The 70,718-nt window shown below is 53.1% G+C and overlaps 3 protein-coding genes across 3 annotated transcripts; 2 read left to right on the top strand and 1 right to left on the bottom strand.

The window, feature by feature from the left end:
• Window positions 1–31,933: 31,933 nt before the first annotated feature.
• On the top strand, window positions 31,934–38,280 carry LOC123164356 (ubiquitin carboxyl-terminal hydrolase 2). Its single transcript, XM_044581788.1, has 4 exons — window positions 31,934–32,114; window positions 32,735–34,099; window positions 34,898–35,828; window positions 37,578–38,280. The coding sequence occupies exons 2-4, from the start codon at window positions 32,746–32,748 to the stop codon at window positions 37,810–37,812; spliced, it is 2,520 nt and encodes an 839-aa protein (XP_044437723.1). The 5' UTR covers window positions 31,934–32,114; window positions 32,735–32,745; the 3' UTR covers window positions 37,813–38,280.
• A 793-nt stretch (window positions 38,281–39,073) lies between these two features.
• LOC123164357 (pre-mRNA-splicing factor cwc24) lies at window positions 39,074–40,410 on the top strand. The gene has a single exon (XM_044581789.1). It carries the CDS (start codon window positions 39,345–39,347, stop codon window positions 40,140–40,142), a length of 798 nt encoding a protein of 265 aa, XP_044437724.1. The 5' UTR covers window positions 39,074–39,344; the 3' UTR covers window positions 40,143–40,410.
• Window positions 40,411–41,679: 1,269 nt separating this feature from the next.
• On the bottom strand, window positions 41,680–43,408 carry LOC123166506 (probable L-type lectin-domain containing receptor kinase S.5). The gene is made up of 2 exons (XM_044584314.1): window positions 43,287–43,408; window positions 41,680–42,915 (listed from the first exon to the last, which is right to left on the bottom strand). The coding sequence occupies exon 2, from the start codon at window positions 42,626–42,628 to the stop codon at window positions 41,888–41,890; it is 741 nt and encodes a 246-aa protein (XP_044440249.1). The 5' UTR covers window positions 42,629–42,915; window positions 43,287–43,408; the 3' UTR covers window positions 41,680–41,887.
• Window positions 43,409–70,718: the final 27,310 nt, after the last annotated feature.

Genomic DNA, 70,718 nt, shown 5'->3' with positions numbered 1-70,718 from the left:
CAAGAGTGTTCAATTACGGTGGCCTCGGAAGTACCACTCAACGACATAATAAATAACCGCGATGCAACGGGCCGAATTTCCAAATGGGCTATCGAGCTCCTCCCATTCGACATAACATACAAACCACGGTGAGCCATTAAGTCACAAGTACTGGCCGATTTCGTCGCCGAATGTACGGAAGCCGAACTCCCTAAAGAGTACGACGCGTACTCCTATTGGATCATGCACTTTGACGGTTCAAAGATGTTGGCTGGTTTGGGGGCAGGCGTCGTCCTGACATCCCCCACCGGAGATACGGTCCAATACGTACTCCAAATATTATACACAGACTCCAACAATGCAGCAGAATATGAGGCCCTGTTGCATGGTCTCCGGATAGCAGTATCCATGGGCATTCAACGACTAGAGGTGCGTGGGGATTCGAACCTCGCAATATCTCAAATAAATGGAGACTTTGACGCCAAGGACCCAAAAATGGTGGCTTACCGCAACGCCGTCCTCAAAATGTCAGCTCGGTTCGAGGGGCTCGAATTCCACCATGTGGTCCGAGAAAACAATCAAGCGGCGGACATCCTCGCCCGCATCGGCGCTAAGCGCGACCCTGTGCCACCCAATATCTTCTTGGAAAGGCTGTTTAAGCCATCCGTGGTATGGGAAGGAGAGACCGGCAACAACAGTCCGGACTTGGCCACAACACCAGATACCGAACACTCTGATGTAATCGGAGGCCCTACCACCGTAACAACACCTTCCGCCCACGTGATTATGGTTGTCATCGCCCCGTGGACAGAACCCTTCTTGGCCTACCTAACTAGGCAGCAACTACCCGAGGACCCAAACGAGGCACGTTGCATTGTGCGGCGGTCTAAAGCCTACAAGGTCCACGAGGGAGAGCTTTATAAGAAAAGCGCTAGCGGAATCCTTCAAAGGTGTATCTTCGAAGAGGAAGGACGGCAACTTTTGGCAGATATTCATGCTGGACTTGGCGGCCACCACGCCGCAGCTCGGGCCCTTGTAAGCGAGGCCTTTCGTACAGGTTTCTACTGGCCGACGGCCCGAGCAGACGGACAAGACCTCGTTCAATGTTGCGTCGGTTGCCAGCTTTTCGCAAACCAAAGCCATATGCCGCCTACCGCTCTTCAAACAATCCCCATTACTTGGCCCTTTGCGGTCTGGGGGCTTGATATGGTCGGACCCCTCAAAGGGGGAAGCCATCAGAAAAAGTACTTATTGGTCATGGTGGATAAATTCACCAAATGGATAGAAGCCAAACCAGTTAAAACGGCCGAATCTGGACCGGTGATAGACTTCATATCTGGGGTTGTACACCGTTATCGCGTCCCCCACAACATCATCACTGATAACGGCTCGAACTTCACAGCCGACGAGGTAAAACTTTGGTGCAGCAACATGGGCATTAAGCTCGATTATGCTTCTGTCTATCACCCGCAAACTAACGGTCAAGTCGAGCGAGCAAATGGTCTTATCATGAGCGGCATTAAACCTAGATTAGTGCGATCCTTGAAGGAATCCGATCCGCACTGGGTAGAGGAGCTCGACTCCGTACTATGGGGGCTGCGGACCACGCCGAATCGCACTACCGGATACACACCGTTCTTTATGGTGTACGGCGCAGAGGCGGTACTGCCCTGCGACATAATTCATGACTCACCTCGAGTGCACATGTAGGAAGAGAAAGAAGCCGAGCTTGCTCGGCAGGACAGTTTGGACGCCCTGGAGGAGGAGCGTGACGTGGCAAAAGCCCGTTCCGCATTCTATCAACAACAGGCTCGAAGCTATCAAAGCAGAGGAGTACGGGCCAAAACTTATAACGTTGGCGAACTCGTTCTACGCCTACCGGAGAAGAAAGAACAAGCTCAAGCCCAAATGGGAAGGTCCCTTCGTTATCGACCAAGTTCTGACCGGTGGAGCGTATCGTCTGCGGGATGCATCGGACAATCGACTCGAGCCAAACCCATGGAACGCAGCCAGACTCCGAAGGTTCTACGCCTAGTGCCGGACTCTATGTTCGTCTCCTTACCTCCGTCAATTTTTCATATATCTGTTATCTGTCTTTTATTTCTTTCTTTCTTCCCTTTTTCTTCAAGGCCTTAAAAAGCTAAAATGTGTCTTGACTACACAATCTTGACGCGCTAGCCGCGCTCATTATACCTGGGGGCTTCTTATACAGAAGCTTAATATAACTATTTTCCGGGCTCTATGCCCCACACATGTGTTATTCTTCCACATGTACCTTTTTCGCCATTATATGCATCGATATGACTTAAGTTTTGGCCAAGCTGGGTTGCCTGGCTCTTGTGTTTATGCCCTACGTTCCCGTTAATTCGGCTAGGGCATAAGGGGAGCACCTCTGCGATTGTTACTGCCGGGTCAGCCGGATGTGTACCTCAGACTGGGTGAAGCCGAAAGCTAGCGTTCTTAAGGGAATACTCGGTCGGTGAACAAAAGATGACCCTTATTTATTGTAATACATGCCCCCAGATGTTTATATCCTGCGTCTCTTTTCGCAGCTCGGACATGCACATTAGGGCATGCGTACCCAGGGAAAGGAACCCTTAACGGAACTATTCTCCCTGGAAGATGTTTCTTACTATCCATGTAATATAACATAGCTAGTTGGGTACTTGTCTATTCAAGCACTTATGACCCCTACGCCTTGTTTCCACGCGTACCCCAGTTTTTTCATAACTGAGCGGGTATTCGGATACACTCCGGACTGTCGGGTCCAGAGGTTGAAGCGAAACGATCTGCCATGACAAATGATTTACAATCCGGCTAGGGACAATATATGTCACTTGAAGTACACAGTCACTTAGACTAACTAAATTCTTCTTCTATACCATCCAACAGGCTGTCTAGCCTACAGTCCTGTTGGGAATACTTTGCGGCTAATTCTACTTGGTCATACACCAAACTGACGGGGATCTCTTTCCCATCAGGCCCCATAGGTCCGACCTCGGCCATGTGGTTCGGGTCAGCCTTGGTATATCGCGACTTCACCACGGCCCAGGCCTCCCTCGCACCTTGTCGGTAGGCTGATATTTTCCATAATCGTAAGCGCCACCGCGCTCCCTTGAGCTTCTCTATAAGCTCCCCCAGGCCTCCTGGCGGGGAGGCGGATAGCCACAAGGCTTGGGCAATGCCCTGCATCACCTGCCGAACTTGTTCGTGCAGTTGTGAGAGCTCTGGCAGAAGATCACCTGCAGACCCAGGCATTTCCTCTGCGGGATGACCCGTCAGCATACCTATAGATATAACTCTGTTAGCCGGTTTCTTCGCCGAACTCAATAAAAAGTTCGTTCAAGCACTTACTAAAAATGTCGCGTCGAAGCCTCTTATTCTCCTTTACGGAGTCAACAAGTTGGGCCCGAGCATCTTTCAGTTCAACACTCAGTTGGATATTGGCATCTTGGAGATATTTTTTCTCCTGCCTAACCTGCTTAAGCACGCGCTCGCTAGCCTTTAACTGTCGTTGAGCATGTTGCTCATCCCCTTGCACTACATCCGGATTAACCCCGGGATCATCTGCAGAATCTATTGTTAGATTTGCATGCATGCCGCATACTAACTGGTACATGTCATTCTTTTTGATAGAGACAAGTGTTACCAGAGGGGGCCTTCTCGGACTCCTTCATTGCGGCAACTGCGGCCGGTAGCTGGGCTTTGCACTCTTCCAGCTCTTGAGACAATTGGGTATTCTTCTCCGTAAGAACCTGCACAAATAATGATCCTTAAATCAGTTGTGTCAACTGTTTCAAGTCTCAGGGGCTACTGATATACATAATTATTAGATTTCCTTACCCGTATATCCTTTACATACTGGTCCGTGGCTCTGGCAAGACCATTTTGAGCAGCTCGGATGTACGCGTCTCCTGAGTTGAAGGCATCGAACACCTCTGGGGAGAAACAAGCGTCACGGAGTACGGCCTGGCGACGCCTGTGATTCATGGCGCTCTCCACTTTGGAATTTGGAGCAGATAGCCTATCCGCATCCTCTGTAGGAGGAACCTCTGGCGTTGGCCCCATGTTAGCGTCCGCCTTTATGTCCAGCTCTGGAGCCCGACTGGTGGAGGCGTGACCGGCAACCTCTCCGGATATAGTCCGGCAAGCGTTTTTTCTACTAGGAAACATGGATGTCATTATATTTTAAAAGACGACAACCACGGAGTGGGGTTCTGTTTCATACCTCTGCGACGGCGTCTCAGTCCTGACTGCCTTCCTTTTAAGCCTACCCGGCTTCGGTGCCCCTTGTGGGTGAGTCACCGCGGGTTCGGCATGGCGTCCCGAGGGCCTACCCTGTAAGACACCATATGTGCGCGGTAGGTGAAGTGCAGAAAAAGGGATCCTTCTTGGAAGTTGGGACTCCGGTTTTACTTACATGCTATGCAGGGAGTAGTCCAGGATAATCGGCTATGATGGCCACCATGGCATCATCGCAGCTCAATTGATAGAACGTCATGTCAATAAGCTCCACAAATATGTCCAGATCCTCTTCGAGTCCGGGGTCGAGGGCCCGGTCAGGGTCCTCTGGTTGTGGAGGCGGGCTGTGGACCTCCCTCACAGCTTTTCGTAGTTCCTGCTATGAAATAGCAAGGTAAATATTTATGACAAAGAATGCGGGAAGGTCTCGGAGTAAAAAGTAGCAGCTCACCCAGCTCGGAGGGTTGTACATAGAGAATCCATCCCGTGGCTTGATGCGGATGAACTCCTCTTCCTCTCCTTTGTACAAATCGGACAGAATTTTTGCTAGAGCAGCGACCGAATCCGGTCCCTTACGACCGCAGCGGGTGGCATCGTCCTCTCCGTTGAAGTGCCACATGGGTTGCCCCCGATACTGAAGTGGCTGCACCCCCACATTATGCATATTGACATAACTTCGATTACTATCAATCCTGACTGGGCCAGCATCTGTATCCGACCCATCAGGTAAAGGACTTCCTTGTTATCTTCCTCCTGAGGGCTCCGAGGGCGCCAGCTGCGACGTTTCTTCAGGGGAGCGTTGTCGAACTCAGGAAGGCCCATTCGAATAGGGTCCGGAAGGGGGACGTCCTCCATATAAAACCACTCCGAAGGCCAGTCTTCGGATGTCTTCTTCGGAGTACCGGACAGGTATCCGGTTCCGGCGATGCGCCATATTTCGGCTCCGCGCACTTGGTATATTGACCCCTCCTGTGTACGGGGTACGAGGTAGAATAGCCTCTTCCATAGCTCAAAATGAGCTTCGCAGCCCAGAAACAGCTCGCAAAGGGCGACATAGCCAGCGATGTGTAATATGGAGGCGGGAGTAAAATTATGCAGCTGGAGGCCGTAGAACTCCAGGAGCCCGCGGAGGAACGGATGAATTGGAAATCCAAGCCCTCTTAATAAGTAAGGGACAAGGCATATCCGCTCCCCCATGGATGGGTTGGGAAAGCTCTCCGCTTGCTCCCCGCCATTGTAGGTGGTGAGCCCGGCTCGAACGAGGACCATATATGCTGGAGGGATAAATCCCTGGGTTTGTAACTCTACTAATTGGCTGTGGGGGACGGAACACTTCTTCCAATTGCCGGGCTTAGGGCTACGGGAGTGAGAGGAGGAGCTGCGATGGCCGGCCATGTTGGAATGGATTTTTTCGGGTGCGCTCCGATGGATACTCGCTGTGGGAGGATGGTGTGATCTGGATCTAAGAGTCCCCGTCTCTTTAATAGACGATTTACTCACACAGCTAGGGTGGCAAATGTAAAAATGGCCCGGCTTCTCGCATTCGCTTGACACGTGGAAGATAGCCATTATTAGGCGTGGAAGCCAAGGAGTGCGACATTTATGGGAAGCCGAACACTACTCAACAGGTACGCGGAATTTGGAGAAGAACCCGCCTTGCAATGCCGAAGACAATCTGCGCGCCTGACTCATCGTCATTGAAGCCTGGTTCGGGGGCTACTGAGGGAGTCCTGGATTAGGGGGTCCTCGGACAGCCGGACTATATACTTTAGCGGAACTGTTGGACTATGAAGATACAAGATTGAAGACTTCGTCCCGTGTCCGGGTGGGACTCTCCTTGGCGTGCAAGGCAAGCTTGGCAATACGGATATGTAGATCTTCTCCCTTGTAACCGACTCTGTGTAACCCTAGCCCCCTCCGGTGTCTATATAAACCGGAGGGTTTAGTCCATAGGACAACAACAATCATACCATAGGCTAGCTTCTAGGGTTTAGCCTCTACGATCTCATGGTAGATCAACTTGTAATACTCATATCATCAAGATCAATCAAGCAGGAAGTAGGGTATTACCTCCATCGAAGGGCCCGAACCTGGGTAAACATCGTGTCCCCCGCCTCATGTTACCATCCGCCTCAGACGCACAGTTCGGGACCCCCTACCCGAGATCCGCCGGTTTTGACACCGACAATAACCACTATGGATTCTTAGGTCTTCAGCTCCTCCTAACTGGCCCCGAATGTTGTCCCTTGCCGGCGCCCTTTCCTGGTTGAGCCTTGGCAGCTTCATCGTCAGTTTCAGTTTCCTCGTCCCCGACACTGTCATCTTCATTGTCTTCGTCCGATTGATCGTCATTCTCGTCAAACTCTTCTTCTTCATCCTCTTCTTTTGTTTTTTGGAAGTCTGTACCTTGCCCTGTTTCTGTTCAGCGCCACTGACCTCCTTGCCCACTTTGCACGTGCGGGCATTATGTCCGTCAGTTCCCCCACACTTGCGGCAAGTGTAGCTGTTACGTGTGTCGTCACCATTGGTAAAAACCTGGGTAGCTCCAATCTGCTTGTGCAGCATTTGCTTGTTGACAGTGCCATCTGTGCAGAGTGGGCATGTGCGGTAATTATGGTTGCTCACGACGTTGCAGAATCCGCATGCCCTCACCCCGAGAGGTTTGCCGTCCGAGCCAAATTACACGCGCTTGATGGGGCGTGGCGGCTTTTTGGCTGCTGTTTTCGCTGCTTTCGCTGCTTGTGTCTTACTCTTCCTCCCCTTTGTATTTGAGAATATGGGTGGTTTAATCACCCTTTCCTGCTGCTACTGGTAGGATGTCCTGTTCTCATGTCGTTCACCTACAGCACCATCAAGCTCATGATCTTGCATGTGAGCATGTTGGTGCTCTTGAGTGTGCACATGGGCAAGCTCTGGTTGCTGTTGCTCCTCTTCCTCGTTGTCGAATGGGTCAATAGCTCCCAGATGGTTCATCTCGGATAACATTGTAGCAATGTACTGCTCAATGGCTTCATTGTCCGCGACACCTCAGTTTTCAGTAGAATGCATGGCGTCGAGTTCTTGTTCAAGTTTGTCCATGACGACCTGTGACCTCGCCATTTGCTCTTGGCTTCTCAAGCTTTTTCTGTGCACCCTCATGTTCAACGTCAGCAGTGAGCTTTCAATGCAGTATTGGGATGCCTTGTTTGACGCTACTGTCCTCAAGTCATTTCTATTGAATGTTGGCTGGATGTTCGGGCGTTTGGTGTATCTCCGAGGATGTATTTCTCTGGAACGATGGCAGCCTTAATTGTCTGCATCATGCACAGGACATGCACGCGGAAAAGACCTGTATTTTTTTTTTGAAGAGGTGCATGTTTTTTGTCATTTCATTCGAAGAAAAACTTTGCAAAAAAGTAGTACAGTATGTAACATCTTTTTTGTAGTCATCACCTGTGTGGTCCCATTGCCTGCACTCGCACTCATATGTTTCTCCCACGGGGTCTGCAACCACCTGGAACGCGTGCTGAGCCCACACAAACAGTTTTTGTGGGTTGTTGTAGCGCATGAGGTACTTTGTGGGCTCTTCCGTATCTGTCGCCATGAAGAGTGTGCTCAGTTTTAGCCTATTTCTGATCTCGCTGTACACAGCTCGTGAGTAAAGCTTTGCCATCTGGGTGTCAAACCCATAGAAGGTCAGCGTGTTTTGTTCCTTCTGCACATCCAAGAATGATGACCAAATTATTAGTTTTCTCACAGCAAAAAATTGTCTAACTAATAAAGTTTTACTTTAGTAAGCATGTTATTTTTGTCTTACGACAGGTGATAGAGCTATACCCGGTTACCCATTGTCTCCTGGTTCTCTGTCTACCTCCTTGTTTTGACGCAGGAGTTTACCTGGCTGACAAACCGGTGTAGGTTTTGTCTCTCACTTACCAAGTTCTTCTTGAGCACATAGTTCATGCTCTCACTTTGTTGTGTGGATGTCATTTTGGCGCAGAAAATTTCTTTGAAGTAGGCTGATATCCATCTCTCACGCTCGTTCCACATGGCCACCATCGTGGCATCATCATGGAGGTTGTACTTATCCATGAGTCTTTTCCAGGCAGCCTCAAACTCAGTTGGCATGAGGGGCCAGTTGAGGATTGATGTGAATTCATCCTTAAAGTCTTCGTGGAGGTAGTACAGGTATGCGAGGTGTTCCATGTACTTCTTCATAATGTGCCAGCGGCACAACTTGTGTACTGTGTTCCCGAAAGCATCTGGGATCACCAAACCCATTGCCGGGCACTGGTCTGGTAATGAGAAAAGAGACATGGAGTGGTCAGCAGATGGTGGTGCATATATACCAATAGAACTGACACAACATTTTTACTGTGTTGTTTTCCTTTTGGGGGGGGGGTGGGGTGGTTTTGGCGGTTGTACCTGTGAGGATGCATGTAGGAGCCTTCCCTCTCATGCACCTTAAAAATGTCTTGAACAGCCATCTGAATGAATCTGCATCCTCATCTCTTATCAGGGCGAAACCAAAGAATGTAGTCTGTAAGTGGTTGTTAGTACTGACAAACACCCCAAGTGGCATATGATACTTGTTGGTCTTATATGTGGTGTCAAACATTACGCGGTCACCAAAGTCCTGATAGGCCCCTCGGCAGCTTGTGTTCGCCCAGAATATGTTCTTAACTCTGTCGGACTCATCCAGTTGCATGTCACAGAAGAATTCCCTGTTTATAGCTTTCATCTCCCTAAAGAAGTTGACAGTCTTTAGGACATCGTCCACATCATCAATCCTTGAATTCTTTGCTTTGCTGCATATTAAAAGTTCATTCAAAAATGCATGTTGAACTGGCGTCAGGTCATGTGTTGCGTAATATGTTTGTACTGACAGAGGAAAAAAGACGGAGGCGGTTTATGGGAGGAGAACAAGTTTGTACTTACAGGTTAATCAGGTCTTTGGCATTCATTTCGAAGAAGTAGCTACCAGGGTCATCACCGCCCAGTATGCTCATGATTTGCGCGTGTTCAATGCCTTTGAACTGCAGGTACTTGACGTACTCCAAGATTGTTTTGTCAAAACTTTTTGTGGGAGTGCAAGAATACAAGCATTTGCGGAGTGAGCTGTAGCATGTGGTTGTGTTCCCAGACTATCTCTTTTACGACAAATGTTCCATCCTTTTCCCTCTTCAGCCTCATTTTAGCCCCGCAGTTAGTCCTGGCTGTCGTCTTGTTCCGCTGTCTATTTGCTTCTGACACCTTCGATTCATAGACTCCATAGCACGTGCAATAAAGGTAGGCTCTGGTCTTAAACTTGGGGCCTTGCCTGACAGCAAAACCCGCGTGCTTTTCATAGACGTTGTAGAAGTTCTTTGCTTCTTGGAAAGTTTCAAAGCGCATCTCTAGCCTTGGCAGAATGTAAGCTTCAATGTTAGGTGGCTGCACGCAACAGTGAGCAAACAAAAACGCAGTTATGAAAATGTTAGATGGGGTGGTCAGAGTACCATGGTATGGACTGTGCTTGTATGTTTTTTTCTGAATGGATACTTACATGTGTATAGCTCTGTGCTGCCTCAGGTGTTTGTTGTTCACCCTGGTGTATGGGCGCGGGTGGTGTCACCCTTGGCACATGCAGCAATGCATCTCTTGGAGGGAGCAATGTTGACGAAGGTCTCCGTCTCTCATTGTACGGCCGTCTCCCCTCAGATTCGTTGTGAGGTTGCTCCTGTCTATATGGCTCATATCTTGTACTTTGCATCCTGCTAGAGTGGCCAAAATTTCTATTTCTTTGGCTTGGTCTTCCCGTCGCAACCACTTTTGCAGCACGGATGATTGATGAAGACGGAGCGACTGGTGGAAGCCTATGTGTCCTTGCCTTTCTGCATGCGCTAGGGAAGGAAAACATTTGTTGTTGGGGATATTGTTGACCTTGTTGCAACCCAGCAGTGGCAAAGCTTGTATTCCCAGATATCGGTGTTTGTTGCATAGGAGAACCTGCCCGTGCGTCTGATGATTCTGGTGTTGCTTGAAATCTGCCTGTATTGTTGAAGTATCCAGGTGCTATTTCTGGTGTTACCCAACCAGGCGGTGCCCCATATCTGCTTGGCTCATCAAACTCTCGCTGTGTGTGCCGCCTTGCATGCTTCTGCAATGACATTCAATAGTTTTGGGATTAATCTTTTCTGCATTTTTCTCGTATACATGCTATGGCTAACATGTCATGCACTGAAGGCAATGTACAAGTTGAACTTGCATCGCTGGCCGTTATTAAACTTTGTTCTCTGTTTTGTATCTGGTTTAGTGTCCAATCGAACTGATGAACGTACATGTTCAAGACTGAACTACTTATGTACTGATTTTTTAGCACATAACTGATGCATAAACATTTGGTGCACTGCTTGCAAATTGAACATTGAACTTCAGAGATGTATGGATATGCATATATATAAAACCGATGCATGTCTTGTCTTTTGTTCATCTATAACTTATGCAACTACACTAGAAGTACTCCTAGTTTATGTATCATTGAACTTATTGTGTAACTAGTGCATATTTTTTTTCAACAACATTCTTTCACTAGTTCAAACTGACGCAACTACATGACATGCACTATTAGAAATAACATCATTCAACTTGCAGTGGTAGCTGAACCATATATAAAGCCTAGTAGCTACTTGGACTGATGCATAAGTTTATGTTTTATTGGCTTGAACTGAAGCTAGCATATTAGAGGTACTGACAGTAACCTCGACATCCAAATTGTGTATCAAGTGGCAGGGGTGTAATGAACTGATGCAAGCATTTGCAATGTACTATCAGGTTCTGCATCATAGGAACATGTGCCACTGATGCAGCACACATGTAGTACTGATGAATCTGATAGTGTAACATGTAGGCAGAGCATAGTGTGTGCATTTTTTAAACTGAATCTTCTTCATAGCAGGACTAATGAACTGATTCAATTTTTGAGGAAAATTAGGGTGGGAAGCAGACATCGCCTCCATTAGCATGTTTTTGGATCTGACTTCTTCTTCTTCCTCTCGTGGGCGGCGTACTGGCATGTTCTTGGGAGGCGGCGCCATTGATGCAGGCAAGGAGCTTGGGGAGACGACGGCGCTGCTGCTTGTGGTGGACGTCCGACGACGAGGTCCGGGGAGGCAGTGTCTTGCGAGGACCACGGGTCGGGCGAAGGAGCCCCGGCGACGGAGGGAGGCAGGAGGCGAGGACCACGGGCCCGGCGAAGGAGCCCCGGCGACGGAAGGACGCAGGAGGCGGGGACCACGGGCTCGGCGAAGGAGCCCCGGCGACAGAGGGAGGCAGGAGGCGGGGATCACGGCCCCGTCGTTGGATCTGTCACCGAGGAAGGGGATGGTCGCGGCGGATCCGTCGCCAGCCAGTCACGGCGCCGCTGGCTCCCTCGCTCCGGCTGCCGCCGTCGCTCGCTTGCCCACGACGGCTGCCTCCGGCGGAAGAAGGCGAGTTAGGTTCGGGCTGGGTCGGGGGGATTCTACGCTGGTCTGCGCGTCGCGCCTATATAGGGCGGAGAGGTAACAGAATAATATTCTGTTACGGGTAACAGAATAGTCCAACCCTATATATATATATATATACAATTTTTGGCCTTTTCTAGTCGATCCCCTAAACATAACGTTGTAAGCTTCAATTTGATCAAGTTCAAAGCAGGTTCAACTGAAAGTAGCATGCATTCGAACATAAGCATAGATAGTTTTGCATAACCGAACATAAAACATAAATTTAAACTAAGCTAAACTACTTTCGGTCGAAGTAGAGGTCGACGAATCCTTCCTTGTCATGTATGGTGTGCCGCGAGCCGGGTCCGGGCCGGTGCCATCGTCGGGGTCGTTAGGGAAGGCACTCCTCCCCTCGTCGACGTCGATCTCCTCGTCCTCGGGGCCCACCTCGACGCCCTCCGCGCCGCCGTCGCCATCGCCTTCGACCTCGTCATCGGAGGAGAGCGCGATAACCTCGTCGCCCTCCGCGCCGGAAAAGATCGCCCGCTCCGCCTCCACGAGCTCCGAATGCTGTCGGCGGAGCTCTTGCATGTAGGCCTCATCGGCGGCCTCGACCTCGAGGCGCTCCCACGCCTCGCTGTCCTCCTGCACCATAGCCGAGCTCACCACCCCTGGCTCCGGCGGAACGAGGTCGACCGGACATGTGCCGAAGGGGAAATTGAGCCTAGCCGCCACACCGTGGTAGCGGACCTGCCAGCGGTCGAACTCCATGGCCGCGAGCTCTGCCGTGTGGAAGCTACCGAGCCACCGGCGGGTGTGGGTCCCCCGATCTGTAATCTCAACGACCCACGTCCCCCACTACCACTGTCGGACCCCGAGGTAGGACCTCGTCGGCTGCCAGGTCCGAGGGAGGACGGGGAAGTCCTCTAACCGGCGTAGGGGCGCGGCGGCGGGCGGATCGGGGGACCGGCGATGAATGATCGAGCCCGCGGAGGACGACGGGAAACCTCGGTGGCTACCTTGCTGGCGTTGGGCGAAAAGGCCGCGATAAACCTCTTTTTGGCAAGTGGCTCCTCGAGCTCCCTAGCACACAGACAGAGGTTGAGGATGGAGGCGCCGGCGATGGCGGCGACCTACCAATGGTTTCGAGGGTTGTGTGTGTCCGTGTGAGCAGAGGTTTTGGGGAGTGTGTGGTGTGTGTGGAGGGGGTGCGGGGGGGCAAGGTGGTGTTTGAGGAAATACTACGGCAACTGAAAATTTTACTAGGCGGGAGTAAAAAGGCGGTGCTACTGAAAATTTGGATCAAGGGCGAGCATATATTTTTGAGATTGCGAGGGATGCAGAGGCGGGAGTAAAATGCCGGGGCTACTGAAAATTTGAATCAAGGGACTGAAGCAGAGCGGGAGTAACAGTCATTGCACACGGTCCGCACATACTAATCGTGTGCTATCAAACATTAAAACCTTCCAGGCGGTAGATATTTTCGAGATTACGAGGTAGTAATATTTTCAAGATTGCGAGGGATGCAGAGGCGGAAGTATTTGGCGAGCGAGCTAGTGTGCTTGACACGCCGGTTGTGGACTGTAGCCGACGCACCTTCTCGCGTAAGCCATAGGCGTACTATACTGCGACGGTGCTCCAGGATATTTTGTGCTACATCTCACACGGTTGGTGATAATAAGCTGTGTGGGATCTACTTTATTTTTCATCTTGATTTGAATTACATAATGGGGTCACAGCGGCAATGGACGGTGTTTGAATTGCTAGAGCTTTTATCTGCAGTGAACATGCAACTATATGTGTGTCGTAAAAGAATTGGAATTATTCAGGGTTCGTTTGGACATTTTATACATTAAAGTGGTTTTCTAGCCATCTCAGGTGCACAATTCAAAATTAAACTGCATGCACATGCTCCGGTGCATATAAATTGGTTCAAAAATCAAACCTGTGTCCTTGGGTGCATGCTTAGGTCCCATGCAAGCAATGGGAATGAATTTCAAACACCAGGGCGCTGTTGATTGCCGTCAAAACATTGAGATGCCTGGTTCTTAAATTCTAGTAAATCCAAAACTTGTCTGAAATTCATGAAACTTGGCATGGTATCATGGAGCGGCATCAACATGCCATGGTAAATTTTGTCCCATTTGGGGACATGTTTGGGTATAAGCTTCTCACAAACCAAAGCTTCTCACAACAAGCGTGATGGTTTCGGTGCGGAATGTGCCACCTTTGGGGACGAAATGATATCTGTTGCCTCTTATTGTTTTTAAAAAATTTCAAGTGCCCACATAGAACAACAGGGGTGTTGTGTTAAGTTTTGGGATTTTTCGGGGTTCGTTTGGACATTTTTATACATTAACTGGGTTTTCTAAGCATTTTATGTGCATAATTCAAATTTGAAATACATGCACATGCTCCAGTGCACCAAATTTGGTTGAAAAATCACATGTGTGTCCTTGGGTGAATTTCTAGGTCCCATGCAAGAAATGGGAATGAAATTCAAACACCGGGGCACTGTTGATTGCCGGCAAAACGTTGAGATGCCTGGTTTTTAAATTCTAGTAAATCCAAAACTCGTCTGAAATTCATGAAACTTGGAATGTTATCTTGGAGAGGCATCAACATGTCGTGGTAAAAATTTTGTCCCATTTGGGGCAGGTTTGGGTATAAGTTCTCACAAACCAGAGCTTCTCACAACAAGCGTGATGGTTTCGGTAGGGAACGTGCCACCTTTGGGGATGGAATGATATCCGTTGCCTCTTATTGCTTTCAAAAAATTTCTAGTGTCAACATAGAACAACAGGAGTGTTGTGTTTAATTTTGGAATTTTTCGGGGTTCGTTTGGCCTTTTTTATACATTAATTGGGTTTCTAGGCATTTAATGTGCATAATTCAAATTTGAACTACAAGCACATGCTCCAGTGCACCAAAGTCGGTTGAAAAATCACATGTGTGTCCTTGAGTGAATTTCTAGGTCCCATGCAAGAAATGGGAATGAAATTCAAACACTAGGACATTGTTGATTGCCGGCAAAAAGTTGAGATGCCTGGTTTTTAAATTCTAGTAAATCCAAAACTCGTCTGAAATTCATGAAACTTGGCATGCTATCATGGAGCGGCATCAACATGCCGTGGTAAAAAAATTGTCCCATTTGGTGACAGGTTTGGGTATAAGCTTCTCACAAACAAGAGCTTCTCACAACAAGCGTGATGGTTTCTGTAGGGAACGTGCCACCTTTGGGGACGGAACGATATCCGTTGCCTCTTATTGCTTTCAAAAAATTTCTAGTGTCAACATAGAACAACAGGAGTGTTGTGTTTAATTTTGGAATTTTTCGGGGTTCATTTGGCCTTTTTTATACATTAATTGAGTTTCTGGGCATTTGATGTGCACAATTCAAATTTGAACTACAAGCACATGCTCCAGTGCACCAAAGTTGGTTGAAAGTCACATGTGTGTCCTTGGGTGAATTTCTAAGCCCCATGCAAGAAATGAGAATGAAATTCAAACACCAGGGCACTGTTCATTGCCGGCAAAACGTTGAGATGCCTGGTTTTAAAATTCTAGTAAATCCAAAACTTGTCTGAAATTCATGAAACTTGGCATGCTATCATGGAGCGGCATCAACATGCCGTAGTAATTTTTTTGTCCCATTTGGGGCAGGTTTGGGTATAAGCTTCTCACAAACCAGAGCTTCTCACAACAAGCGTGATGGTTTCGATAGGGAACGTGCCACCTTTGGGGACAGAACGATATCCGTTGCCTCTTATCGCTTTCAAAAAATTTCTAGTGTCAACATAGAACAACAGGAGTGTTGTGTTTAATTTTGGAATTTTTCAATGTTCGTTTGGCCTTTTTTATACATTAATTGAGTTTCTGGGCATTTAATGTGCATAATTCAAATTTGAGCTACAAGCACATGCTCCAGTGCACCAAAGTTGGTTAAAAAATCACATGTGTGTCCTTGGGTGAATTTCTAGGTCCCATGCAAGAGATGGGAATGAAATTCAAACATCTGGGCGTCGTGGCTCGGCCGGAAAGATTGAGAAACTTGGTTTTTAATTCCTGTAAATCCAAAACACGCCTGAAATTCATGAAACTTGGCATGGTGTCATGACATGGCACCAACATGTTGTGGTAATTTTTCTGTCTGATTTGCGAAGGCGCACACATTAAAAATCAACAAAGTCATTTTGGAACAAGTGCTGTCACGTTACAAATCAGAAACACAAGTATTATTGAAACTGTGGGCGTTCTACTTACCAATTACGTGCCGCCACGCATCCCCTTTTTTTATTAGCTAGGAGGCGTTGTGCAGGGTAGCTATTTGAGTACGGGAGGCGTGCGATCAGACCCCTGCGCGTGCTCATCAGGAGGAGAGCCCTTTGACCGCTACCCACTGCGCACCTCCCTCCCAACGTCTCCATTAATGGCGCCCAAGCCCCTGTTCTACGGCGTGGCTATATGTCTCACTGGACTGAGATTTAAGAGAGAAAAATGAAAATCTGAAAAGAAATTTTTGCACGGATCTTGATGTAAGATCCGACGGACCTATATAGCATCGACTGCGACTTATAGCAAGCATGATGAATATAAGGATGATGACAGTGGATAATAATTGTCTTACATATTTAGGAACATAATTAAAAAAAGCCACATGCGGCAACGCCCGAAATACACAAGGGCAAAAGAAGAAGGAAGACCACGATCTGGCTCGCTGATCTCTACTTTCTTGATGCGTTGCTGCAGGCCGCGGGAACTAGTCTCGGCGGCGAGTGGCGATGAGCTCTTTCTTGTCCTCAAGATGCGGCTTGAGAGCATCCATAGATTCCTCCACCAGCCTTCTGTGCTCGATGCGCAACATGGCATTCTCGTCCATAAGTTTCTCGACGATGACGCCGGTCCTCTTCAACAAGGCAGTGATCTCCTCCTGCTGCTCCGCACTTCCGACGATCTTCTCCCTCAGCAGGTCGCGCTCGGCCCGGAGCTTCGCATTGCTCTCATTTAGTTGCCAGATGACGCTGGTAGCCTGTTCAAAAGAGGCTTTCATGTCGTCCTGCAACCTCGCCCAGCCGGAGATCTGATCCATCTGGCTATGGACGATCACATGCATGTGCCTGTAAGAGTCCTCGCCTGCCCGCGAGACATTTTCCCAGGCCGCAGCGGCGCGGGAGGACATCTCTGCTGCATTCGCAGCACGGCGGGATGTAAGGCCCACGATGCGGCTATATCTCCCAGGTGTCGAGGCACGACTTAGAGGCATAACCGCATTGCGATTTTGTCGCAAGAAGGGTCATCTTCACACAATCCCATGTAATGAACAAGAATGGGATAACGAGAGTTGGCTTACAATCGCCACTTCACACAATACATAAATATAATTCATACATCATCCAAAATACACACATAGACCGACTATGGTCAAGATCCAAATGAAAATAAGATAACCCCAAATGCTAGATCCCCGATCGTCCCAACTGGGCTCCACTACTGATCATCAGGAAAAGACACATAGTAACGACCCCGTTCCTCATCAAACTCCCACTTGAGGTCGATCCCATCATCTGCACTGGCATCGTCGGCACCTGCAACTGTTTTGGTAGAATCTGTGACTCACGAGGACTCAGCAATCTCACACCCGCGAGATCAAGACTATTTAAGCTTATAGGAAAGGATGGTGTAATGAGGTGGAGCTGCACCAGACACTAAGCATATATGGTGGCTAACATACGCAAAAGAGAGCGAGAAGAGAAGCAACGGAACGGTCGTCATCTAGTAATGACCAAGAAGTGATCCTGAACTCCTACTTACGTCATTCATAACTCAAATCGTGTTCACTTCCCGGACTCCGCCGAGAAGAAACCATCACGGCTACACACACTGTTGATGTATTTTAATTGGGTCAAGTGACAAGTTCTCTACAACCGGACATTAACAAATTCCCATCTTCCTCATAACCGCGGGCACGGCTTTCGAAAGATAACACCCTGCAGGGGTGTCCCAACTTAGCCCATCATAAGCTCTCACGGTCAACGAAGGATAAACCTTCTCCCGGAAAGACCCGATCAGTCTCGGAATCCCGGTTTACAAGACATTTCGACAATGGTAAAACAAGACCAGCAAAGCCACCCGAATGTGCCGACAAATCCCGATAGGAGCTGCACATATCTCGTTCTCAGGGCACACCGGATGGGCAAGACGTCGGGTTGGCATAGACCCTGGTTGCCCAGGGGGTGCCGGACATCGCCCAGTTTGGGCCAGCACTCGAAGGAGCACTGGTCCGGGGGTTTAAAATAAAGATGACCCTCGGGCTCGCGAAAACCCGGGGGAAAAGGCTTAGGTGGCAAATGGTAAAAGCAAAGTTGGGCCTTGCTGGAGGAGTTTTATTCAAGGCGAACTGTCAAGGGGGTCCCATAAATCAACCAACCGCGTAAGGAACGCAAACTCAAGGAACATAATACCGGTATGACAGAAACTAGGGCGGCAAGAGTGGAACATCACTAGGCATAAGGCCGAGCCTTCCACCCTTTACCAAATATATAGATGCATTGATTAAAATAAGAGATATTGTGATATCCCAACATATCCATGTTCCAACATGGAACAAACTTCAACTTCACCTGCAACTAGCAACGTTATAAGAGGGGCTGAGCAAAAGCAGTAACTTAGCCAAACAACGGTTTGCTAGGAAAGGATGGTTAGAGGATGACATGGCAATATGGGAGGCATGATATAGCAAATGGTAGGTAGCGCAGCATGGCAATAGAACGAACAGCTAGCAAAGCAAAGATAGAAGTGATTTCGAGGGGTGGTCATCTTGCCTGCAAGGTTCTCAGAGTTGTCGAAAGCTTGATCCTCGTAAGCGTACTCAACAGGTTCCTCGTTCACAAACTCGTCTCCCGGCTCTACCCAAGACAAGAACACAAGCAATGGAACCACAATCAATCACGAGAAATGCACAAGCAACATGATGCAAAACATGAATGATATGCAAGATATGATATGCGATGCATATGCGTGCTCTGAAAGGAAAATGATGAACAAGGCACTAACTTGGCAAACCAAGCATGCCACTGGAAAGGTGAGATGATTTCGGTCGAAATCGATATAAAGATCACCGGAAACGGATGCGCGGTTTGCAAATGGCAAGCAAAACAAGAATGACACGAATCTGCGATTAACAGCATGATAGCACTTAGAATGCAACAAGTAACAATGCTACAGCACTCCAACATAGCAACAAAGCATATGGCAGTAATCTACAGAAGATGCTTGACAAAAGATGAACAGTGAGCTACGGCTAGATCACAACATAACAGGTTCAAACAAGCATGTCAAAAGTGCAAAAGATAACGTGTTCACAGACTGAAATTACTGGACATGCCTGAAACAGCATCAGGTAGCAATGTTCAGAGCACGAAACCAACATGCTACATGAACTTAACATGGCAAAACAAGGGATGACAGTATTCTACTAAACACATATGACAAAAATCCCTTACTGGCCATAAGAAAAAGGACCAGAAGATATGATGGCAACCATGCAAACGTAGCAAGTTTCGTTAACAGGTTTCAGACTTGGCAGAAAACAGAGCATGGCAGAAACAATAATATGCAGGCATCTTTGTGAGCTTGATGCACTCACCACAAAGCAATGCATGACAAAACAAGCATACCTACAGCAAGATGGCAAGTTTATGAAGCTATCCATGGCAAGAACAAAAGTATAGCGTGTATGGATCAACTACAACAAGCTTGGCAAAATTGAATAACACGTAAACAATCTGCCAGAAATAATTTATAGCAAAAGTACAGCAAGATTGAGTCATGCTATGGCACTCCATAATTGCAAACAAGGGCAGGAATGGATCCATTACAACAATATCTACAAAACATCATTACTGAACATCTCCAAAATATGCATGGATCTCTCTGTAGCATCAAGTTTACATGGCAACATAATAACAGCAGACAAAGACTGAGAAATTACTCTCTGAAATCAGAAACATTACGGGGCCTAGTTTGCATGCTTGTGCTAGTCACCACAGAGATCACAAAAATACATGGCATACACCACTGGAAATATGGCATGGCATACAACAAAACACATGTAGAGCTCATGCCCATAAGATGCACAGATTAAATGATACAAAAATAACAAATTCTCAAATTCTGCTAAGTACCAGCAGACAACAGCAACTAGCACTCTTGCACCAGAGATTTGGGCATCAAGATGGACTCTAATGAACATGGTGCAATTGAACAAAATGTAGAGCATCACGAGGCGAACATTTCGATATATTACACGCACGAAACGGAGCTATATGCAGAGAGTTACGATGCAAAGAACATGGCAATATACTGTAAAAAATCTTATGACTTGGAAAGATTTCGGGGTCTCGGGGTCAACCTAGGTTTGACTGGATCAAGATCCCGCTCGACTCGAGCTCGGGCTCGCCGTGAACGGCGCTGGAGATGGCAGCGGGGACGAGGAGGAGTCGGCGAGGAGGGGAAGGAGCTCGCCGGGGAGGCGGCGGCGTCCGGCGAAGGGGCGACGGCGGCGAGCTGCGGCGAGGGCGGTGGGCACAAAGGGCTGCGGCGGCGCGGCAACGGCGAGGCGGCGGCGGCGGCGACCGCGGCGGAGGGCGGCGGCGGCGCGGGGCCGGCGCGGGATCTGGCCCGGGGCGGCCCGAGCGGGCTCCCCGTGGGCCTGCGGGCCGGCGCGGTACGGGCGGCGGCGGGCGCCACGTGGCGGATGCGGGGTGGCTGCGGCTTCGTCCGGCGGCGGCCGGATGCGTCCGGCGGCGACCGGACGCATCCGGCCGCGGAGAGGGAGCGGGGCTAGGGTTGGACTGCGAACGTAAATCGGGGGGATGCAAATATATAGGTAGAGGGAGCTAGGAGGCTCCAAATTGAGCACGGTTTTCGCCCACACGATCGTGATCGAACGACCTACAGCATGGAAGTGACTTAGAGTGGAAGTTTGATCATATCGAAATGGACTTCGTGACTGGATTTCCAAAGTCCAAGCGCGGAAATGATGCTATTTTCGTTGTCATCGACAAGCTTTCTAAAGTGGCTCATTTCCTTCCAATCAAGGAATCTGTCACAGCAGCTCAGTTGGCAGAGCTATACACCTCCAGAATTGTCTCCTTGCACGGCATTCCACAATTGATTTCTTCAGATCGTGGAAGCATCTTCACCTCTAAGTTCTGGGACTCCTTCCAGAAGGCCATGGGCACCAACATTCGCTTCAGCACAGCTTTCCATCCTCACACTAGTGGCCAAGTCGAGCGAGTCAATCAAATTTTTGAAGATATGCTCAGGGCTTGTGTCATTTCTTTTGGCATGAAATGGGAAGATTGTCTTCCACATGCCGAATTCTCCTACAACAACAGCTTCCAAGCGAGTTCGGGCAAGGCCCCATTCGAGATTCTCTATGGCAGAAAGTGCCGTACTCCTCTCAATTGGTCAGAGACTGGTGAACGCCAACTTCTTGGCAATGACTTAATCACAGAAGCTGAAGAAATGTGTAAAGTCATCCGTGATAATCTCAAAGCCGCGCAATCGCGCCAGAAGAGTTACTATGATAGTAAGCACCGTGATTTGGCTTTCGAGATCGGAGACCATGTCTACCTCCGCGTCTCTCCAATGAAAGGCACTCGTCGCTTCGGTATCAAAGGGAAGCTTGCCCCTAGATACGTGGGTCCTTTCAAGATCATTGGCAAAAGAGGCGACCTCGCCTATCAACTTGAGCTTCCTTCCAACTTCGCGAACGTGCACGATGTGTTCCACGTGTCACAGCTTCGCAAGTGCTTCAAGACGCCTGAGCGCACTATCAACTTCGAAGAGATTGACCTCCAAGAAGATTTGTCTTATCATGAGCACCCCGTTGCTATTCTTGAAGAAACTGAGCGCAAGACTCGCAACAAGTCAATCAAATTCCTGAAAGTGAAGTGGTCGCACCATTCCGACCGAAAAGCCACCTGGGAACGCGAGGACCATCTCCGTTTCGAATATCCGGAGTTCTTTCAGTCCTAGATCTCGGGACGAGATCCTCTCGTAGTGGTGGAGTGTTGTAACACCCCGGATGTAACTTTCCATATTTGTAACTCCAACTCTTGCCATTTTCAGCTATGTGTTATGATATTCCCTTCGTGGTCGGGTTTTGTCTTTCGTTTTGCATTTTGTCCATGTCATGCATTTCATATCATGTCGTCATGTGCATTGCATTTGCATACGTGTTTGTCTCATGCATCCGAGCATTTTCCCCGTTGTCCGTTTTGCAATCCGGCGCTCCCACCTCCTTCGGCGCACCCCTCTTGTTTTCTTTCGTGAGCGGGTGTCAAACATTCTCGGAATGGACCGAGGCTTGTCAAGTGGCCTTGGTATACCACCGGTCAAGTTTCGTTCCATTTGGAGGTCGTTTGGTACTCCAACGGTTAACCGGGCAACCGCAAAGTCCATTTGTGTGTGCAGCAAAACCCCCCTCAAAACCAGCCCAAAACTCCTCTAAGTCGTGCCTCGACATGTGGGAGATATAGCCGCATCATGGGTGTTACACGGGACATCTCTTCTGCTTCCGCGGCGCGGCTGGACCAGTCTGCTGCATCGACGGCGCGATGGGACCTCCGTGCTGCTTCGGCGGCACGACGGGACCTCTGTGCTGCTACGGCCGCGCGGCGGGACATGCCAGTTGCGTTCGCGGTGAGGCGGGACATCTCACGTGCTTCCGCTTCCATGCTCGCATCTTCCTGGTAGCAATCTCTCGACCCAGAACTCACGCTGGCCATGGCAGACGTAAGGGAACAATGATGAATGACTTGTTTGTTTTTGTGGATGGGGAGTTGAGGAGGAATATGCAATCATCTTGGAGTAGTAGTATTTATAACCGAGTACTAATATGCTCCTAAGTGGGAAACTGTTTAGGTTTTGATCGTTGTGAACATGTTTGTAGTTTGGAATGTGACGGGATGCAGGCTCAAAATTTACTCACGGTTATAAGTGTGGCACTATTCCCGGAAGGCGTAACGTGGGCACGTACGCCTTCTCGGCCGCGTACGTGGCGTTTGCACCATAGGGTGCAACGCAATAGGCAACGTCCGCACACATCTTGTTCCAACAACCGTGCGCGCTCGTTATTACCATCGCGCACGCTTCTTTTAATTAGAATGTGTGTGCCCGTCTAGCGCACACACGTTGATCTATCTAACTATTTCAGTTTGTTGTTGCTAATCGCAAACAGTTCGTCCGTGTGAAGTGTATGCCATCAATCGCAGACACTTTTTTTCTAATAATCACAAACACTTTGATCTAGCTGACCCGTTTCTGTTCTATTGCCTAATCGCAAACCGTTAATCTTTCTAAAGTGTATGCCCTCAATCGCACACACCTTTATCTAGCTGCCCATTTCTATTGTTCCTCCTCGTCAAAAAAAGTTCATCCGAGTGAACCGTATGATGTATATCGCACACGCCTTCATCTGGCTACCCATTTCTTTTGTTCCTCCTCATCGCAAACAGTTCATTGAACTGAACCGTATGCCCTGCATCGCACACGCAACTAAAATCTGAACCGTGTTTGATGGCTCCGGCATCGCAAACGTTTTGCACCTTTTTTTGACGGTTCTTTTACACCACCATTTGCTATTATTGCATCGCACATAGTTTCGTCGAAGGGTATCTGATCGTAGTGTCGCGTTAGCAGCATCCTGCGGTAGTGCTTAGTCATCTTGCCCATGAGGCATAATTCACAAGTATCAAATGATTCCAAAAGTCCATCTGCATGGAGTTTCTTCATGCGCTTTACACCAATATGACCTAAACGGCAGTGCCAAAAATATGTTGCACTATCATTATCAACTTTGCATCTTTTGGCATCAATATTATGAATATGTGTATCACCACGATCGGGATTCAAAAAAAAAATAGACCACTCTTCAAGGGTGCATGACCATAAAAGATATTACTCATATAAATAGAACAACCATTATTCTCCAATTTAAATGAATAACCGTCTCGCGTCAAACAAGATCCAGATATAATGTTCATGCTCAACGCTCGCACCAAATAACAATTATTTAGGTTTAAAACTAATCCCGAAGGTAGATGTAGAGGTAGCGTGCCGACGGCGATCACATCGACCTTGGAACCATTTCCGACGTGCATCGTCACCTCGTCCTTAGCCAATCTTTGTTTAATCCGTAGCCCCTGTTTCGAGTTGCAAATATGAGCAACAGAACCAGTATCAAATACCCAGGCGCTACTAAGAGCATTAGTAAGGTACACATCAATAACATGTATATCAAATATACCTTTGTTCACTTTGCCATCCTTCTTATCCGCCAAATACTTGGGGCAGTTCCGCTTCTTCCCCGAAGTGACAACTTGCTTGCCATTCTTCTTGAAGTTCCCCTTCTTTCCCTTGCCCTTTTTGTTGAAACTAGTGGTCTTGTTAACCATCAACACTTGATGCCCTTTCTTGATTTCTACCTCCGCAGCTTTGAGCATAACGAAGAGCTCGGGAATTGTCTTATCCATCCCTTGCATATTATAGTTCATCACAAAGCCTTTGTAGCTTGGTGGTGGTGATTGAAGAACTCTGTCAATAACACTATCATCTGGAAGATTAACTCCCAGCTGAGTCAAGTGGTTATGGTACCCAGACATTCTGAGTATGTGTTCACTGACAGAACTGTTCTCCTCCATCTTGCAGCTATAGAACTTGTTGGAGACTTCATATCTCTCAACTCGGGCATTTGCTTGAAATATTAACTTCAACTCCTGGAACATCTCATATGGTCCATGACGTTCAAAACGTCTTTGATGTCCCAATTCTAAGCCGTAAAGCATGGCACACTAAACTATAGAGTAGTCATGAGACCGCGTCTGCCAGACGTTCAAAGCGTCTACATTAGCAGGAGGGGGCTTGTCACCTAGCGGTGCATCAAGGACATAATTCTTCTGTGCAGCAATGAGGATAATCCTCAAGTTACGGACCCAGTCTGTGTAGTTGCTACGTCATCTTTCAACTTAGCTTTCTCTAGGAACGCATTAAAATTCAAGGGAACGGTAGCACGGGCCATTGATCTACAACATAGATATGCAAAAACTATCAAGACTAAGTTCATCATAAATTAAGTTCAATTAATCATATTACTTAAGAACTCCCACTTAGATAGACATCCCTCAAGTCATCTAAATGATCACGTGACCCATATCAACTAAACCATGTCCGATCATCACGTGAGATGGAGTAGTTTTCAATGGTGAACATCTCTATGTTGATAATATATACTATATGATTCACGTTCGACCTTTCGGTCTCCAGTGTTTCGAGGCCATGTGTGTACATGCTAGGCTCGTCAAGTTTAACCCTAGTATTCCGCACGTGCAAAACTGTCTTGCACCCGTTGTATGTGAACGTAGAGCTTATCACACCCGATCATCGCGTGGTGTCTCGGCACGACGAACTGTCGCAATGGTGCATACTCGTAGAGAACACTTATACCTTAAAAGTTTTAGTGAGGGATCATCTTATAATGCTACCGTCGTACTAGGCAAAATAAGATGCATAAAAGATAAACATCACATGCAATCAAAATATGTGACATGATTCGGCCATCATCATCTTGTGCCTTTGATCTCCATCTCCAAACCACCGTCATGATTTCCATCGTCACCGGCTTGACACCTTGATCTCCATCATAGCGTCGTTGCCGTCTCGCCAACTATTGCTTCTACAACTATCGCTAATGCATAGTGATAAAGTAAAGCAATTACATGGCGATTGCATTTCATACAATAAAGCGACAACCATAAGGTTCCTACCAGTTGCCGATAACTTTTACAAAACATGATCATATCATACAACAACGTATATCACATCATGTCTTGACCATATCACATCACAACATGCCCTGCAAAAACAAGTTAGACGTCCTCTACTTTGTTGTTGCAAGTTTTATGTGGCTGCTACGGGCTTCTAGTAAGAACCGTTCTTACCTACGCATCAAAACCACAACAGTGTTTCGTCAAGTTTGTTGTTATAACCTTGAAAAAGGACCGGCCGTAGTCAAATTCGATTCAACTAAATTTGGAGAAACAGGCACCCGCCAGCCACCTTTATGCAAAACTAGTTGCATGACTGTCGGTGGAACCGTTCTCATGAATGTGGTCATGTAAGGTTGGTCCGGGCCGCTTCATCCAACAATACCGCTGACTGAAAATAAGATGTTGGTGGTAAGCAGTATGACTATCACCGCCCACAACTCTTTGTGTTCTACTCGTGCATATCATCTATGCATAGACCTGCTCTGATACCACTGTTGGGGAACGTAGCATGCAATTTCAAAAAAATTCCTACGCTCACGCAAGATCTATCTAGGAGATGCATAGCAACGAGAGGGGGGAGTGTGTCCATGTACCCTCGTAGACCGAAAGCGGAAGCGTTTGACAACGCGGTTGATGTAGTCAAACTTCTTCTCGTTCCGACCGATCAAGCATCGAACGTACGGCACCTCCGAGTTCTGCACACGTTCAACTCGATGACGCCCCTCGAACTCTTGATCCAGCAAAGTGTCGAGGGAGAGTTCCGTCAGCATGATGGCGTGGTGATGGTGATGGTGAAGTGATCCATGCAAGGCTTCGCCTAAGCACTACGTGAATATGACCGGAGACGTAAACTGTGGAGGGGGCGCCGCACACGGCTAACAACTATTGATGTGTGTTAGAGGCGCCCCCACCCCCGTATATAAAGGGGGAGAGGGGAGGAGGCCGGCCCTAGGCGCGCCCCAAGTAGGAGAAGTCCTACTTGGGATCCTAGTAGGATTCGCCCCCCCCTTTCCTTTTACCGGAAGGGGAAAGGGGAAGGAGAGAGAAGAGGAGAAGGAAAGGGGCGCCGCCCCCTCCCCTAGTCCAATTCGGACTCCTCCCTTGTGGGAGGCACTCCACCCCTATGTGGGCTGGTGTGCCTCCTTCCTATGGCCCATATGGCCCATATCTTCCCCCGGGGGGTTCCGGTAACCCCCCGGTACTCCGATATGTACCCGATACAATCTGAAAAACTTCCGGTAACCGAATACTATCATCCAATATATCAATCTTTACCTCTTGACCATTTCGAGACTCCTCGTCATGTCCGTGATCTCATCCGGGACTCCGAACAACATTCGGTCACCAAATCATATAACTCATATAATACAAATCATCATCGAACGTTAAGCGTGCGGACCCTACGGGTTCGAGAACTATGTAGACATGACCGAGACACCTATCCGGTCAATAACCAATAGAGGAACCTGGATGCTCATATTGGTTCCTACATATTCTACAAAGATCTTTATCGGTCAAACCGTAATGACAACATACGTCATTCCCTTTGCCATCGGTATGTTACTTGCCCGAGATTCGGTCGTCGGTATCTTCATACCTAGTTCAATCTCGTTACCGGCAGTTCTCTTTACTCATTCTGTAATGCATCATCTCGCAACTAACTCATTAGTCACATTGCTTGCAAGGCTTATCATGATGTACATTACCGAGAGGGCCTAGAGATACCTCTCCGATACTCGGAGTGACAAATCCTAATCTCGATCTAGGCCAACCCAACAAACACCTTCGGAGATACCTGTAGAGCATCTTTATAATCGCCTAGTTACGTTTTGACCTTTGATAGCACACAAGGTATTCCTCCGGTATTCGGGAGTTGCATAATCTCATAGTCAAAGGAATATGTATAAGTCATGAAGAAAGCAATAGCAATAAAACTTAACCATCATTATGCTAAGATAACGGATGGGTCTTGTCCATCACATCATTCTCCTAATGATGTGATCTCGTTCATCAAATGACAACACATGTCTATGGTTAGGAAACTTAACCATCTTTGATTAACGAGCTAGTCTAGTAGAGGCATACTAGGGACACTATGTTTTGTCTATGTATCCACACATGTATCAAGTTTTTGGTTAATAAAATACTAGCATGAATAATAAACATTTATCATGATATAAGGAAATATAAATAACAACTTTATTATTGCCTCTAGGGCATATTTCCTTCAAGCACTACCCATTGGGCCAACGCCAGCAAAAGGTGCTCTGTCCAGTAAAAAATCAGTAAGTCAGATTCACTATGAACTCACATCGAACACCCTTTTCTTCTTCGTCCCCCCTTCTCGACCAACGCTGCTATCGCTGCCGCTTGACCATGCCGCTCTTCGCCGCCGGAACTGCGCGGCCTCCGCCAACTCCGGCAAAGGAGGTGAGATCTCCCCTCCCCCCGCCCCCTCCCCCCGCGAATCTTCTTCCCCTGGCGGATCTGGTCTAGAAAATTACTTTTGATAGATGGAGTAGATGATTGGTTTATATATCAGTGGATATGGTAAATGCGCGTCTCCCTCCGGTGGCGGATCTGAGCTAGTTTAGTAGAAAATGATATATTTAGTAGAATGTATAGAATGTGTTATGTGTAGAATGGGAATTTTGGTACGTAGTTTCCTTAGAAATGTGCACTGAAGAAATCAGGGCAAATCCTCATGTCCAATTTTTTTAGGCTCATAATTTGTTATAACTATCATCTGGTTCTAGAAGAAATAGAAAATAGTATTGGAAGTTAAAAGTCTGGCACTTGTCGAGCTTTTCTATCGATTGATCCTCTATAACCAACATATTTAGTTTGCTATGCAATTTGCTGTTGTAGGTCACCACATGCTATCTAGTTTAATTAGTTCTATACATTGCAATATATGAACTACTTTACATTTGTGTCAATATTCATGATATGAAATTGCATATTATCTTGATCGTATACGCGATGTGTTTGTAGGTCATGGCCAATTCTAGAGGCAACAACGAGTCGGTGTGCGATGTGGACATGGCCAACAATGAATTCTTAGACACTTATGAGTATGTCACCAAGATCGTGCAAGGGGCAAATGACGAGCTAAAGGTGGAGATTAAAGAGCTACACAAGGAGACTATTCGGCTCGTTAAGGAGACTAATCAGCTTAGGGACGAGAGGGATAAGCTCATCGAGGATCAGGATAAACTGAAGGAGGAGAGGAGGCTCCTCAGGGCTGAGAGGATTGACCTGAAGATGGACATAGATCATTTTAGAAGAGAAGGACATGGGGATAGAAAGAAGCTTCGCCAGCTGGGAATACTCCTTGATGAAGATTAGTTTTTAAGTAGCTAGCTAGTTTATCTTATTAGTTGATGATGATCGAGTAACTAGAGTACTTGAGTGAGCAACTTTTGTGAAGTTTAATATCAACTTGTTGAGTTCATGAGCCTCTTCTGTAATGATTATCTATTAAGTAAGTACCTAGTGTTGATGAGTATATTGTGTTCATTAGTATCTATTAAGTAAGTAGCTAGTGTTGATGAGCAATTTATTATTGCCAAAAAACCATTTGCTGGCGTTGGACAAGTAGGCACGCCAGAGTTAAGATGAACTTAGTGCCGGCGCTGGACTGGTGATACGTGAGAACGATGTAGGATACTGCTGACGTGTCCTCCAACGCCACCACTATTTTTTAGCAATGGCGCCATATTAGTGGCGTCGTGTGTCTACGCCGGCAAGGCAGTTTTTGGCACGCCATAGCTAGGCTTTTCTCCACTAGTGCAAGTGACTCTTTCTACGCATTCAAGATGGACCTTTCAAAATCTTATGACCGTGTGGACTGGGTGTGCTCACTAAGTTGGGTTCCAACCCCAGATGGGTGAGTTGGGTCATGGCGTGTGTCACTTCTGTCCGTTATGCTATAAAAGTGAATGGTGAGCTTTCTAAGGAGTTCTCCCCTTACAGAGGTTTACGTTAGGGTAATCCTCTTTCTCCCTACCTGTTGCTCTTTGACGTCGATGGTCTTTCCAGGTTACTGAAGAATGCGGTAAATAAGGGTGAACTCAGAGAACTAAAGATTGCGCGTTCTGCCCCTGGGATATCTCACTTAGTTTTTGCTGATGATATTACCTATTTTCAAAGCAAATAGTCAGCAAGCTTCTGTGGTAAAAATGGCAATTCAGGAGCTTGTTAGGAGCACAGGCCAACTGGTTATCCATGAGAAATGTTCCATCCTTTTCAATTATGATATGAGTGCCCTGTAACTAGGTTGGAAGAAGTGAAGGAAGTTCTTCGTGTCCAAAATTGTACTTTGAGGAGAAATACCTAGGGCTCCCCATGCCGGAAGGGCGGATGAAGGCTGAGAAGTTTCAGCCTATTAACGATAGGCTCAGCAAAAGACTCTCAGACTGGAATAAAAAATATATGGCCATGGCTGCAAAAGAGGTTCTCATCAAATCCGTTGCTCGGGTGCTTCCCACTTATACGATGAGTGTGTTCAAGATGCCAATGAGTTTCCATGAAGATTATATGAAAGTCATTAGGCAATTCTTCTAGGGGGGAGGAGCAAGGATAGAGGAGGGTTCATTGGGCCTCTTGATAATGCTTGATCAAACCTAAAACCCAGGGGGGAATGGGTTTTCACGACACTTGTTGCTTCAACCAGGCTCTCTTAGCATGACAGGCTTGGAGATTAATCCAGTCGCCAAAGAGTTTATGTGCCCGCCTCTTCAAAGCAAGGTGCTACCCTAACGGCAATGTCCTTGATACAGTGTTCTCTGGTGAAGCATCACAAGCGTGGAGGGGAATCAAATTTGGTTTGGAGCTATTAGGAAAGGAGTAATCTGGAGGATTGGAAATGGAAATTCCATCTGTATTTGGAGGGACAATTGGATTCCTACAGAACCATCCCTAAAAATTATTGGCAACAGGAAACGGTCCAAGACTCGCAGAGTGTGTGATCTCTTCTTACCTGAGAGTAAGGAATGGAATGAGGAGTTGGTGAGAGAGGTGTTTTGGCCAAATGATGCGGAGGTGATCTTAAAGTTAAAGATCCCTATACATGAGATGGAGGATGCTCCGGCTTGGCACTATGAATCATCCGGGCATTTCTCTGTCCATAGTGCCTACAAGCTGGCATATAATTTGAAGCACTGTAATGACAACCAGACCGGAAGTAGCAATGCTCCTAAGGGGGACAGGAATATGTGGAAGTTGGTGTGGAATGCTGATATCCCAAACAAGGTCCGATCCTTTGGTTGGAGGTTGGCCTGTGATAATCTTCCTACAAAGCAGAACAAATGCAAAAGGAATCTGGAGATAGATGGTGCGTGCAATATATGTGGTATGGCAGATGAGAACAGTTTTCATGTTGTTGTGGAGTGTACCAAAGCCCGGGCCTTACGAGATCAGAGGGTGCAGGATCTTCCGGAAGAAAGGGTTTTTAATTACTACGGGCTGATTGGCTTCTAATCCTCCTTGCAAAAATCAAATCAAGGCAGCGGGGTTTGGTGCTTCTAGTGTTATGGCGTGCTTGGTTCCTTCAAAATGATGTGGTCCACAACCAAGGGAAGCGCTCCATTATAGATTCGGTTAGATTCCTGCAAAACTACATTGTGACTTTTTCGGGTGAATGCCCCGCCACTGATGATAAGGAAAGAAGTCGGTTGATGCGACTACTCCCCGGAAGTGCCATATGCCAGTGTTGAACAAATCTAGACCAAGCCTTGCGGGAAAGTCTAGTTGGACTAGACCTCCAGTGAGATGGTTGAAAGTAAACACGGATGCTGCGTTTGTAGCCAATTCGGGTGAATCTAGTGCTGGGTACATTATAAGAGATTACATGGGCAGACTTGTTAGAGTTGAGGGCGTAAAACTCCATGCCTGTGCGAGTATCGAAGAGGCTGAAGTTTGTGCGTGTGTCACTGGGCTGAAGGCTGCTCTTGAGTTAGGAAATGAAAAGATCATCGTTGAATCTGATTGTGTTGCGGTTATTTCGAACATTTCGTCCCCTGCAACCCCTTTAGCAGCTTGGAGAGAGCATTATATAGTGATTAGGGAACTTCTGCAAGATAGATCGAACATTGTCTTTAGAAAGATAGGGAGAGGTGGCAACAAGTTTGCTCATGAATTAGTCAAGCTAACCCAGATCGGTGGTAGGGGGGCTGTCTATATGGTCCAACTACCACTGGATTTGGCATTGCTGGTGCTATCTGATTGTAATGACTGTGATGATATTTTAATATTGCAATATTTCCCTAAAAAAAGAATGATTTGGCTCATTAAGAAAAGTTGAGATCATGTTGGACATGGGTCTCCTGAACTAGGCCCAGCGGGCCTGGCCCGCTGCCACACGCATTCACGGACTCGTGATCTTGTTAGAAGGAGGATTAGCGCCGTCAAAGGGGTCCAAAGTCCAAACCCCAAGCAACATTTCCTCAGCCAGCCCAACAAACCCGCCCCGGCGCCGCCGTCCCCGACCAGCGAAACCGCCTCCCGCTCCTCCCCACCTCCCTCCTCCTCCTCCACCCTCTCTCGGCCTCGTCGCGGACGCCTCCTCCGGCTGCTCGGGTTCTTCCTCCAAGGCCCTCTCCCTCGCCGTCTCCTGGTAAGCCTCGCCTCCCCAGTCCCCCCCGAACCCCGCGTCGCTGGGTACGCGCGTGCTTGGCTTGCTTGCTTGATCCCGTGGTGTTGGTGGACCTGTGGGTTTCTCTCTCGGTCCCCGAATCTGATCCGCGGCGCCGCTCTTGTGTGTTTCTCCGCCGCAATACTCGGATTCTTCGTGTGTTGACGGGGGAGGTTTTCCTTGTCCTCCGCCTCGCTGGCGTTCTCGGTTGCTTTTCCGCCGTAATTAAGTTGCGAAGCTCTTGATGGTTGATGCTCGCTACCGGAATGTTGGATTTCTTCTCGACTTGCTGGTGAAGTTTTTCTTCTTCTCGTTTTCCGATTCTTCAGGATTTTTGCTTCAGGAAAGTTCATGGCGCTGCTAACTCTTGATGCTCGCTAGCGGAATGTTCGATTTCTTCTCGACTTGCTGGTCGAGTTTTTTCTCGTTCTCAAATTTCATGGCGCTGCTAACTCTTGATGCTAGCTGCGATTCTTCAGGGTTTTGGCTTCAGCAAATTTCGTCTGTTTGTTTCTCGTCCTTGGTTCAATCTCTAGTCCGTACGGTTCTGTTTGGGGGTTCAGAATTCACTTGACTCACTCTTGTTGTTTCTTAGTTTCCAGCGACAGGCGTGATGGTAGAGGAAAAGAGGGAGAGGGCGGAGGAGGCGTCCGACAGCCCGCAGAAATCCCCGCGCCTGGACCCGCTGGCTGGTCCTGGCTGCAGCGACGCGCCTGCGTCTCCGACGGAGTCGAGCGACGAGTGGCCATCGTCCGGGGAATGGGAGGCGGGGACCAGCAGCGACAGTACCGGCGACAGTATGGACGACGGCGGGCGGTGCGAGCACATACGCTTCGACCTGGATATGGTGGTACATGATCTCAAGGTCGCAAACCAGGTCCTCAAGGAGCCTCGGAAGTGCCAGCGTCGTAATTGCAAGACGACCTGGGAGGGAGCCAGTGAGGACGACCAAGGGATGATGAAGTGCATAGACTGCGCCTATTTCTTCTGCTCTGGGTGGCCGGTGGACAGGGAGGATCCGCAGGGACACGCCCGCTGGCACGCCGGCGAGCACCAGCATTGGGTTGCTCGGTGGTGCGATGAACCGAATTTGGGATACTGCTTCATGTGTTCACGCCCTATGAGGCTCAGTGACTGGAGCGAAGATGACTATGCAGTGGCGGCCAGAAATGAAAAGGATCAGCAGATGCCGGGGGATAGCGTTGCAAAGGATGGCTGGGGATCGGTGTCCGGCATTGCAAAGGATGAGCGGCAAAGGGTGCCCAGAATTGCAATGGACGATGTTGCGTCTGGGTATGCTAATGGCGATGGCCACGTTATCAGAGGGATGCCGAACCATGGAGAAACATGCTACATGAATGCAACGCTGCAGTGCCTCCTTGCGCTTGGTAAGCTGAGGACAAAGATTCGAAGTCCAGATGCTCATTTGGGGAGCATTGGTCTGCACCTGCGGGAGTTGTTCGTAGAGACACGCATTTCGAATGATGCCAGAGGCATGCTGGACCCATCCATGATACTGACAGCTGTGCGTGAGCGTTATCCGGATCGGTTCGAGGCCTGGAAGATGGAAGACAGCCATGAGTTCCTTCTGTCTTTATTCAATATTGTGGATGCGGAGGTGGAGGAGGAAAACGGTAGGCATGTCTTGGAAGGGGGTGAAGTGTTTCCTACATTTAACGTTTCTCTTTTCGGGGGTCAGCTGTTTGAGACCACATCCTGCCAAAGGTGCCCGCCTAGTGATCCTAAAACCGTTGATTTCAGTGAACTCTATTTGTCACTTCCAGAGAAGGATCCTCCAGCCAGAGTCGTTGCATCACCACCAAGGAACAAAAGCCACGGATCTCAAACCGACAAGAGTGATGAAGATAATAAGATTCAAACAATTGCTGAAGGCAGTACTTCTCCTATTCCCGGTTCAGGATTGGGAGATGGGGCAATGGAGAAAACCCCCAGGCCTTTGCAAGTTGGTAAGTCTATGCGCTCCTGTACTCAACTTAAAAGGCAATGTTGAGCATCTGAGATCATACAACTTTTGAGGAAAGAATGCAGGAACATGCGGAATTGGGTGATCTACTAGTATTATTTGCTATTTCTCTGAAAACAAGCAAATGGTACTTTTTGGAATGGAGCTTCATTACTAGCTAACCAGAGAAAACTGTCTGGACTTTACACATGGATAAAAGAAATAGCAGGAAAATCTTTTTGGGTGACTACATAATATCTGACAGGATGTTTCAGCAGTTTTAACATGGCAAAGGTGTTCACCGTAGTGTAGTAGTTCAAACTGCCATGGGAAGACCAGGATCTTGAGTCCTTACCATCATACAGTAGGTGTTACTCCAAATGGTTGGTCAACTTAAGTGTGTTTGGATACTGTCGGAAAAAAATAAACAGCTTAAAGTGTGCACAATTGTTATGATGGTAATTGTTATGGACGTTTTACACATGGATAGAAGAAATAGCAGGATAACCTTTGGGGTGGCTACATAAAATCCGACAGGATGTTTTCAGCAGTCTTAACATGGCAAAGGTGTTCACCGTAGTGTAGTAATTCAAACTGCCATGGGAAGCCCAGGGTCTTTAGTCCTTACCATCATACAGTTGGTGTTACTCCAAATGGTTGGTTAACTTAAGCGTGTTTGGATACTGTCGAAAAAGATAAACAGCTTAAAGTGTGGACAATAAAGATTCTATGCAAAGGATGAGTGAGGGCTTCTGGTTGCATGGTCTTGCTAATACTAAGCCCTGTATGTTTGAATCTGCAGATTCTAGTGAAGTGAAGGATGTTGTACACGGTCATATGCAGACTCAGAAGAATGATGTCCCACAAGAGATCAATGAGGTGCCAATAGAAATTTTGGATTTCATTCCTGAATTATTTGATGACACTGAAGGAATGGAGGAAACAACAATAGATTCTCGCAATCCAGAAGATAAGGAGACGACTTACTCAGTAAAAGTTACTACCAAAGAAAAGGAGGAAGCTCAGAGCAGTGATATTGTTCATGATGAGGCCGAACATATGAACTCTCTTGTGTCGATTGAGGACTGCCTGGAACTGTTTGCGCGTCGAGTGAAGGAACGTTGTGAGAACTGTTCCAAGGTTGCTGAACAGATCATGGCAAGCACCAATATAAATACGACTGTTGATGGAGATCAGACTGAGCTGTCAGACAGGAAAACATGCCCAAGTGAGCGATCTAGTGACTGTAATAGCTTGTCCGTAGAATCTCCAAGTAGGCAACCATATCGTTCAGATGTACCTCATCAAGTTATACTCTCTGAAAACATAACTACTGAAGAAATCACTTCAGGGACGAGCTGTGGTGAAAAGGACTCCGCCTCTTGCAGCACAGCCAATGAAAAAGCTGAAATTGATCAAGGTGTACAAGAAGCTGGGCTTCCAGCTGATAAACAGACTGACCTGCTCGGTGCTCAGGATAGTCCGGATACCAGCACTCAAAATCAGGGTTGTACGAAGCAGGCAATGCTGGATGGTCATATTGCCCAAGAAATGGAGGAAAACCAAAATGAGCAGAAAGATGGCAACAGTTGTGCAATTCGAACACAGTTGATTAACAAGCTACCAGCTGTATTAATCATTCCATTCAAGAGATACAGCAATGATCTTTCTAAACTGAGAGGGCATGTGAGCTTTAAGGAGATTCTTCATCTTGGACCATTCATGGACCCCAGGTACCGACTTCTCACACTTCTACACAGCCATATGTAATACCTTTCTTCTATGTCAATTCTGATAAGTTTCTGATCTTTAAGTAAGCAAATAACTACTTTGTTTCATAGTTTCTTCCTACTTGCCATAGAATGCCTTCTCTTTGAAAGAAAAAAAATAAGAGATTTAAAAGACGCTGGCATTGTAGATCAAAGGATCATTCAGACAGTACATTTTTCATGATGTTCTCGTTGTGTATGGAATATTGTGTACTGTGTGCACATTAGTTTTTTTTAATCTTGATCAGTAGATATCTGAAATAAGCAGGCTCTTAAGATTGGGCAAATGAATGATTGGCACACATAGTGGTAATTTCCTGGCACGATCATCTTAATTTTCCTTAGCAGAGTTAGGTTAGGATATCTTCACTCTTGTTTCTCACTGGAAGAGTAACATGATTTAGATTAAAGAAATGTGAGCAAACAAAACCAGTCTTATAGTTACCAGGGAAAGATTTGTTATCAAATCAGCAAGACAATCTAAGGGCATGTTTGGTTTATGCCCAAGGTTGCCCTACTAAAAGGTTGGCCAGCCAAAATTTTGGTTGAGGTTTTGCTTGCCCATGAGTTGGCCAAAATTGGCTAGAAAAATAAACTAGAGTGGGCAAAAAAGCGTGGGCATTCCAAAAAGGTTGGGAACCATCAGACAAGTCCAGGCTTTTTTTTCATGCCAGAAAATTAATCGGGTAGACTTTGGTCACAATCCGGACATACCCTGAAGCTGCATCAGTCTAAACTGCATTTCCAATGCATACAGTGTTAATTTGTGCCTTTGAACACAACTTGCCCATTTAACCATGTAGTCTTGCAATCACATCTATTTCAGTGCTTGTGGGCTCCAACTCTTGTAAATGCCAATAGGTAACAGCTATCCTATTTATTTATTTGTTACTCCCTCTGTAAACTAATACTCCCTCCGTCCTAAAATTCTTGTCTTAGATTTGTCTAGATACGGATGTATCTAATACTAAAACGTGACTTGATACATCCGTATTTAGACAAATCTAAGACAAGAATTTTGGGACGGAGGGAGTATAAGATATTTTAGATCACTAAAGTAGTGATCTAAAAGATCTTACATTAGTTTACAGAGGGAGTATTTGCGAAAAGCTATCCTATTTTTGTTGCATATGAAAAAGGAAATATGGTGACAATTTGAGTGAAACTAGTTTGGACCATGTACCATGCATTTTGCGATTTGAGTATCAACTGAATTTTAGTGTTCACTCAGACTCATTTGGACCAGAACCATGTACATTGATTGAAACTAGTTTTTTGTATAATGATATAATTATTTTTGAATATGTATCAGCTATACTGGCTGTCTGCCACAAATTCTATTCAACGTAGCAGTGTATCACTGGCGAAGTTAGGGTCATGTTCTAAACTTATCATACCATGAAAAGTTATTATGGTGACATTTTCTGGTCTTTTTGGTGGTTATGCCTAACCTTGACCACTTTTATTTTTGTCGAAGTTATTATAGTTCTGGATTAGTATTTTCAACGTTAGATGGGTATACATCTTGCAGTGGCCTTAATTTCTTGGTATTCGAATCAGTCACTTAAGTGCTGTCTGTTTATCTGATAGAGTATGCATTTTGTTGTTTTCAAGAAAGACAGGCCATTGTTGGTACTCGAGCTAATCATCGGTTTCTTGCTAACTGAAATCCTTACAGATGGGTTAACTATTTTGATTTTGTCTTGCCTTCAGTTCTGAGGACAAAGATAACTGCAGCTACCGTCTAGTTGGTGTCATTGAGCACAAAGGGCATCAAATGAATGGAGGGCACTACATTGCTTATGTGCGGGGGGCAGGTCACAACCATCAGAGCAGTGGTTCTTCCTCATGGGTTCGTGCAAGCGATCTCGACATCAAGGAAGTCTCCCTAGAAAAAGTTCTCGGCTGCGAGGCATACATGCTTTTCTACGAGAGGATGGAGGACTGATGCATGTCCGGCATTGCACCCAACTAAGCAATCAGAAGGGCACTGACAAAAGAAGCAGAAGGTGTTTTGATGGCCTGGTGTACCGTCCTACTTACATAGTCACCCAACTAAGCAATCAGAAGGGCACTGACAAAAGAAGCAGAAGGTGTTTTGATGGCCTGGTGTACCGTCCTACTTACATAGTCTATAGAGTCTGTCGTCCAGTCCAATTTTGTTGATTTTGGCGGGCTGGGTCATTGCAGTTGCATGATTTTGCATTGGTTGCAACTTGTAGCGTGGTCAGCTGGAGAGAAGCATTTTTTTTCTGTCCATGAAAGTATAGTAATTCTTGTCAGAACGACATGGGATAGGTACGACACTGAATATTTTTTGTGAGAAACGAGATTGAATACACGTAGGAAGACACTGGATATTTTTTGTATTCTGCAATTAGATACACCTCTGAAAATAAGCATGCAGGGTTCTGAACTTGTTTTTTTTCCTGGATGGGGAGCATGCTCTGAGAACTTGCTGCCTTACTGAACTGGTAGGCTGAAGCTGATTTCGTTTAAAAAAAATTCGCTGAGGTGCTCAACAGTTGGTTCCTGTGGGTGTTTATGTGTTTGAGCAGATTTTTTTAGTAGCCTCAGTGTTGAGCAGCTTTGTGTGTGCTGGTGGCTCCAGTGGAGAGTGTGGGCTGCTTTGGTTGCTTCTGGGCCGCAGATGCTACTGCCAGTCTGCCACCGATGTGAGGGAGAGGGAGGGAGATTGGAATGCAAGCGAAGGTTGCATGCGTTGGCTGGGATGGATGGCGACTTGGAACTTTCCTCACCCCGCAGCGCCAGCGACAGTGTCGCTATATATGGTGGAGTTTCCAACGAGTAAAAAATGTGCTTTAACCTTTTTGACCGTCCTTTGTTTTTCCACCCGATCGAAACAGATTGGCGAGTCGTGAGTAGTGAGCCAGATTCGAGCCAGCCGGTCGGCGCACCGGCGTGCCGCACAGATGGCGACGTCAGAATAGCTAGCGATTGGAGCCAGATTCCTGAGAAACTGCCAGCTGGACCAGATCACTCATCAAATCGAACCAATTCTCGTCAAAATCCCCAACACCATCCATGGATCTCGCCTTCTCGGCATGGCACGGCACGCAAGCGTGCCTCCGACAGATCCCACGCCTCGCCTCGCCTCGCTCCTGCCGCACTGCACTGCACTGTATTGCAGTCATCATACGTCGAGTCCCCTCCCCCCTCCCCTCTCCTCCCCTCCCCCGCCTTTATTTACTCCCTTCCAAACCGGTGCGCAACCGGGCGCGAGCCGAACCCCCCGCGATTCCGCCCCGAAATCGTCAAGATCCACACCACAGCACGCCGCTCCCTTCGCCGATGCGATACACGCTCTCACGCGCGCCACGCCCTTCATTAACCCGACACCCTGCCGCTGCTGGCTAGACCGAAGAATAATAGGCGCTTCCCTTCCCTTCCCTTTTCCTTTCCCCGCCTTGTCCTCTTCTTCCACCTCGGGCGACTGCCTTTGCCCAGACACCGGCCGAGATGGAGGGGAGGGTGCTGCGGCGCAGCGTCACGCTGGCGGACCAGCTGGCCGCCGTGGGCCCGCCCGCCGCCGCGCCGCCGGGGCAGCCGGGCTCCTGCAACCTCCGCGACCTGCTCAAGCTGCGCGACGAGGACGACGGCCGCCGCGCCGCCGCGGTCACCCTCGCCTCCGCCATGCAGGCCGACCGCCGGGCCAACTCCTCGCCGCCCTCCTCCAGCGCCGCCGTCGCGGCCGCCGCGGCGCGGACGCTGCTCGACATCATCCGCGACGACCAGCCGGCCCCTCCCGCCTCGCACGCCGTGGTCGCCGCCGCTGACCCGTTCGTCCGCCGCGCGGTGTCCCTGCCGGCCCCGCAGACCACCCCTGCCCCGGGCCCCGCGTTGACTAGACCTGTGGCCGCCCCGGTGACGCCTCCGGAGGCGTCGCCGCCTCAGCCGCCGACGGATCGGGAGGAGGAAGAGGAGGAGCAGGGGGAGAGGGTGTCCCTCATGGCGCTGCTGGAGCAGACGGAGAGGCAGTGGAGCGCCGGCGCCACAGTGCAGCAGGAGCAGGACCCGGCGGTCGCCGCGTCGGAGCCGTCGTCGCAGGACGCGCTGGTGCCGGAGGACGACGTGGAGCTCCCGGAGACGGGGCGAGGCGCAGGCTGCTGCTGCGTGTGCATGGCGCGGGCCAAGGGCGCGGCCTTCATCCCGTGCGGCCATACCTTCTGCCGCGCCTGCGCCCGCGAGCTCTTCGCCGGCCGCGGCCGCTGCCCGCTCTGCAACGCCGCCATCCTCGACGTCCTCGACATCTTCTGAGACCACGCCGCGGGCCCCCCCATCTGACCTCTTCTCAGCCCGCCGCCGGCCACCTCGCCGGGAAAAGGAGCTACTGCAGCTGAGTTAGGATCCAGACATAGATAGATCCCTCTGGCCTCTGCCCATATCTGTAAAACCCGGAAAAAAAGGAGATAACAGCATGATCAGCTCGAAATCACCATCGTCGAATCCCTAGTTGTTACAGCTTGCCAGAGACCAATATCGCTTTTTTTTTGCGAAATCAATATCACTTCTTCTGGATTGCGCATTTCTACTTTTGTTTCCTCATTTCAGTTCGCAATTCCGATTTGTTACTCCGTGTTGGTAACCAATCAATCAGGGTGGGTGCCTGGGTCTGGGTGGTGGCAGGTTACACAAGATTACTTGGGTTTGACTCGAGATTAATCTATCACTACCGGAATTACATTCTGCTATACTAGTAGTACTACCAGCCTTGTTGTCCAGCTAGCAAGCACGCAGTGGGAGTTTGGAGATCTCGAGATGCCCTCCATTGGGAGTTCCGATTTGTATTAATTTTATTGTACTCCGCTCCGCTCCACTCCACTATGCAGCTCTCAGGCATGAACACATTTAATTCACTCTTCACTTGCGTGGAGCACATTTCATGTTCAGTTTGACTAATTCACATCTAGATGTTTTTTTAAGGATGTCACATCTAAGCTCCTATAAATACATAATGCAGCAACAAGAAACAAAAAAACTAGGACAAAAAAAAAAGATCACAAACAGAGTGGACATCAGCTTAGATATGACATAGTTAGATGTGTCCTAGACAGACCCTTTCATATTCATATTTTGTTTGTTCAGTGATGCACGATGTCATGAGATGTCAGGCTGTCAGCGCATTTTTAGAGTGTGATTTGCCGCCGCATGCCTCAATTCGGTCCGCGATAATCGTACAAAACTGTCCTAAAAATAAAAGAATTTGTACTAGTACTTACTCGGAATTGAGCGGTAGATGTAGTAGGACGAGCGTTCATTAATCGCGGGTGATCCGTCAAAGCTCGGCGTTGGTTCAATGATGCGGACCCAATGAAACGGACGGAATTGCCCGGGCTAGTGCGCCAGAGAACCTTCCCTTTCGTCCTCTGCGATGACGGGGCACAGGGGAGAGCGTCGCGTCGGTCGACGCATACGCCCGGGCCGGTTCGGCGAGCCGCTCACCGGCTCGTCCCCAACCCAGCCCGGGTACGAGGTTGGGTGCGGGACGCTAGCTCGCTCGCTCACATGGCAAAGCTAGTTGATGGAGCCGGACGGATGGCTCGCCGCACCAACCCGGCCAATTTGTTAGCAGCAACCGTCTTTCCAGCGTCTCATCACATCACACCATCGGCTGGGGTTGGGGCTCTGTTTGGGCGCGAATACGGGTGCTTTGCTGCTGGCGGCTGCATTATCGGTGGCTTTTGCCCGGGTTAGTGCCTTAGTGCAGTGCAGGCGTCACTCACAAGGTCTGATCTGATCCATTCCATTGAGTTGGTTAAGGAGGTAATAGCACCGCAGGTCCCTGTACTTATGATGATTTAGTCCATATATTGCAAAAGTGAATTGAACAGTCCTTGAACTTGCAGCACATGAGCAAGTTTAGTCCTGGTCCTATCACATGCAGCCAAGTGGATGAGCTGTTCAGCGCGGCACATTTTGCACTTAAGCCCCTACCGTTTTCCCCTATCTACCCGCAGTGCCTCGTCTCTGTCGAAATATTCCAGCGCATGTGGACGTGGCCGTCACGACCGTGCTCGACGTCGATCCCGCCGTTGTGGACATGGTGTCGAACCCTCTGTCCGTCGCCACACGAATGAGGGCTTGAACGGCGGCACCGCCGGCCTCGGCATGGACCGGAGCAGGATCTGCGAGATGGCCTGCGCCTTGGGCCGCTCGGCGGGCGTCGGGTGGCTGCAGGCCAGGCTCAGCATGAGCAGGCGCTCGGCGTCGTCCTCGTCGAGGCTGGGGTCGACGGCCTCGAGCGCGCGGCCGTCGCGGTGGAGGCGCCACACCCAGTCCACCAGGAAGTGGAAGCCGTCGATGTCGCAGCGCGGGCGGCGGCCGCAGACCACCTCGAGGAGGACGGCGCCGAAGGCGTAGACGTCGGACTCACGCGTGGCCTTCTCGGTGTGGTAGCACTCGGGGGTGATGTAGCCGACGGTGCCGTGCACGCCGCCGCCGGCCTCCTCCATGTAGGAGGTCTTGTCCGTCTCGATGGTGCGGGCCAGGCCGAAGTCGCCGAGGCGCGCGGTGAAGGCGGCGTCCAGCATGATGTTGGAGGCCTTGAGGTCGCGGTGCACCACCCGCTGGTCGAACTGGTCGTGCAGGTAGTGCAGCGCCGACGCCACGCCCTGGACGATGCTGTACCGGAGCTCCCACCCGAGCGGCTGCCCCGGCCGCGACCCCGGCGCCGAGCTGAACAGGTGCTGGTCCAGGCTGCCGGCGAAGATATTGGTACGAGCTGCGATGGATCGGTCCATCATCTCCGTCGATGGCGACCGAACGGATCACAAAAAGATTTGGGCCGAGGCGGTGGTTGCAATGCATGTGCGAGTGAACATTCGGAAACTGGGAGATGCATGCGAACGCACCTTTGCGAGCGACCGGTCTGATTCCTCGCGCACGACGCCGGCGTCAGCGCCGGCGCCGCCGCTGCCACGCCGGCGCCTAGGCTTGGCCGGCTTCGTCGCCGGCACCTCCTCGTCCTTGACCTTGACCATGACGCGGCTGAGCTTGACGTGCCGCTTCGTCGCGAACTCCTTCAGCACCCCTGCTTGATCGGGGCGCAACACCAATCAATCGAGAAGATCTCGTAAATTACTCCTCGGTGGGAATAGAATAGGAAACAAGATACTAGCAAATAATGGAGTACGGTGACACCTAGAACGCCAGCTCGGCCCAGAAAGTTATTACGGGTAAAGCTCCACTTAATCCGCCGCTCTAGTAGTCAAAAAACGGCATTTAAGCGGACGGCGAGAAGCGGGAATAGCAGATTAATCCCTCGCCCGTCGCCATCGAAGGTACTCCAGTACGTACGTACACCCGCAACAAGTTAACGCCGGAAAACATTTTCGGTGCGGCGTCTCAACGCAAGCGATCGGAGGGGGCGGCGGGAGCTTGGAGGCGGTAGACGCGACGTACCTTCGAAGCTGACGAGGCGGTAGACGCGGCCGAGCAGGAGCGTGTCGTCGGGGCGGAGCAGCTTGAGGTGCTTCACGGGAGCGGCTCCTTTGGATTCTCCTCAGCGTCACGGGAGCGGCTGGAATATTCCGACAGAGAGGAGGCACTGCGGGTAGATAGAGTAAAACAGTAGGGGCCTAAGTGTAAAATATGCCGCGCTGACCAGCTCGTCCACTTGGCTGCACGTGATTGGCTTAGGACTAAACTTGCTCGTGTGCTGGAAGTTCAAGGACTGTCCAATCCATTTTTGCAAGTATAAGGACTAAACCATCACATGCTATGCAAGTACAGGGACTTGGGGTGCTATTACCTCTTGGTTAAGCTAACCTTCCAGCATCGCCCATTCGTCCACGTCGCACCTCTGTCATGCTTATCCCGGCCTGTTTCGATGGAATGTCTCCACGTTAATACTACTGGTCAGGACTCGCGCCAATCAGCAAGTGTGGCCGTGCCCGGGAATCTAGTCTAGTGTGCTGATGGAAAGCACCTCTCCTCTCTCCTGTTCGGATTGAAGGAATTATTGATCAGGATTCATGAGAGGTGTGCTTATCTGCCCCTAGTTTTGTCGTCTCGGACGGCAACGGCGCGCGCCGACGTGACGGGCCCGGAGAGGAAAAGAGGGGTGGACAGCGACCGTGAGCGCTCCGTGGAACGCATGGGAAGTCGGCCGGCGCCCGGCGCGGCAGCAGTGACGCCCGGCCTTCTACGGGAAACCCGGGCGCGGTGCGGAGAAAATTTGGGTCGGAAACATCGGTTGACAATGCCCTGTTGCAGTTGCTGTATATTCCTGGCGTGCGGCAGCGAGCCTGGTGCCACCGCCACGCGCGGGAACGGCAGGGAGGCGGAGGAGAACGTGGGGGAGATCTCTCAGTTTCAGCGCGATGATTTGGGCTTTGCCCAGGAGCAAGGGCAGATTGTGGGGGTAGTTTGCATGCAGATTGCGATTGATACCTGTCCTAGTGCCTCCATGCTACTAATGTGTGTGCTCATCACTTTTAGGAAAATCAAGTAAAGCCCCAATCAAGCCTGATTGCTAGTGGACTAGTGCGGATCGACGGGTGTGGTCCATTCGACTAGGCAGCGAATCTACGCGTCCGAGGTCAACAGGCTCGATCGACCCGAGCCAGGACTTTGTGGGCAGACCTCTTCACTGCCAACAAGAAATAATGGATTGCCATGTGCATGATTTGGGATCGCCGTCCCCATGTCGATATTTTCCGCGTTTCCGAAACGAAGATCAATATTTATCTGGTATATATCCCGGACATGCTCAAGTTCCGTGGAACATCATGTTGAATCTAGCTTCTCTATGCGGAAAATGGTTTCAAATATGATTTAGTGCATATTTACTGCCCAGAGCATCTCCAATAGAAGATGTAGATATAAAAAACCTAACTTTTGCATTTTCAGACCCCAAAACACCTCTTCTATTGATGGTGAAAGACTCGATTATTTAAAAGTTCACTAAGGATGGGATGTACTCTGCTTCCTCGGTCTACAAGGCTCAGTTTAAAGGCCTCACCTTGTCTGATCTCGTTTAGTCTGTGTGGAGGGTGTGGGCTCCCCCAATCTTAATATTAAAATTGTCATCTCTTAAAAAAATAAAAAATTCCATATCTTAATAATAAAAAATGCCGCCTCTTAATATTAAAATTGCCATCTCTTAAAAAAATTAAAATGCCATCTCTTAGTATTAAAAAAATGTCATCTCTTAAAAATTAGAAATGCCATCTCTTAAGACAAAAATGCCACTCTTAATATAAAAAAAATGTCATATATTAAATAAATAAAAAATGCCATGTAAGATAGCATTTTTCCTAGAGAAAATGCCATCTGGTGAAAAAAAGGTAAAAGGAGGGATTGAGATTAGAGCCCAGGTGACCCTGGGCAAAGGGGTGTGCCGCTAGGTAGTTGGCTAGCTCCAGTACTTTGAATATATGGTTCGCTGGCATTTCTCTTATAGCGAACAGGTTTGCGAATCCGACGTGGCCAGGATTCTGTGTCAGGATTTGTGCAAACGAAATCGAAGGGAGATGGGGAGGCGGGGGTCACTGTGAATTCCCTTCTAACTGACTGTCGACATGTAACATTCTCGTAATATTTTCATGATCAGATATGTAAAAACTGTGAATACTTGTGTGAGTACTTGAACTAGATCAAGCTATCATTCATGGAGTTTCAACCAGAATTCAAAGATTGCAAGCTGGAAATTCAGACTAACCACTCACTCTCTATCCTATCGCCTCTCGGCCGAAGCCGCCTATCCTTCCAAGCTATCAATGTCATCCTCGATCTGCTTCCTTTATAGCCGTTAAAGATTCACGTGGTCCACTCGTCGTCGTGGACCCGTGCCGGCTTAGTAACTCTTCGCTTTGGCCGAGGGCGCGGCCCATCTTCCTGTGCCACTTCTTCTCTTATCAGCGCGTCCTGTTCACCATCACATGTTGCCGCGTCAGTACTACTACAACCCCCTGACAAAAAATGATTGCCCCCAAGCCGGAGCACGCGGAAATATTTGCTTGAGGAGTGCCAAATCTTCCCAGGTAGCTATGGCTTCAGTCGCCCACTCCACTTCACCAGTACCTGAGTTACAGTCTTCGGTCCCCGCTGAATGATACGACGCTCCAACACGTGCAAAGGAATCTGAACACTTGCATTAAGTAGAGGAAGCTCTAGAAACACTTGTTGATCAGGCTTCAAATGTCGCTTAAGAAGACATGGAAAACCGGATGTACTCCGCAATGGGCAGGAAGATCCAGCTTGTATGCCGCTGCACGCACCCGGACAATAACTTGAGAAGGCTCAAAATACTTGAATGCAAGTTTATGATTGGCACGGGGAGCAATATAAGCTTGTATATAAGGCTACATCTTGAGGAACACCGAGTCACCCACATCAAACACACGCTCTATTATGTGTTTGTCAGCTTGTAGTTTCATACGTTGTTGGGCCCGTAACAGGTGTTGTTTAATAGATTCCATGACTACATGCCTGTCCTCAAGCCACTGCTGCACATCCTGATTGCCAATAGCATCTCCTGGTGATATTCCAAATATAGCAAGGCCGATGTCCATATATCAACTCAAAAAGAGTTTTGCCCGTAGCTGAATGCCAGGTGGTGTTATACCACAATTCACAGAATGGCAACCACTTGGTCCAATGATGAGGATGAGCACCGATAAAACAACGTAAATATCCCTCCACATGTTGATTAACACGTTCAGTCTGACCATCAGTTTGAGGGTGTTGGCGAGAACTCATACAAAGTTTGATTCCCACTTGTTTGCACAGTTCTTGCCAGAATTTACTGGTAAAGATAGGGTCTCCGTCACACACAAGTGACACTGGCAATCCATGCAAACAATACACTCTATCCAGAAATACTCTGCAACTTTGTTGGCTATGTAAGGGTGCCTAAGAGCAATAAAATGCCCATACTTTGACAGCTTATCAATGACCACTAGTATGCAATTGTATTGGCCTGACACAGGTAAATCATACAAAATCCATGGTCATCATTTCCCAGGGAGTATCAGGGGTGGGTAAAGGTTGCAATAGACCTGGGTAAGGCGCTCGTTCTGGCTTAGAGAGTTGGCAGACTTCACATTGTTGCACCATATTTTTGATCTGATATTTCATACCCTTCTGTCGTGGTGGGCGCACGGCAGATGCCAAGGGATGGCTAAAGAGAGGAGGAGGCTCGAGGGCGCTGGTGGACTCCAGAGGCGAGGTTGGCATGAGCGGGCGCGGGACGCCGGACATACCCAGGTTCGGGGCTCTCCGGAGAGATAATACCCCTAGTCCTGCCGAGTGTAGTTGGATGATCGATAGTACAATGTTGCTCCTGGAGCTGTATGGAGGAGGAAGGAAGCTGGCCGAGGCTTGGGCTGCTCCTTCTCTCCGGTGTTGCTGTTTTGTGGCTAGTCCTCTCGCTCGTCTCCCGAATGATCGTGGGCTCCCGGGGGTTTTATAGTCCAACCCCCCGGGGCTACAATGGTAATGTTACAAGTCGGTGGGTCCGTATTGTCGGTGTCCGGGGACCCGGGCTGGGTCCCGCTGAGGGCTTGTGGTTCGCCGGGTTCCCCTAGGTGCGGGCCCCGCATGCCTAGGGGGACTGTGCGCCGTCTTGTCGATCGTCAGGGCATGGCCGAGTTGAGTCACGTACAGTGCTCTCTGTCAGGTTGCCGCTTGCTGTCGTCAGCGGTGAGGGCGGGGGCACTGTAGCCACGCCGGCCCTGGTCAGCGGGTAGGTGAGGGGCACTGTTTCCATGTTCCTGCTGACCAGAGGCATGGGCGGGGCACTGTTGCCTCGGTCATCGTTGATTGAAGTCTCGTCCCCATCATACGGCCTGGATGGGACGGGAGTTCACCCGCGGCTGGATTGCGTAGCACGCCATGGGTGGCGCTGGCTTGGTGAGGAGTCTTTGGCCGTGCCGGGTTCGGCTGTCTTGCGCTAGTTGTTGAGGCCGAGTCGACGTGTCTTGCCGGGTCGGCTAGTCTGGCCGGCTTGCGGGGCTTGGCCGGGTCGAGCGACCCGGCCAAGCGCGTGCCGGTATTGAGGGGCGGTGCCAGCCCCGTTGTTTTTTTTGAAGAGGATCCGGGTTCCGTTGCCTGCCCGGGGTCCATCCCCCCGGCAGTAGTCCCCGAAGCTGTGAAGGTCCGCCGTCTCCGGATGAGTGGGCCTTCACAGTTTCCCCCTTAAGCAAGGTGGATTCTGCGAGCGCCGGGTCCGGAAACACCCACTGTGTGCCGGTTTTCTCGGAAACCGGATCGTGGCATCCCGGCCGTGGCGGGGACCGAGAAGTCCGCCGAATCTTGGGGCAATCCCTCGGGCTTTGCGCGGGCGCCACGTGGTGCCCGGAAGTAGGAGGAGCCTGACAGGCCACGCGCGTGACGGGACCGGGCGACGGGCTGGGGCCCGCCGCCGCGCGCCCTCGGCCCAAGCGCGCGGATTTATTGCGGCGTCCGGGGGCCGGTTGCTCTTCCCCGGGCAGTTACTACGTGTGTACGTGTGCACTTATTGCGGGGTAGTGGAACGGGCGCATGCAGACGATCCCACTTCCCCACTTCCGCACGTTCAAACCGAGGGATATAAATCGGGGGGCAGGGTGGCGGCGGACATTATTCTCGCTCGCGCCCTCCCGTCCCTTTGCTCTCGCTCCGCTCTTTGCAATTGACGCAATGCAGCACCCGCTGCTCCGAGCAGAACTCCTTCGCCGTCCATCTTCCTTCTTCTTCCTTTGATCATGTCGCTGCCATCGGGCTCCTGGATGGGTTCGAATGTCACCTCCGAGGACATCACCCAACTCCGGGTGACGCGGCGCCTGCCGCGGGAGACGGACATCGGCGTCCACCTGCCGCGCAGCGAGCAGAGGCCTTGGCCCGAGGGGCAGGAGCGCGTGGTCTTCCTCACGCACTTCGAGCACGGGTTCGGGCTGCCGGTGAGCACCTTCTTCCGCGCGTTCCTGGAGTTCTTCGGGCTCCAGCCGCATCATCTTGGCGTCGGCGCCATCGTCCAGCTCTCCAGCTTCGTCACCCTCTACGAGGGGTACCTGGGGGTCGAGCCTACGATCGACCTCTGGGCGCGCTTCTTCTCCTTGAAGCAGCAGGGCCCGTCGGCCGGGGAGTTCGCCGATTTCGGCGCCGCCGTCATCTCGAAGCGGTCAGGGGCGGATTTCCCCAAGATCCCGCTGGAGGATTCTGCCAAGAAGTGGCAGAACTCCTTCTTCTACGTCCGCAACCTTGGTGCAGATCACATCAACCTTCCGGCCTTCGCCATCGCACAGCCGCGGGCGAAGACGAACTGGGGCTACTCGCCCAGGCGCCCGTCGCAGGAGATCGTTAATCTCTGCGAGCGGGTGACGGTGATGAGGACGCAGGAGGGGCTCACCGGCACTGACCTCCTCGCCGCGTTCATCGTGCGCCGGGTCCTTCCGCTTCAGGGGCGCTCCTGCCTCATCGGCGAAATGGTCGGCCTTCAAGACCCCAACCGCATGGGGTTGACGCGGCTGTCCGCGGAGCAGGTCGCGCACGGCGTGAATGACATCTCCAAGGCCAACCTTGGGGAGGACTGGCGGTTCGGCAAGGCGCCGTACAACCAGTCGAACCCGACGCCGCAGGTGAGTGTCTGGTCTTCTTACTTTGCTGCCGCACACTTTCTCATCCGTCCTAACGCGACGCGGGGGGTACTTCTGAACACGATTCGGCATCCTTACGCCCGGGCCCCATCGCAGGTGGAGCCGGTGGCGCCAGAGGAGCCCGCGGCTCATGGCGGGGAGGAGGAGGCCGAGTCCGACGCCGGCGCTGGGCGTCGCGCGGGTAAGTCTCGTGTTTTTCTTCATGTGTCTTGAATTGCTGACCGCGGCACGGAACGGTCGGTTCTGACGCCAGTTGTCAATGTAGTGGCGTTGGGCGGGGGAGGCGGCGACGCGAGCGGAGCCGGGTCCTCACACGGGGCGGCGCCGAGCCGCCCGCATGGGAAAGACAGTGTCGCGCCGCGACCCCGGACCCCGAAGCGCACGGCGGACCCGGCCGGGGCCGGGAGGCTGGGCAAGAAGAAGTGCGGTGGCGGGCACGGGAGGCTACCCAGTCCCGGTCTTGGCGGGGTAAGCTTCATCTCTCGTTTGCACTCAGATTTTTTTCTTGAGATAGTCTTGTTTCTTTTCTGCTCATTCTGTCTTCTTCTCCAGGTCACCAATCGCGCTGGCGAGGGCGGCGGCGGAAGCCGCGACCACCGAAGGGGCCGCGTTCCGCAGGAGCCGGTCCGACCTTGCCGACCAGGCCGAGGTGGAGGGACGGGCTGACTCGGACCTTGGCCTGGATCCGAACGACGCCGAAGCCTTGGCCTGGCGAGACAGGAACTGGGCCGAGGTGGAGCTGGAGGCGGCGTCGGTCTGTGCTTGGACCGACGCGGCGGCGGCATGGGCGCAAGCCGGCGCGGAGCCGGCCTGACGCGAGATGTTGGAGGGCACGGTGGCGGCGGCGACGGTCTTTGAGCCGTCATCGGTGAGGGAGCGCGACCATGGAGGCCGGGCTGAGGTGGTGATCCCCGACCGGGAGGTCGTGGAGGTGGAGGATGACACCCCGCCGCGGGCCCACGTGGTCGAGCGAGCGTGGACTGATGGTAGTGGAGGCGGCGTCGTTTTGGAAGAGACGCTGCGGGCGGCGGTGTCGGAGGCGCCGCCGGTTTTGGAGGAGGCACCACAGGCGGCGGTGCCAGAGGCCACCCCGGCAGCTGGGCCGGAGATGGCGACGCAGGGCGTCCCGGCGTCCGGGTCAGAGACGGCGACGCAGGGCGTCCCGGCGTCCGGGTCGTCGTCAGCGCTGGGAGGGCGTCGGAGGAGGTGCTGGCCTCGTCGCGAGCGGCCAGCGGGGAGTACGTCTTGGTGCCCCGGCAGGGAGGGCGCCGAGCTGCCGTGCCGCAGCCAGCGCAGAGCAGGGGCGCCGTTGTCTTCGGGCCTCAGACCCAGCAGGAGGCGGCACTGGACGCCGTCAGTCGCCGCCTGCGAGGCCGGACGGAATGGCTCGAGGCCTTCGCCCAGGCCGAGGTGGAGCGTACGCGCGACCTGGAGCGCGCCGTTCTGGTAAGTCTTCTTGTAATTTCTTCTTTGTGGGGGCGCGCCAGCGCACCCACTGGGTGTATCCCCCGAGGTTCGGGCCAACTACGTAGTAGTTGGGTCGAATCTTTAGAGTGTTGGCCTTGTTCTGCTTTCTGCTTTCTTCAACATCTCGATGCCTTCCGGGTCGCCGCCTACAATCGTCTCATGGAGCAGCTTGCCGCCAAGGAGGAGGAGCTCCGCGTCGCCGCAGGTATTCTTGTGCTCTTTTCTAGTGGGGGCGCCTAGCGCACCCACTGGGTGTAACCCCCGAGATTCGGGCCAACTGTGTAACAGTTGGGCCAAATCTTAAGTCTTGCTTTTCTCTTCTGCTGAGTCCTTCTTTTTTGCAGCCGAGGTGCTGTCCTGGCGGACTCGTCTGCTCTGGGCCGGTCATCACTACGACCGGCTCGTTGCCGACACCGGCCGTCTTGGCGTCGAGGCGGCGCAAGCGAGGGCGGAGGCGGCCGCGGCTCGGCGGTCTCTCGACGAGGCCAACCGGCTGCATGAGCAGCTGGCGAGTCACAAGAGCCGCCTCGAGGCCGAGGTGGAGCTCCTTAAGGCGGAAGCTGCCAAGGTGGCAGAGGCGCAGCAGGTCCTGGTGGAGGCGGACCAGCAGCGCGGCCAGCTGGCCGACGACAAGGGCCGGCTCCAGGGCGAGGTGGATCGCCTGCGGGGGCAGGTCACCACGGCTGAGGGGGCCCGTCAGGACGAGGCCCGTCGCTGCGAGGCGGCCGAGAAGGCGGCCGAAGACAAGGACGCCGAGCTGAAGGCGGCCCTTGCCAAGGCGGCCGATCTGGAGAAGGCGCTCGAGGGGCGCGACCGCGCCATCGAGCGGGAGCGGCGTGGTACGTTGCTTGAGGCGCAGCACCTAGAAGAGTCCTTCTCCAGTAAGTGCTTTTTCTTGTCATTTGCCGGGTCGGGATCCGGCTTTTCTTCCTTGTTGTTCTTCTTCTAACTCGCTTCTTCCTTTGCGGCAGGGGCCTTCCCAGAGACGCAGCGGCTGGCGGAGGAAGCCGTCCGCTATCAGCGCGACCCGACCGGCGTCGTTGGGTCCGGGACGGATCCGCGGGTGGCCTGGACCTTCCCGGAGATCATCGCCGCCGCTGAGGCCCGCCTGCAGGTCCTGGGAACGCAGTTGGGGCGGCTGTCCCAGGCCGGCACCGCAATGACGGCGGCCCTATGGCCGGACTCCGTCCAACCGAGCAGCTTCTCGCGCCTGGCGCGTTGGTTGGAGATGGGGCCGGACCGGCTTGGCGAGTGGCGCGTCTCCGCCGCTCGTGCCGGTGCTGAGATGGCGCTCCGGTTCGCGCTATCCTGGCATCCGGACCTGCAGCTGGACACGTTGATGGGCCAGCGGGCCGGTTCGGAGCAGCTCTTGCAGGAGCAAGCCGGCCGGATCGCCTCCCGGGCCAGCTACATCGCCGAGTTCGCCTTCCACGACGAGTTCCATCCGGAGCGGACGGAAAGACGGCAGGGCCGTGGACGGCGACGACTACGGCTTGCTCCTCCACGATCCGGAGGGGAGCTTGGAGGAGACGGGCGTCTACCGCGATGCGGGTGCTGAGGAGGACACCGACACCTCGCTGGACCCGGAGGCCGCCAGGGGAGAGCCGTCGATGTCGCGACGCGGCGCTGGAGATGCCTGAGACACTTTGTGTAAAATCTGTTAAATAGTAGGTCCACCCACCCACTGGGGGTTTTAGGGTGTAATGAACTCGGGCCGTGGGCCTTTTCTTAAATACTTGTGTAGATGTTGTGGGTGCTTTTGCTTTTTGCCTTCCGTTTTTTGGACCGATTTCATGCGCTTTTCCTTTCTCAAACCTCCCCCCCCCCGCGAGTCAGACGGCCGAGGCTCCGGTCCGTGACAAGGAGTTCGGTTCTTTGAGAGGAGCGCGTAGGAATTGGGTCCCTCGAAACGTTGAGCGTGAGCGAAACACCCACTGGGCCGGCTGGCAGCAATCCGGCGAAGCCGGTTGGCGAGCAGCCGGTCATGCGGCTGTTCATTTGATGAATGGTGGGCCGGGTTGATCGACCCGGCAGCCTTTGACTTAGTGTATGAAGCGTAAAGGAGTTTTGGCCCGTTGTGCTTGCCAGCCGACAGCCAAAGCTGGATCTGTGGCTTTAGCGCGAAGTGGCGGACTGCGGCATCCTAACTTTATCAGGAATCACCAAGTAAGGCGGCGGGGTGGCGACCGAGCCGGCCAGCCCCCGAGCCCCCGGGTCGAGCGAGTCAGACCGGTGGCCGGGTTCAGTGGTATAGTGATGCAAGGAAATAGGGACACAATAAATTGGTCGACAAAAGGCAGCCCCCGAGATTCGTTCGGGGACCCCATGGTTTCATGCGTTCACAAAAGGCGATGATACATACGCTCGTGCGGCTAACTATAAAACGGGCGGAGGAGTTCCGTGTTCCACGCCCGGGTCGTTTCTTCACCGGCGGTGTCCTTCTTGCGCTTCCTTGACTTGCGTGCGTCGATGAGGTAGTAGGTGTTGCGGTCGCGCAAGGCCCTGCTCACGATGAATGGGCCCTTCCATGGAGGGGACAGCTTGTGCTGGCCTGCCTGCTCTTGGACGAGTCAGAGGACGATGTCGCCCTCGCGGAACGCGAGGGGCTTGATCTTCTTTATGTGGTAGTGCCTCAGGCCTTGCTGGTAGATGGCCGAGCGACTGAGTGCCAGGAGGCGTGCTTCTTCGAGCAGGTCGACGCCATCTTCGCGGGCTTCTCTGGCTTTGACTTCGGTGTACATCGCAACGCGCGGCGAGTCGAACTCGACGTCGGTCGGGATGACGGCTTCGGCTCTGTAGACGAGGAAGAACGGGGTGAACCCGGTCGACCGATTCGGCGTGGTGCGAAGACTCCAGAGAATGGCTGCTTCGGTCTCGTCCATGGGGAGAACCCCGTTCTCCAAAAATTCTGATATTGGGAGGGCCCAAGATGGAGCTGTAACCACGGCGAAGATGGCCACCAGGGTGGGTTCCGAGTCGGCAGCCCCCGAGCCGGGTTGAGCAGCCCCCGGGTCGGGATGGCGACAGCCGGGTCCGGGACGATGGTGGACGGGTCGAGCTGAGCAGCCCCTGGGCCGGGTTCAGCAGTCCCCGGGCCGGGTTGAGGTGCGGTCGGGTCGTCTGGAACGTGGATGGACTCGGAGTCCGGCGATGGCTTGACGGACGGCTTGCGCAGGTGCTCGAGGGAGACGCCGGACGGGATGGCTTGTCGTGATGAGGCGATCTTGGCGAGCGTGTCGGCTACTTCATTCTCCGCGCGCGGGACGTGGAGGAACTCGCAGCCCTCGAAGGATCCGGATAGCTTCTGGACGAGGAAGCGGTAGCTTGCCATGTTGGGGTCGCGGGCGTCCCATTCGCCGGAGCACTGCTGCACCACCAGGTCCGAGTCGCCGTAGCACAGGATGCACCGGATGCCGAGTTCCTTGGAAAGCCGGAGGCCGTGCATAAGGGCTTCGTACTCGGCGACGTTGTTGGAGGCGGCGAAGTGGATCTGGAGCGCGTAGCGGAGCCGGTCGCCCTTCGGGGACGATAGTACGATGCCGGCCCCCAAGCCGAGTCGCATCTTGGACCCGTCGAAGTGCATGCGCCAATGTGTCGAGTCGGGAGGCGGTGACAAGTACTGGGTCTCGGTCCAGTCGACGAGGAAGTCGTCCAGGGCTTGAGACTTGATCGCGGTGCGGGGCTCGTAGAGGATGGTGTGGCTGGCTAGCTGGATCGCGCACTTGGCAACCCGGCCAGAGGCATCCCGACACCCGATGATTTCTCCGATGGGCGCCGTGCTGACCACGGTGACGACGTGCTCTTGGAAATACTGCTTCAGCTTCTTGGCGGTGAAGTACACGCCGTATCACATCTTCTGGTAGTGCGGGTAGTTCTGCTTGGAGATGGAGAGCACCTCGCTCAGGTAGTAGACTGGGCGTTGGACGGCTTGGATCTTGCCCTTCTCTGGTCGCTCGACCACCAGCACCGTGCTGACCGCCCGCGAGGTCGCGGCTATGTAGAGCAACAGTGGCTCCTTGTCGGTCGGCGCGGCCAGGACTGGTGCGGTGGAGAGCATGCGCTTGAGGTCTTGGAAGGCCTCGTCTGCCTTGCCGTTCCATTCGAACGGGCTCGTCTTCTTCATCAGCTGGTACAGGGGTAGCGCCCTCTCGCCCAGCCGGCTTAGAAACCGGCTGACCGAGGCCAAGCATCCGGTGAACTTCTGGACATCGCGCAGCCGAGCCGGCTTGCGCATGCGCTCGATGGCCTTGATCTTCTCCGGGTTCGCCTCAATGCCGCGTTCCGAGACGAGGAAGCCGAGTAGCTTTCCGGCCGGGACGCCGAAGACGCATTTTTCCGGGTTAAGCTTGACCTTGTATTCGCGGAGGTTGGCGAAGGTTTCCTTCAAATCGTCGAGGAGCGTGAGGTGCTGCTTGGTCTTCACCACGATGTCGTCCACGTATACGTGGATATTGCGGCCGAGTTGCGGCAGCAGGCATTTCTGCATGCAGCGCTGGAAGGTGGCGCCGGCGTTCTTCAAGCCGAACGACATGGTGATGTAGCAATACGCCCCAAAGGGCGTGATGAAGGACGTCTTCAGGGCGTCGGCCGGGTCCAGCTTGATCTGGTGGTAGCCGGAGTAAGCGTCCAGGAAGGACAGGAGCTCACACCCGGCGGTCGAGTCGATGACTTGGTCGATCTGCGGGAGGGCGAACGGATCCTTGGGACAGGCCTTGTTGAGGCTGGTGTAGTCGATACACATGCGCCAGGTCTTGTTCTTCTTCAGGACGAGGACTGGATTGGCCAGCCACTCGGGGTGAAACACTTCCATTATGAAGCCGGCCGCCAAAAGCTTGGCGACCTCTTCACCAATGGTTCTTCTCTTCTCTTCGGAAAATCGTCGTAGGGGTTGACGGACAGGCTTGGCGTCCTTGCGGACGTGAAGTTTGTGCTCGGCGTACTTCCTCGGGATACCCGGCATGTCCTTGGGGGTCCATGCGAAGATATCCCGATTCTCACGGAGGAAGTCGATGAGCTTGCCTTCCTATTTGCTGTCGAGGCGGGCGCCTATGACAACGTACTTGCTGCAGCTGGGGTCTTCTGGGTTGAGCTTCACTTTCTTGGTCTCCTTGGAGGGCTTGAAGGCGGCCTCGTCGGCCGGGTCCGGGGTCGGGATCGACGCGGCGGAGGCCCCGCCTGCCAGGGCGACGATCCGGTCGAGCTGGCTCCGCTCCTCGGCAATGACCAGCGACTCGGCCAACTTGGCGCCGTCTCGGGCGCACTCCAGGGACTTGCGGTAATCGCCGGTGATGGTGATGAGGCCCTTGGGACCCGGCATCTTCATCTTCAGGTACGTGTAGTGGGGAACCGCCATGAACTTGGCGAGCGCGGGCCTGCCCAGCAGCGTGTGATACGCGTTGGACAGGTCCACCACCTCGAACTAGATCGGTTCGCGCCGGAAGTGGCTGCTGTCACCGAACAGGACATCTAGCCGGACCCGGCCAATGGGGGAGCAGGAGAGGCCGGGCACAATGCCGTGGAAGATCATTCGGGTTGGCTCCAGGTCCTCGGCCTTGAGGCCGAGCTTGGTCATCGTGTCGCAGTAGAGGATGTTGATGCTGCTGCCGCCGTCGATAAGGACTCGGGAGAACTTGCATGTGCGCCGTGCAACGATGGTGGGGTTGAGGACGAGGGCGTAACCACCCGGGCTCGGCATGACTGCCGGGTGATCCTCCCGGGTCCAGGTGACCGGGCGATCCGACCAATGCATGAACTCCAGCTTGGCCGGGACGATGGTGTTCACCTCCTGCCGAAGGAGGCGCTCGCTGCGCTTGTCATCGCCGAGGCTGGTGAAGACGATGTAGGCCGCGCTTTGGTCTGGGTAGGCGTCGTCGCGCATCGCGCCGCCAGCTGGAGGCGGCGGTGGAGGCGGAGGCGGCTGTCCCGCGCCTGGAGCCGGAGCCGGAGGGGGCGGGACGTCGCCCCTCATGATGCGCTTTGTGATGGCGCAGTGCCGAAGCGTGTGCGTGGAGGGTCTTGCGCCGCTGTGGTGCTTGCAGGGGGCGTCGAGCATCTGCTCGAAGCTCATGGCGGGTTGCCATGCCGTCTTGCCGGTTTGCCGGCGCTTCGCCGCCGGGTCTGCCGCGGGCTCGGTGGCCGCGACGAGCCGGTTGTCGTGACGCGGCGCCGGCTGGTCGGCCTTGCGCTTGTTGTTCTGGTGATGCTGCTGCCGGCTGCTTTCGCCGGCCGGCTTCGGAGGGGGAACCGGCTTCGCCTTGCCGGCTTCATCCAGCGCCACCTGGATCTTCATGGCGGAGTCGGCGTTGGCGTACTTGTCCGCCGTCACCATGAGCGCGGCCATGGTGGCCGGCTCGGAGCGTAAGAGCTTGTGCTTGAGGAGGGTGCCGTCTCGGCACCCGCTGACGAAGTACTGGATCGCCTGGACTTCATGGACGCCCTCGCAGCTGTTCCGGAGCTCGGTCCAGCGTGCGAGGTACTCGCGACCGGTCTCCGTAGGCCCTTGCACGCACATGGCGAGCTGGCTAGGGCGGCCGGGTCGCTTGTAGGTCCCCGTGAAGTTGCGGACGAAGGCTTCCTCGAAGTCCACCCACGTGTTGATGCTGCCCATCGGCAGGCTGTTCAACCACGTGCGGGCCGACCCTTGGAGCATGAGCGGTGCGTAGCGCACGGCGAGACGACGATTGGCACCGGTGATGCCAATGGTCGTGGTGTAGTCGGTGAGCCAGTCTTCTGGCTTCACCGTCCCGTTGTACTTGGGGGTGTCGCGGGGGAGCATGAATCCTTTGGGGAAGGGCTCCTCCCGGATGCGCGGGCCGAAGCACGCCGGCCCGATAGCGCCGCTCTCCTCCACCTCCAGGGAGCGAGCGAGCTGATCGAGGTGGTGGCGAGCGTCGGCGTCGTCGATGGCGCGCGGGCCGAGTCGACTTGCGGCCAGGCCACGGGGGGCCGGGTCGGTTGGAGCCGGACGCCGGCCATGCTGGCCGGGTCCGCGCTGGATCTCTAGGACGGGCTCGTCGCCCAATCCGCCGGCGGCTGTAGCGGCCGGGTCGCGCCGAGTCCGGGCTCGGCCGGAGTGCGCCTCGCCGGGTGGCGAGGAAGCGGTGTGCAGAAGTTCGCCGGGCCCGCCAAGGCGGGCGGAGCCGGATCCCGCCGGCTTGGCGAGCTGGTTGAGGCGGTCCTGCTGGGTGTTGGCGGCGTGGAGGAGTTCACGCATCCGCCCGATGCGCTCTTTCAGCTCCTCACCCGCGAGCTGGTCCAGGCCGACTGCGGCTGCCTGGGCAGCGCGCATGTTCTTCGCTGGGGTCTCGTAGACGGTTGGGACGGCGCCGAGGGCCCGGCCGATCGCTCCTCCCCGGGCACGCACATCGGCGACCCGGCTTGGCTCGGCCGCGGCGGCGTGAATCCGTAGGCGGCGTCGCGCTCCAGCTGAGCGGCGTCCAGGCGACGTTGAGTGGCGGCGAGCGTCTCAGATAGGTCCAGCATCTGCTGGCGCCTTTCCTCGAGCTGGGTTCGGGCCTCAGCGACGTTGGTGGCATCGACATCGGTGCTGGTGGGGATGCGGAGGCTCTGCATCGCGGAGTGCAACGGATCGGTTGGCTCGATCCGATCCGCTGCGGCCCTGGCTTCGGCAACCTTCCTCGTCTTGCTCGACGAGGAGGAGGCGCCGTCGCCGGTGACAAAGACCTCCACATGGACGTCCATTGCCCTGGCGGAAATGCCGCCACCGAGGGAGAGGGGAGAGTCGGAGTAGCTGAGCACCTCGCTGGGGTACTCATCGGCCGCGAACGCATCGGAGATGCGCAACGCGGCGAAGGAGGCGACAAGCGCGCCGACGACGTCGTCCGCCAGCGCGACGAACTCGTCGGCATAGGAGAAGGGCCCCGTCTGAAGCATGCTCCCGGCCAGCTCCTCGAGCTGCCCCACGGTGGGCGCCAACTGTCGTGGTGGGCGCACGGCAGATGCCAAGGGATGGCTAAAGAGAGGAGGAGGCTCGAGGACGCTGGTGGACTCCAGAGGCGAGGTTGGCATGAGCGGGCGCGGGACACCGGACATACCCAGGTTCGGGGCTCTCCGGAGAGATAATACCCCTAGTCCTGCCGAGTGTAGTTGGATGATCGATAGTACAATGTTGCTCCTGGAGCTGTATGGAGGAGGAAGGAAGCTGGCCGAGGCTTGGGCTGCTCCTTCTCTCCGGTGTTGCTGTTTTGTGGCTAGTCCTCTCGCTCGCCCCCCGAATGATCGTGGGCTCCCTGGGGTTTTATAGTCCAACCCCCCGAGGGTACAATGGTAATGTTACAAGTCGGTGGGTCCGTATTGTCGGTGTCCGGGGACCCGGGCTGGGTCCCGCTGAGGGCTTGTGGTTCGCCGGGTTCCCCTAGGTGCGGGCCCCGCATGCCTAGGGGGACTGTGCGCCGTCTTGTCGATCGTCAGGGCGTGGCCGAGTTGAGTCGCGTACAGTGCTCTCCGTCAGGTTGCCGCTTGCTGTCATCAGCGGTGACGGCGGGGGCACTGTAGCCACGCCGGACCTGGTCAACGGGTAGGTGAGGGGCACTGTTGCCACATTCCTACTGACCAGAGGCATGGACGGGGCACTGTTGCCTCGGTCATCGTTAATTGAAGTCTCGTCCCCATCATACGGCCTGGATGGGACGGGAGTTGACCTGCGGCTAGATTGCGTAGCACGCCATGGGTGACGCTGGCTTGGTGAGGAGGCTTTGGCCGTGCTGGGTTCGGCTGTCTTGCGCTAGTTGTTGAGGCCGAGTCGACGTGTCTTGCCGGGTCGGCTAGTCTGGCCGGCTTGCGGGGCTTGGCCGGGTCGAGCGACCCGGCCAAGCGCGTGCCTGTATTGAGGGACGGTGCCAGCCCCGTTGTTTTTTTGAAGAGGATCCGGGTTCCGTTGCCTGCCCGGGGTCCATCCCCCCGACACCTTCCAATAAAATAATTTGTCTATCTTGTGATATGTTACTGGAAATCCAGAGTGTCCCCCAACCGATGTTGCATGCAGATTCCAGATAATTTTCCTGTTGTAATTGAACATCATTTCCAATCCAGATAGCTCCTTTATAACGAAGAAGTCCTTGCAGTGTGAAATTAGGTACAGTCTTTTCATTAACAGACAACTTTTGAAGCAATGAACTAGATTTTTCATCAGTACAGTAGTTGTCCAGGATTTCTTTTAATCCAAGCAGGATAGATGGCAGTCATTGTTGTTGGCGTTCTGGGAACGGGGGTCCCCGGACTTGCTTGCCTGCGGCCCACAGCGTGGCCAAGCAGCAGGCCGTACGGCCCATCTTCGTCAACAAGGCACCCAAGACCCTTGCGAGGCGGACAACGCAAGACCTCCTCTGGAGTGGCCTAGCCAGGCATGCTCACGAGGAGCGGAGATATCAAGGCAAGGCAAACCTCACGAGGCTCTCGTGACGTGAGCTATGACGAACGGTACCAGGCGGGTGCCAGGCGGGCGCCAGTGCGCTCAGCGTCCCTATTTCCTCTTTGGTGCTAAGGAGGCCAGCGCAGGCGAAGAGTACCGAGGCATCGGGCAAAGGTTGCCATATTGGTGCAACGAGACCAAGACCAGGAGGACGGCAAGGCGGAGGTCATCATGGAGCCCAAGACGGCGTCACCCCAGAGCTTTTCGCAGGCGAAGACCGCTTTTGTCAGGATAGCTTGTACTAGCAGTCCCCCTTCAAATTTGCCCGCCGTTGTTGGCTCCCTTCGCGCTCGATATTTGGGAAGAGGACCAGGTTCTCTATAAATAGGACTAGCCACCACAGTAGGAGGCAACTGATCCTGAACTGATCCCGAACTGATCCCGAACTGGTTCAGATCATCCTCAACTACACAAGCACAAGAACACCTCAACCTCAGGAGGCTGTTCTTCCCTTGTACTGTTCATCATCAGCCCAAGAGGCAATCCACCACCACCACACTGGAGTAGGGTATTACACCACAACAGTGGCCCGAACCAGTATAAACCTCGTGTCTTTCTGTGTTGCGATTTCGTCGAGTTCGTCCGCGAGATCTTAGCGAGCTAGAGCGTAGATCGGTAGGAGGGAGAGACTTCGCGCGCACCCCAGTGTTCGAACCTTAAGGGTTTGTCGGAACCCCACATCCGACATTTGGCGTGCTAGGTAGCGGTGCGCCGTAGTATCCCTTCCATCAGTTCGTTGCTCCATCGCTCCGTTGTTTCCATGGCGGATGCTCGCCGTGCTCGACCTGAGCGTCGGGCTGCCCTCTCTGCCCGCGTCGCTCAGACGGCTCCCGTAGGCGGGCCACCTCGTCGTTCTCCATCTCCCGCCGCCAACGCTGCCACCGGCCCGGCGGGGAACGAGCAGCAGGCGTCCTTGCTGCATCCTTCGGTGCGGCAAGACGGCCGCACCGCTACTCCATCACTTACCCCTGCCGGTTCTTCGTCTCACGCGCACCGCGCTCCCATGGAGGCACGGGCCGCGCTCATCGCGGCGAACGAGCTCCTGCGTTACCACCCCGTCGACGACCTCTATGAGGAGTGGCTCGACCGCGTCGCTGAGCTCGTCCGCGCCGCAGGGGGGCTCTCCGGCACCGTCCCACTCTCTGCCTTCCCCTCAACCAGCCACGAGCGATGGGGCTCATGGCATGCCTCCACCACCTCGACCCCAAGACGGTGTCTTGGCACCAAGGCGCGCGCCACCGCGGCGTGATCCACCACGCCCGGCGCCCGCGCGTGAAGAAAGAAGCTGCCAAAAAATCCCACGGCCGCGAGAAGCTGCACCGGCGCTCCCCCCGCCACCTCGTCAAGACCGCGCGCCGCCTGCAGTGGCACAGCACGGACCTCGCCAAGACCAAGCTCCACCTCAGAAGCGGGCCACGGTGACCACGGCCGGCTGCCGCGCCTTCACCCCCGTGCTGCGTAGCGTCGCATGGCCAGGCAAGTTCAAGCCAGATCTGCCTCCTCGCTACGACGGCACCGCCGACCCCGCGGAGTTCCTGCAGCTCTATGAGCTGAGCATCGAAGCGGCCAACGGCGACAAGAAATTCATGGCAAACTGGTTTCCCATGGCTCTCAAGGATGGGGCCCGCTCCTGGCTCCTGAACCTGCAGCACGGCTCGATCTCCTCCTGGGACGAGATGCGCGACCGCTTCGTCGCCAACTTCCAGGGCACTCGCGACCGCCCACCGGCCGCGGGTGATCTATGCCGCATCAAGCAACAACCAGGAGAGACCCTCCAGAAGTACATCCAGCGCTTCAACAACACCCGCCTCAAGATCCCCAAGGTCACGGACGAAGCCATCATCTCCGCGTTCTCGGACGGAATCCGTGACGTCAAGATGATGGAAGAGCTCGCTATCCACGAGGAGCTCTGCACATCTCAGGAGCTGTTCAACCTGGCGACCAAGTGCGCAAGAGCCGAGGAGGGGCGCCTCTCTCTTCTTGAGCTGCCAGCTGCAGGAGCGGAGGAGAAGAAGGCCAAGGCCAAGGACGTGAAGCACAAAGAGGCAGTAGTGCTCGCAGCGAAGCCCGACACCAAGTGAGGCAGAGATCAGCCCGAGTCATCCAAGAACGGCCGACCATTCTGCACCTTCCACAACCTGAACACCCACAACACCAGCGACTGTCAAGAGCTCAGAGCCATACGAGAAGGACGCTACGGTCGACGCCCCGAGCGCAACGACTAGGGCTACGGCCGCGGAGGAGGACGCGGAGGCGGACACTGGGATGACCGTGGCCCGCGCCAGGAGTGGCGCGACCGGCCTCGTGAGGACCGCTGGCAGGACCAACCTCGCGAGGGCGCCTGGAGGGATCCGCCTCGTGAGGATCACCCCCAGGGCAACGCCGGTCTTCCCCCGCTACCGCCACCAAGAAGGAACGACGACCACCACCAGGACGAGGGGGCTGGGGGCTTCCAGGAGCCGCGTGCGATCGCCTGCATCTTGGGCGGTGCCCAGGCCCCAGCCTCTTAGCGCATCTTCAAACAGTTCGCTCGCGAGGTGAACGCAGTGCTCCCCAAGCTCGAGGCCACGCGCCCGCTCAGGTGGTCCCAATGTGCCATCACCTTCAACTCGGCAGATCAGCTCAAGTGTGCAGCCACCACTGGCGCCCTCCCTATGCTGTGCTCCCCAGTCATCAGCAATGTGCAAGTCACCAAGACTCTCATCGACAGCGGCGCAGGGCTCAACGTCCTGTCCATCGACACGTTCGACAACCTCCAAGTGCCATATGAGCAGCTCCAGCCAACCAAGCCTTTCTCAAGAGTGACCGACGGTTCCACCACACCGATAGGGCAGGTCCGCCTGCTTGTCACCTTCAGGGAGCGCAAGAACTATCGCACCGAGCTCATCGACTTCGACGTCGCGCACATCCGCGTGCCGTACAATGCCATCCTCGGGTATCCAGCCCTGGCCAAGTTCATGGCAGTCACTCATCACGGCTACAACGTTCTCAAGATGCCAGGAAGCGGAGGGATCATCACGGTCCCGTGTGAAGAGAGGGATGCGGTGTGCTCCCTCGAGCGCGCCTTTCAAGCCGCAGCAATCGACGACCCCGACAGCAGAAGTGAAGGCCCTCCGGAGACCATCCCCAAGAAGAAGCTGCCGCACCGCGCAGGACCCCAAGAGGATGGCGTTGCGGCATGAGCCTCATCAGGATGAGCGCCCGCTCCAGGGGCGCCTCCCTCAACCGCATAGGAAAGCGCGCCCGGCGCCCTCCTCAGGCAGGGCTCAGGGAGAGAGCCTCAAACCTTACCAACCTCACGAGGGAGGCGCTTGGGCACCACTTGGAAGCGTGCCTCATGGCACACTTTCCTCAGGAGAGCACAGGGCAAGGAGTGCCCACCACCCAGGAGTTCATCACCAAGACTACCCAGGAACTGCAAGAAGCAAGAGCCATGCGTGGCCACAGCCACTCACGAGGCGCAGCTCCTCATCCAGGCGAGGATGCCGGGCTGCGTGTCTGCGTCGACGTCCCAGGGCTCAACAGGGCCGCATCTCAGGAGCGCTTCTGGCCATCGCGTGTGGGCCGCTGCGAGGGCCCACCACACAGCTACGTTCGCATGCCCTTCGGCTTGCCGAGCGTGGCGTCGGCCTATCAGCGCAACATGCGGCATGTCCTGGCGGCTCAGGAGGCCAGGTTCCACGCCGTCCTGGAGGAGATGGAGACGGTCTTCAGGGAACCTCCTGAACGCCGGAGCCTCCCGAGGCTCAGGGTCCCGTGGCTCATGAGGAGCCATTCCTTCAACGCGCGGCTTCAGCTGCACCAACTCTACTTCGTCTACAGAACTAGGTGACATCTTCCAAGTTCGTTTAAGCTGGGAGCGCCCCTCGGGCTGCATTATTCCCACACCACATGGGTCCGTCCCTGTGGCATGTATCCCTTTTGCTTAAGTCTTTAGCTTACCTTGCTGGGGGCGCCCCTCGGGCTGCATCATCCCTAAGCTGCTCGGGCCAGACCCGGGGCGTGTATCTTCCTCCATTTATCCAAGTTGATCTGCTCTTCATGCTTAACCTGCCAACGGCTATCGCCTGCTCGATTGCCGCCCGCCACGGGTCTGTTCATCCTATGAAATTCGCTTGCACGTTAAAAGGGGGGCTCCTGAGCATCGTGACTCAGGAGCTCTTACTGGCTCTCCAGCCCTCACCCCCTGGCCTTGACCACGGCATCGCGACTTGGCATACCAGCGGCGGCTGAGCTCGCTCGAGGGCCGGGACCTGAGGACGTAGAGTGCTTGCATCTAACTGCCTTGCAGGAACACACAGTCACCAAGACTCAAGACCAGGCGCAACCCGCCTTGAGGTAGGGCCTCGTGAGTCCCGCGCTGGCTCACGAGTGCCCAGATACACCTCGCAGCCCTGCCGTGCAAGCCACGTGTCAGGGCGGGGATGTACACGCCCCGGGGGCTCCTCCCGGAGGGGGGCCCCCATCCCACGCCCAAGTGGAAGCACCATGCTCCGCGCTGGCTGTCGACACTGCCGAGGAGCGGCTATGCCTGTGCACAAGCGGAAGCACTATGATCCGCGCTGGTGATAAACAACTGAGGGGGACCCCACGGTCGTGCCAACCTCAGGGAGCCCAGAGCTCAGCGCCCAGCCTTACCGCAACGCCTCCCCTCGGGAAAGCCGCGCATGGGGGCTGGGCACGGGGGCTGCGCTCGGGTCACGCCCAAGCGCACGCCACCTAACCAGGTCCCCCGGACCTGGGCATCGCGTGCCCCTCCCGAGGCCTCGGCGAGGGTAGGTATGGGAATTGTTTGCACGTCAAGGGGGACTCCTGAGTATCGCGACTCAGGAGCCTAACTGGTCATGTAGCCCCTCACTCCTTGGTCCGTCCTGGTCTCCGATCGGCCCAATGGCGGTTGAGATATGCGCGGGGCCGGGCCCTGCTGACGTAGAACATTAATCTATCCCCACGAACTCTCCCTATATGCTGTTTGCGCGTCAAGGGGGACTCCTGAGCATCGCCACTCAGGAGCCTAATTGGTCACGTAGACCCTCACTCCTTGGTCCATCCTGGTCTCCGGTCGGCCCAATGGCGGTTGAGGTATGCGCGGGGCCGGGCTCTGCCGACGCAGAACGCAAAGCAAATAGGAAGGAAATCGCGAAATCTCAAAGCAAATATTACAAGCATATTGTCCTCACAATACCAAATAAAAAGTTTAAACGCCTCCACAAGGCCTGATACATGTCGCAGGAACGGAACGGGAAGAATGGCCGCGGGTCACCTCTAGACGTCGCCGTCGCCTGCGGAAGGCGCTCCCTCGTGAGCGGTTTTGTCTTCACCACCAGCCGCAAGGTCCACGACGCCGGACAGAGGAGCGGAGACAAAGCCGCGGAACCTCCTCAGCAAGGCCCCCACCTGATCCTGCACAGCCGCGGCAGCCGCCTCGTATTGATCTTCAGCTACAGGCTCCAGCAGCTCGTCAAGGCAAGCGTTGGGGTCGCGAAGGTGCAGGTGGCTAAAGACGCGAGTCAGCGCGGCTGAAGACAGGACGCGAGCTTCTGCCTCCGCCATGGGACCGAGACCATCAACGACCTCCTCAAGCGCCTTCACCACGAGAGGAAGCAGCCGGGCAGGGCCGTCCTCGTCGGTGTCCAGAGGCTTCTCCAGGTCGTGCTCGTAGAGCGTCTTCAGCGCTTTGCGAGACCTCTTCTCGAGATCGGCAAAGGCCACGCGGTATTCGGCCAGGACTCGCGCCTTGGCATGAAGATCGGCCTCCCTCGTCCCCATCTTCCGCTCCAACTCTTCCAACCAGTTGCGCTTGGCGGCCTATTTCTTCCCCAGCTCCGCCAACTCAGTATCACGGTTCTTGACGGCCTCCTTCCGGGCCTTCATCTCCTCCACCTTCGCTTGGCGGCAGCGCACCTCTTCAGCGTGCTTGTCGCGCAGGCTCTGCAGCTCGCCCTCCAGCACTTGGCAGTGGTCACGGGCGGCCTTGACGTCTTTTAGCGCCGCCTCACGATCGGCTGAAGCGTTGACGGCTCCTTGCTTCTCCTTCTCGGAAGCCGCAGCAGCCTGGCCCAGCGCCGCGCGAACTGCCCGCTCGGAGTGAAGCCAGCCAAAGGCCAACTCCAGATGCCCGGCCACCAGGCGCGGGTCCGCGCTCAGGACATCCGCCTGCAGCTGGGTCATCTCCGAAAGGGCACGCTCCAAGACAACAGCAGGAGCAGAAGAACCAGGGAGTGGAGATGCAACAGTGGGACGAAGCGACATCGTCACCAGGGCTTGGGAGACCGCGGGTTCCGGAGCAGCTGGGACCTCGTCAGCCGCGCCAAGTACCGGCACCTCCGGAGCCAGTAGGGCCATGGGGGCTGACTCCATGCGGCGATGCTCCTCTTGGCTCGCGAGGACGATCGGGCCGGGAGATGCGGGCGTTGCTGCCTCCTTTCTCCGCGGGAGGCACGGCCGCTGCGTCTTCCTTCCTCCTCTTCGCCGAAGATGTCGGCCTGATCAACCAGGGGCGAGTATCAGGAAACAACGAGTACAAACAAGGACAAGGCGAAGCTTAAGACACTTACCGATCCACTGCGATGTATTCCACTGACCGCTTGGGAAGCTTGAAGCCTGACAGCTTCGGGACCTGAGGAGCAGGCGTTCGGGCTCCGGCGGCGCTAGGCGGAGTAGCGACAGAACCGGAGCCCGCCCGAGGAGGTGCCAGGGCGGGGGCGCCACCACGGGCTACCAGCGACGACCTACCCTTCGTCGGGATGAGGGGTTGCTCCCTCTCCCCTTGGAAGGCGTCGGCCTTGGCATCATCAGGAAGGGCGCGGAGAATCTCGGCCTTGCTCAGGGGGGAAGTCTCCCCCACCTCTTCCAGGGTCTTCTTCGAGTCCTCCTCCTCTTCTCCCTCTCCGCGGGACTCACCAGAAGACACCTCCACCGGTTTCTGCGCCCTAGGAACTCCCGAAAGCGTTGGCGGCACCAGCCCGCGCGCATCAAAGGTCGGCCTGGAGGCGACAAATTCCTCCCGGTCCCTGCGTTGGAACAGGGGAACGAAAGCGCTAGGCGGGTACTCCTGGTTGTCCCCGACTATGAGGCGCAGGACGGCGTCCAATTCATCGCCAGGCAGGTCCCCTGGCCTCAGGCGGGTCTTGTTCTCCTCTTCTTCAAGCTCCCAGAGGGGGCGCGCGCGCCTGGAGTGGGGCAACCCGCAGCGTCAAGAACTCCCTCAGGAGCATCGCCCCCGTTACCTTGGCCGCCCTCGCGTTACCCGGCCTCAGGTCGGTCATCATCTGCCCCAACACCAACGATGCCCGCTCGCCGACAAGCTCCGCCTTGGGCCACCCCCGTTGGGAGGGGGCGCTGCTGTTGGCAAAGCCAGACGCGGGTTGGCGCGCTGGGCATCCATCATGACCCATTTGGATCAGATGTTGTCGGCCCTCTTCCCGGTGCTCGAGATCGAGTTGGCCTTGCCGCATGCAACGAAATTAGCGCACCTGGAGATGTGCTCGCTGCTGACGCGGAGGAAGAAGAAATGGCGAAGGAGCGCCACGGACGGCATAACACCCAGGTACGCCTCACAGTAGTAGGCAAAGATGGACAGGAGGAGGACAGAGTTGGGATGGAGATGCAACGCCTGCAGCCCGTAGTGGTCGAGGACTTCATAAAAGAAATCAGAGAAGGGAGGAACCAACCCAACGGCAACGCTGCTCGAGAAGAAGGGGAAAAGGTGCTCCCCTCAGGCTCTGGCTCGTCGGACGCGAGCCGGAGCTCCGTCTTCCCCACTCATTGCTCTCGCCCGCTGTCAGCAGGCGCATGGAGGCGAGGCTCTTCTCCGTGATGGTGGGCGCCTCGAGGGCCAGCTCACACCAAGCCGGTGCTGAGGAAGTCTTGACCTTGCGCAGTGCCATGGGCGGCAGATGCAGAGCAAGGATGGAGCAGATCTGGAGATAGCGGCGGCAAAGAGTGAGAAAGGGGATCTGGAGCGAGGCAAGGAAGAGGCAATGAAGGAAAGAACTGCCCGCGCCAGCCTTTGTCAGGGCAAGCAGTTGCCGAGGCAGCGTGGGGAAGCGGAGACGCCCACGTCCAATCAACCGCCACGCGTCAACCGAGGCCGCATGCCTTTTGGGGCCCGCGGTGCTCCGAACTTGACCCTTGGCTTCGCCGCAAAGCCAAGCCCGAGCACACCTTGGGCCAGGGGGCTACTGTCGGCGTTCTAGGAACGGGGGTCCCCAGACTTGCCTGCCTGCGGCCCACAGCGTGGCCAAGCAGCAGGCCGTACGGCCCATCTTCGTCAACAAGGCACCCAAGACCCTCGCGAGGGTCCAAGCCTCGCGAGGCGGACGACACAAGACCTCATCTGGAGTGGCCTAGCCAGGCAGGCTCACGAGAAGCGGAGATATCAAGGCAAGGCAAACCTCACGAGGCTCTCGTGACGTGAGCTATGACGAACGGTACCAGGCGGGTGCCAGGCGGGCGCCAGTGCGCGCAGCATCCCTATTTCCTCTTTGGTGCTAAGGAGGCCAGCGCAGGTGAAGAGTACCGAGGCATCGGGCAAAGGTTGCCATATTGGTGCAACGAGACCAAGACCAGGAGGACGGCAAGGCAAAGGTCATCGTGGAGCCCAAATCGGCGTCACCCTAGAGCTTTTCGCAGGCGAAGACCGCTTTTGTCAGGATAGCTTGTACTAGCTGTCCCCCTTCAAATTTGCCCGCCGTTGTTGGCTCCCTTCCCGCTCGATATTTGGGAAGAGGACTAGGGCCTCTATAAATAGGACTAGCCACCACAGTAGGAGGCAACTGATCCCAAACTGATCCCGAACTGATCCGGAACTGGTTCAGATCATCCTCAACTACACAAGCACAAGAACACCTCAACCTCAGGAGGTTGTTCTTCCGTTGTACTGTTCATCATCAACCCAAGAGGCAATCCACCACCACCACACTGGAGTAGAGTATTACACCACAACGGTGGCCCGAACCAGTATAAACCTCGTGTCTTTCTATGTTGCGAGTTCGTCGAGTTCGTCCGCGAGATCTTAGCGAGCTAGAGCGTAGATCAGTAGGACGGAGAGACTTCGCGCGCACCCCAGTGTTCGAACCTTAAGGGTTTGCCGGAACCCCACATCCGACAATTGTCAGAACAGTGCTCCCTCCAAGAGGATGCCCTGATAATGCATCGGCAGCTCGGTTTTCAATTCCTTTTTTGTAAATGATTTTGTAAGACAACCCCATCAGTTTAGTCATAGCCTTCTGCTGCGATTTTGTGTGTAAGCATTATTAAGTGAGGTTTACTAAAGCTTTCTGGTTTGTACGAATTACAAACTCTCTCAGTTGCAAATAGGGCCTCCACTGTTCCATGGCTAACAAAATTGCTAAGAATTCCTTCTCATATACAGACAAGGTTTTTTATTTGTGAGATCCAGGGCACGACTGGCATAGGCCAGAGGGTGTCCATCTTGCATTAATACTGCACCTATCCCAATATCGCAAGCATCTGTCTCTATTTGAAATTGTTTCTGGAAATTATGCAGGGCTAATACTGGTGTTGTCACGAGACCTTGCTTCAATGTATTGAAAACAGTTTCCTCAGCCTCAGACCAAATAAACAGTGTGCTTTTTCTCAACAAATTTGTTAGTGGCTTAGAGATTATACCATAATGCCTGATAAACTTTCTATAGTAACCAGCCAACCTTAGAAAGATGTGTACCTTCTTAAAGAAATAGGTGACGGCCATTGCTGAATAGTGTTTATCTTAGTTTCATCAGTGGCCACTCCTTCCTTGGTGATCACATGCCCCAGATAATGCAGCTCTTGTTTAGCAAACTCACATTTAGATGCTTTTACATGCCATTGATCTTGTTTCAACAGTTGAAGTACATGTGCTAAATGTTGTCGATGCAACTCCAATCTAGCACTAAAAAATAGGATGTCGTCAAAGAATACAACATCATATTTTCCCAGGCAGGGAGATAGAATAGTGGTCATAGCACATTGGAATGTACATGGCCCGTTTGTCAATCCAAAGGCTAAGACCTTGAACTCAAAATGTCCATATCGTGTCTGAAATGCAGTCTTATACTCCTCTCCTTCAGCAAGCCCGATCTAATGGTACCGAACCCTTAAATCCAGTTTAGAAAACCATTGTGCTCCATGCAGCTCATCCAAGAGCTCATCAATGACTGGCATGGGAAATTTTCCCTTTAAAGTAAGGGCATTCAAATGCCTGTAATCCACCACTAATCTCCAAGTCCCATCTTTCTTTTTGATCAGAAGTAGTGATGAAGAAAAAGGACCGGTGCTCTTCTGTACAAGGCCAGAGTCCAACATTTCCTGAATTTGCTTCTCTATTTTATCCTTCAATTCAGGGGCAAATCTGTA

The sequence above is a fragment of the Triticum aestivum genome, chromosome 7D (assembly GCF_018294505.1).
Source record: "Triticum aestivum cultivar Chinese Spring chromosome 7D, IWGSC CS RefSeq v2.1, whole genome shotgun sequence".
In the NCBI taxonomy this organism is placed as follows: Eukaryota; Viridiplantae; Streptophyta; class Magnoliopsida; order Poales; family Poaceae; genus Triticum; species Triticum aestivum.
The sequence above is the reverse complement of the archived record's forward strand: the minus strand, read 5'-3'. Positions and strand labels throughout refer to the sequence as shown.

Excerpts from the sequence above, each read along its gene's own strand:
- LOC123164356 (XM_044581788.1), top strand. The coding sequence starts at position 32,746 with ATGGTAGAGGAAAAGAGGGAGAGGGCGGAGGAGGCGTCCGACAGCCCG. Across the intron at positions 34,100-34,897 it reads CCCCAGGCCTTTGCAAGTTG|ATTCTAGTGAAGTGAAGGAT; the intron begins GTAAGTCTATGC and ends TTGAATCTGCAG. Across the intron at positions 35,829-37,577 it reads GGACCATTCATGGACCCCAG|TTCTGAGGACAAAGATAACT; the intron begins GTACCGACTTCT and ends TCTTGCCTTCAG.
- LOC123164357 (XM_044581789.1), top strand. The coding sequence starts at position 39,345 with ATGGAGGGGAGGGTGCTGCGGCGCAGCGTCACGCTGGCGGACCAGCTG.
- LOC123166506 (XM_044584314.1), bottom strand. The coding sequence starts at position 42,628 with ATGATGGACCGATCCATCGCAGCTCGTACCAATATCTTCGCCGGCAGC.